The sequence below is a fragment of the Triticum urartu genome, chromosome 6 (genome assembly GCF_003073215.2).
Source record: "Triticum urartu cultivar G1812 chromosome 6, Tu2.1, whole genome shotgun sequence".
NCBI lineage: Eukaryota > Viridiplantae > Streptophyta > Magnoliopsida > Poales > Poaceae > Triticum > Triticum urartu.
Genome location: NC_053027.1, coordinates 552,290,824 through 552,361,094, shown reverse-complemented (window position 1 = coordinate 552,361,094; position 70,271 = coordinate 552,290,824). Strand labels below are relative to the sequence as shown.

Below are 70,271 nucleotides of genomic sequence, written 5' to 3'. Positions count from 1 at the left end.
CTTCTTTTCAGAAAAAGAGCGCTTGCCGAACTATACCCGTAGAGGCTACTAATCGCACCTCCACAAGCCAGGCTCCAAGGCCGGATTTGGAGGCGGGAACGAGGCGTGCGCAGGGCGCTCCTCCGACAGAGGATGCAGACAAACTGTCCGCCACCAATTCCGAGGTGGAGAGTGCCATGAACCACAGGCGTCGCCGGACTATTCTTCGTGACGCTTGTTTCTCCCAAGAGGCATTGGATGCCTTCAACTCGGGAGATGCGTACCTCCGTGCCGCTCAAAATGGTCTAGCCAGAGCCACGGAGCAGTATGTAAAAGACATACGGGTGAGAAAATTTGGTGATTATATATAGCAGTAGCCCCTGAGACTTGAAACAGTTAGAATAACTGATTTAAGGATCACTTGTTATGCAGGTTCTTACCGAAAAGAATACCCAACTGTCCCAAGAGCTGGAAGAGTGCAGAGCCCAACTTCAGGCCGCACTGGCTGCAGCGGGGGAGCCCAAAGAGACCCCCTCTGGTAATATATCCTTCGAATGATAAGTGTCATATAGGATGCGGCGTATATGCAGATCTGATGATAAAATTGCAGATGACGCAGGAGTAAATCCGGATAAGCAACAGCTCCTACGCCAGCTGAAGGCCGGTGAGAGCATGCTTACGAGGGTGAGGAAGGAGAAGAATGATCTCCTAGATGCCAACACCAAGCTGGGCGTGGAACTAAAAGATGTTCGTGCCCAACTGTCGGACTCTGTTAAGGAGAATCGGCGGCTTCGACGTGGCATATTTAGTAAGTGCTTGAACGAACTTTGAAAAAGAGTTCGGTGAGGAACCTAGCTGACAGAGTAGTGTCTGTGGATATGCTAACAGGTCGTCCTGCCGAGGAAATGCCCGGTTCAACGGGTGATCTTCTTCCCGAGCTCTCACAGCTGCACGAACGAGTTCGGCAGGTGATGCAAGGCGTCGCCCAGGCCTTGTGGCCATCCGTCTCCATACCCGAAGGCCTTGGAGAGCTTGTAGAAAAGCTGAAGGGAGCGCGGTGGCGCTTCTATGGAAGATATCAGCCTGCCGTCAAGGCGCCAGGGAAGCCTGGGCAATGGTGAAGACACGGTACACAAAGGCTGACCTGAACCACATGGCCGAAGTCGGACCTGTGGGGCCCGATGGGAAGGATATCCCTGTGAGCTTAGTGTACGGCCAAGTAGAATTGGCCGCAAAGTATTCCTAACAGGATTGTAGACTAGACAGCCTATTGGATGGTATTGAAGAGGAATTCAACTAGTCAAATTGACTATGTAATTTAAAGTGACATGTATAATGCCTTCTAGCCGGATTGTAGATTGTTTGTCGTGGCAGACCTTTTCGCTTCAACCTCGGGACCCGACGGTCCGGAGTGTATCCGAATACCCTCTCGGTTATGTAAGAACCGGGGCATGCGTGGAGACCAGGCGTAGGGGTCATTAGTGCTTTATCAGACAAGTGCCCAACTAGTTATGTTATATTACGTGGGTAGTAAGAAACATCTTCCAGGGAGAATAGTTTCGTTAAGGGTTCCTTTCCCTGGGAAGCATGCCCTAAAGTGCATGTCCAGACTGCGATAAGAGGCGCAGAAAAAGCATCTGGGGGCAAATATGGATAATAAATAAAAGTCATCTTTTGTTCACCGACCGAATATTCCCTTAAGAACGCTAGCTTTCGGCTTCACCCAGTCTGAGGTACACATCCGGCTGACCCGGTGGTAACAATCGCAGAGGTGCTCCCCTTATGCCCTAGACGAATTAACGGGAACATAGGGCATAAATACAAGAGCCAGGCAACCCAGCTTGGCCAAAACTTAAGTCATATCGATGCATATAATGGTGAAAAAAGGTACATGCGGAAGTATAACACATGTGTTGGGCGTGAGGCCCAGGTAAATAATTTAAACTTCTGTGAAAGAAGCCCCCAGGTATGGAGGGTGCGGCTAGCGCATCTGTAATGTACAAGTGAGGCACAAGGTGACCCTTGAAGGCCTAGAGAAATAATAAGAAAAATAAAGAAAGGGAAACAAGACAGATGATGCATATGCAGAAAATGGACAAAGGGAGGGGACTAACATAGAGTCCGGTGCTAGGCGTAGAATCTTCGAAGCCCGGCTGCGTTCCATGGGTTCGGCTCGAGTCGACTAGTCGATGCATCCCGCAGTCGGTACGCTCCACCGGTCAAAACTTGGTCGATAATGAAGGGACCTTCCCATTTGGGCTCGAGCTTGTTCTTTTTCTTATCCGGCAGTCGTAGAACTAGTTCGCCAACGTTCTAAGTTTTGGCCCATACTTCTCTGCTTTGGTATCTGTGAGCCTGTTGCTGGTAAAATGCGGAACGGGCTTTGGCTACGTCGCGCTCTTCCTCCAAGGTGTCCAGACTGTCCTGTCGATCGAGCTCGGCTTCTCTTTCTTCGTACATGCGCACTCGAGGTGAGTCATGATTTATGTCACAGGGCAAGACTGCCTCTGCGCCGTACACCATAAAGAATGGTGTATATCAGGTACTACGATTCGGCGTGGTCCGCAGCCCCCAGAGTACGGAGTCGAGCTCCTCTACCCAGTGCGTGTCAGACTCCGTTAAGGAACGCACTAATCTGGGTTTAATGCCGCTCATTATAAGACCGTTTGCTCGTTCGACTTGACCGTTGGTTTGTGGGTGATAGACTGAAGCATAATCGAGCTTGATGCCCATTTTGCTGCACCAGAGTTTTACCTCGTCGGCCGTGAAGTTCGTGCCGTTATTAGTGATGATGCTGTGGGGGACGCCGTAACGGTGTACAACCCCGGATATGAAATCTATCACCGGTCCGGATTTGGCTATTTTAACCGGTTTAGCCTCTATCCATTTGGTGAATTTATCCACCATGACCAATAAGTATTTTTTCTTGTGGGTTCCCCCTTTAAGGGGTCCAACCATGTCAAGCCCCCAGACCGCGAAGGGCCATGTAATGGGTATTGTTTGGAGGGCGGTGGGTGGCATGTGGCTTTGATCTGCAAAGAGCTGGCAACCGGCGCAACGTTGGACCAAGTCCTGTGCATCTGCCCGGGCCGTTGGCCAGTAGAATCATGTACGGAAGGCCTTGCTTACAAGAGCCCGGGCTGCGGCATGATGACCGCCGAGTCCGGCGTGAATTTCTGCCAAAAGGTTCCGCCCTTCCTCTTCGGAGATGCACCTTTGAAGGACTCCGGTAGTGCTTTTCTTGTACAATTCTCCCTCATGGACCCTGTAGGCCTTGGATCGCCGCACTATGCAGTGTGCCTCATTTTGGTCTTCCGGAAGTTCCTGTCTAGTTAGGTAGGCCAGGAATGGTTCTGTCCACGGGGCAATAATGGCCATTATTTCGTGGACTGAATGTGTTATTTCGGTGGCGGAGCCTCCGATTGTGTCAGAGAGTTCGGTATCGGGTATTTTGGTCGGGTCCGGACTGTTGTTACCAGTGTCCCCTTCCCATGCAACGGATGGCTTGAAGAGCCTTTCCAGAAATATGTTGGGAGGGACCGCGTCGCGTTTTGCGCCGATGCGGGCGAGGATATCCGCCGCCTGATTGTTTTCCCGAGCCACATGGTGGAATTCGAGCCCCTCGAACCGAGCTGACATTTTTAGGACGGCATTGCGATAAGCTGCCATTTTCGGATCCTTGGCATCAAAGTCTCCATTTTATTTGGGATATCGCAAGGTTCGAATCCCCGCACACCTCTAGGCATTGAATGCCCATGGATACTGCCATCCGGAGACCATGTAGAAGGGCCTCATATTCGGCTGTGTTGTTGGAGTCCGTATACATTATCTGTAGTACGTATTGAACTGTATCTCCTGTTGGGGACGTTAAAACGACGCCAGCCCCCAGACCAGCCAACATTTTGGAGCCGTCGAAGTGCATGATCCAGTTTGAATATGTGTCGTACTCCTTAGGGAGTTCGGCTTCCGTCCACTCGGCGACGAAGTCAGCCAAAACATGCGACTTAATAGCTCGCCATGGCTTGTAAGTTATGTCGAACGGGAGGAGCTCAATGGCCCATTTGGCAATCCGGCCCACCGCGTCGCGGTTGTTTATAATATCGTTAAGTGGTACTTCCGAGGCTACCGTTATCGAACACTCTTGAAAGTAGTGTCGCAGCTTCCAGGATGTCATAAATACCGCGTACGCTATCTTTTGATAATGCGGGTACCGTGATTTGCATGGAGTAAGGACAGTGGACACATAGTAAACCGGCTTTTGAAGGGGGAATTTGTGTCCGTCCACTTCTCGCTCGACGACGAGCACTGCGCTTACTACTTGATGAGTTGCCGCAATGTATAATAGCATTGGTTCGCCAATGTTTGGCGCGGCCAGGACTGGGTTTGTTGCCAATATGGCTTTTATTTCGTTGAGTCCGGCCATGGCGGCATCCGTCCACTCGAAGTGTTCGGTGCGCCGGAGGAGGTGATAAAGGGGTAATGCCTTTTCTCCCAAGCGGGAGATAAAGCGGCTTAGAGCCTCCACGCATCTGGTCAATTTTTGTATTTGTTTGAGGTCTGTTGGGGGAGCCAACTATGACAATGCTCGGATTTTGGCCGGATTAGCTTCAATACCTCTACTGGAGACAATGAATCCCAGGAGTTTTCCGGCTGGTACGCCGAAAACGCATTTTTCCGGATTGAGCTTGATGTCATATGTTCGGAGGTTATCGAATGTGAGCCTCAAGTCGTCTACTAGAGATTCGACATGCTTGGTTTTGATGACCACGTCATCTACGTATGCCTCCACTGTTTTACCGATCTGGTTTGCCAGACATGTCTGAATCATGCGCTGATATGTTGCGCCGGCGTTTTTGAGCCCGAAGGGCATTGTGTTGAAGCAGAATGGGCCGTATGGTGTGATGAATGCCGTTGCGGCTTGGTCTGGCTCTGCCATTTTAATTTGATGATAGCCAGAGTATGCGTTGAGGAAACACAATGAATCCTGTCCTGCGGCAGCATCGATTATTTGATCGATGCGGGGGAGGGGGAAGGGATCCTTTGGGCAGGCCTTGTTAAGGTCCTTAAAATTGACGCACAAGCGCCAGGATTTGTCCTTCTTTGGTACCATCACCAGGTTTGCTAGACAGTCCGGATGTTTTATGTCTCTGATGAATCCGGCCTCCAATAGCTTGGCTAGTTCCTCTCCCATGGCTTGTCTCTTAGGTTCGGAGAAACGCCGAAGAGCCTGCTTGACTGGCTTGAATCCTTTTAGGATATTTAGGCTGTGCTCGGCCAGCCTACGTGGGATTCCTGGCATGTCTGAAGGGTGCCAGGCAAAAATGTCCTAGTTCTCGCGTAGGAACCTCGTAGTGCGGCGTCGATGTCAGGGTTTAATTGTGCCCCGATGGAAGCTGTTTTTGTAGGGTCCGTTGGATGGACTTGGAATTTGACTATTTTGTCCGCCGGTTTAAAGGAGGTGGACTTGGATCTTTTATCAAGTATCACGTCATCCCTGTTCACCATGGAGCGCAGCGCAGTTAGTTCCTCGGCCGCTAGGGCTTCGGGCAGTGCCTCGAGGGCCAATGCGGCTGTCTTATTTTCGGCACGGAGTGCTATGTCCGGATCACTAGCAAGAGTGATGATTCCGTTGGGCCCGGGCATTTTGAGCTTCATGTACCCGTAATGGGGTATGGCTTGGAAGATTGTGAATGCCTCCCGCCCTAACAGAGCGTGGTATCCGCTGCTGAACGGGGCCACTTGGAATGTAATTTCTTCGGACCTGTAATTATCCGTGTGTCGAATACCACATCTAGTGTGATTTTCCCAGCACAGCATGCTTCCCGACTAGGGATGATTCCTCTAAAGGTTGTGCTACTTTGCTCAATGCGGCTCCAGTCTATTTCCATCTTTTGAAGAGTTTCCTCATAGATGAGGTTTAATCCGCTGCCGCCGTCCATGAGTACCTTGGTGAGTCAAAAGCCGTCCACGATTGGACTGAGGACCAGTGCGGCTGGTGCTCGGGCTGTTTGGAATTTAGGTTCGTCACTAGCATTGAAGGTAATAGCCGTGTCACTCCAAGGATTTATTTCTGCTATGTGGCAGATTTCGGCCATGCTGCGGAGTGTTCACTTGCGTCTATTATTTGACGCGAAGGTCTCAAAGACCGTTAACACCGTATTGTTGTCCACGGGATGGTACTCTGTGGTATTTGGGAGGAGTAGATCCTCACCACTTTTGGCCACCTGCCGGAGTATCCAACATGCTCTAAGGCTGTGCGCTGGTATTGCATCCGCTGTACTATGAATTTTGCAGGGTCCGTTGAGCCATCCCTCCAGTACGGTTCCTTGCCCTGTAGGGAGTTTTTGCTTTTTGGTAGTTAACCCAGGTGTATTGTGATAATGCACCTTTTATTTCGAACTGGGTTTGTATTCAGGGCCGGATTATCCCAAAATTTTATTTCGGTTTTCCAGGCGCTTTCCATCGCACAGTACTTTTGTACTATGGACACCAAGTCGGCAAAGCGTGTAATTTCGCGGCGACTTATGGCGTTGAGGATTCCCTTGTCCGTGCAATTATTGCAGAAGAATGAAATTGCGTCTTCCTCGCGGCAGTCCTTTATCATGTTCATGACCAGGAGGAATCTGGCCCAGTAATGGTGTACTGTTTCTTCGGGCTCTTTCCTAATTTGGGATAGATCGCTTATGTTTGGGTGGGTGGGTGGAATTGAACCCGAATCCTCACCCAATCTGAGACTCAGGGGCCAAGGAGTTTCCGAACTCGGGGGTTTGGATTCTTGGAGGTTTTCCAATAAATCTAGCCCGCTGCCTGACTCTAGGTTCAGGTCTTGAGTGACGTCCTCCCCTCCACGGGCATCCGGCTTGGAGGGATCAGGAATCCGGACATAGCTAGTCCTTAAGATAGATAAAGGGTTGCCGCATTGTTCCTCCACCACTGCAATGTGATGGGTGACCTGGGGAGAGTTGATCTCTCTCAGATTGGGTTTAAGCCCAATCTGATCGTAGTCGGTAGCGACTCCCAGGGCGGTGATGCGATCCAAGAGCTCGTTCAGGGAAGAGAGCTCCATTGGATCTAACTTCTCGGCGAGTTCCGAGTTGACATGAAGATTGCTTTTGATGACCCGAGAAGTCATCATCGGCGCGGCGGCCGAACAGGCGGTCATAAGAAAACCACCTAGCCGGAGAGTTTGGCCGATAGCCAAAGCTCCCTCAGCAACAGCGTCGTCTTTAAAGACGGGATGAGGCATCCTTCCTGATGGCGACGGCACAGCGGAACTCTCAATGAAAGCACCAATGTCGGTGTAAAAACCAGCGGATCTCGGGTAGGGGGTCCCGAACTTTGCGTCTAGGCCGGATGGTAACAGGAGGAAGGGGACACAATGTTTTACCCAGGTTCGGGCCCTCTTGATGGAGGTAAAACCCTACGTCCTGCTTGATTGATATTGATGATATGGGTAGTACAAGATGAAGGAAATATGCCCTAGAGGCAATAATAATGTTATTATTTTATTTCCTTATATCATAATAAATGTTTATTATTCATGCTAGAATTGTATTATCCGGAAACATAATACTTGTGTGAATACATAGACAAACTAAAAGTCACTAGTATGCCTCTACTTGACTAGCTCATTAATCAAAGATGGTTATGTTTCCTAACCATAGACATGTGTTGTCATTTGATTAACGGGATCACATTATTAGGAGAATGATGTGATTGACATAACCCATTCCATTAGCTTAGCACCCGATCGTTTAGTATGTTGCTATTGCTTTCTTCATGACTTATACATGTTCCTATGACTATGAGATTATGCAACTCCCATTTGCTGGAGGAACACTTTGTGTGCTACCAAACGTCACAACGTAACTGGGTGATTATAAAGGAGCTCTACAGGTGTCCCCAAAGGTAAATGTTGGGTTGGTGTATTTCGAGATTAGGATTTGTCACTCCGATTGTCGGAGAGGTATCTCTGGGCCCTCTCGGTAATGCAGATCACATAAGCCTTGCAAGCATTGCAACTAATGAGTTAGTTGCGAGATGATGTATTACGAAACGAGTAAAGAGACTTGCCGGTAACGAGATTGAACTAGGTATTGAGATACCGACGATCGAATCTCGGGCAAGTAACATACCGATGACAAAGGGAACAACGTATGTTGTTATGCGGTCTGACCGATAAAGATCTTCGTAGAATATGTAGGAGCCAATATGAGCATCCAGGTTCCGCTATTGGTTATTGACCGGGGACATGTCTCGGTCATGTCTACATTGTTCTCGAACCCGTAGGGTCCGCACGCTTAAGGTTTCGATGACAGTTATATTATGAGTTTATGAGTTTTGATGTATAGAAGTTAGTTCGGAGTCCCGGATGTGATCACGGACATAACGAGGAGTCTCGAAATGGTCGAGACATAGAGATTGATATATTGGACGGCTATATTCGGACACCGGAAGTGTTCCGGGTGATTTCGGAGAAAACCGGAGTACCGGAGGGTTACCGGAACCCCCCCCCCCCCGGGAGAAGTAATGGGCCATATGGGCCTTAGTGGAGAAAGAGAAGGGCAGCCAGGGTGGGCCGCGCGCCTCCTCCCCCTGGTCCGAATTGACTAGGAGAGGGGGGGCGGCGCCCCCCTTTCCTTCTCCCTCCCCACTTCCTTCCCCCTCCTAGTAGGAGTCCTACTCCTACTAGGAGGAGGACTCCTCCTTGGCGCGCCTATAGGGCCGGCCGGCCTCCTCCCCTTGCTCCTTTATATACGGGGGCAGGGGCACCCCTAGACACATAAGTTGATCCACGTGATCGTTTTCTTAGCCGTGTGCGGTGCCCCCTTCCACCATAATCCTCGATAATATTGTAGCGGTGCTTAGGCGAAGCCCTGCGATGGTAGAACATCAAGATCGTCACCACGTCGTCGCGCTGACGGAACTCTTCCCCGACACTTTGCTGGATCGGAGTCCGGGGATCGTCATCGAGCTGAACGTGTGCTAAAACTCAGAGGTGTCGTAGTTTTGGTGCTTGATCGGTCTGGCCGTGAAGACGTACGGCTACATCAACCGCGTTGTCATAACGCTTCCGCTGTCGGTCTACAAGGGTACGTAGATCACACTCTCCCCTCTCGTTGCTATGCATCACCATGATCTTGCGTGTGCGTAGGAAATTTTTTGAAATTACTACGTTCCCTAACAGTGGTATCAGAGCCTAGGTTTTATGTGTTGATGTTATATGCACGAGTAGAACACAAGTGAGTTGTGGGCGATATAAGTCATACTGCTTACCAGCATGTCTTACTTTGGTTCGGCGGTATTGTTGGACGAAGCGGCCCGGACCGACATTACACGTACGCTTACGCGAGACCGGTTCTCCCGACGTGCTTTGCACAAAGGTGGCTAGCGGGTGTCAGTTTCTCCAACTTTAGTTGAACCGAGTGTGGCTACGCCCGGTCCTTGCGAAGGTTAAAACATCACCAACTTGAAAAACTATCGCTGTTGTTTTGATGCGTAGGTAAGATTGGTTCTTGCTTAAGCCCGTAGCAGCCATGTAAAACTTGCAACAACAAAGTAGAGGACGTCTAACTTGTTTTTGTAGCGCATGTTGTGATGTGATATGGTCAAGACATGATGCTAAATTTTATTGTATGAGATGATCATGTTTTGTAACCAAGTTATCGGCAACTGGCAGGAGCCATATGGTTGTTGCTTTATTGTATGCAATGCAATTGCGCTATAATGCTTTACTTTATCACTAAGCGGTAGCGATAGTCGTGGAAGCATAAGATTGGTGAGACGACAACGATGCTACGATGGTGATCAAGGTGTCGCGCCGGTGACGATGGTGATCACGCCGGTGCTTCGAAGATGGAGATCACAAGCACAAGATGATGATGGCCATATCATATCACTTATATTGATTGCATGTGATGTTTATCTTTTATGCATCTTATCTTGCTTTGATTGACGGTAGCATTTTAAGATAATCTCTCACTAATTATCAAGAAGTGTTCTCCCTGAGTATGCACCGTTGCGAAAGTTCTTCGTGCTGAGACACCACGTGATGATCGGGTGTGATAGGCTCTACGTTCAAATACAACGGGTGCAAAACAGTTGCACACGCGGAATACTTAGGTTATACTTGATGAGCCAAGCATATACAGATATGGCCTCGGAACACGGAGACCGAAAGGTCGAGCGTGAATCATATAGTAGATATGATCAACATAGTGATGTTCACCAATGAAACTACTCCATCTCACATGATGATCGGACATGGTTTAGTTGATTTGGATCACGTAATCACTTAGAGGATTAGAGGGATGTCTATCTAAGTGGGAGTTCTTTAGTAATATGATTAATTGAACCTAAAATTATCATGAACTTAGTACCTGATAGTATCTTGCTTGTTTATGTTTGATTGTAGATAGATGGCCCGTGTTGTTGTTCCATTGAATTTTAATGCGTTCCTTGAGAAAGCAAAGTTGAAAGATGATGGTAGCAATTACACGGACTGGGTCCATAACTTGAGGATTATCCTCATTGCTACACAGAAGAATTACGTCCTGGAAGCACCGTTGGGTGCCAGGCCTACTGCTGGAGCAACACCAGATGTTATGAACGTCTGGCAGAGTAAAGCTGATGACTACTCGATAGTTCAGTGTGCCATGCTTTATGGCTTAGAATCGGGACTTCAACGACGTTTTGAACGTCATGGAGCATATGAGATGTTCCGGGAGTTGAAGTTAATATTTCAAGCAAATGCCCGGATTGAGAGATATGAAGTCTCCAATAAGTTCTATAGCTGCAAGATGGAGGAGAACAGTTCTGTCAGTGAGCATATACTCAAAATGTTTGGGTATAATAATCACTTGATTCAATTGGGAGTTAATCTTCCAGATGATTGCGTCATTGACAGAATTCTCCAATCACTGCCACCAAGCTACAAGAGCTTCGTGATGAACTATAATATGCAAGGGATGAATAAGACTATTCCCGAGCTCTTCGCAATGCTGAAAGCTGCGGAGGTAGAAATCAAGAAGGAGCATCAAGTGTTGATGGTCAACAAGACCACTAGTTTCAAGAAAAAGGGCAAAGGAAAGAAGAAGGGGAACTTCAAAAAGAACAGCAAGCAAGTTGCTACTCAAGAGAAGAAACCCAAACCTGGACCTAAGCCTGAAACTGAGTGCTTCTACTGCAAGCAGACTGGTCACTGGAAGCGGAACTGCCCCAAGTATTTGGCGGATAAGAAGGATGGCAAGGTGAACAGAGGTATATGTGATATACATGTTATTAATGTGTACCTTACTAATGCTCGCAGTAGCACCTGGGTATTTGATACTGGTTCTGTTGCTAACATTTGCAACTCGAAACAGGGACTACGGATTAAGCGAAGATTGGCTAAGGACGAGGTGACGATGCGCGTGGGAAATGGTTCCAAAGTCGATGTGATCGCGGTCGGCACGCTACCTCTACATCTACCTTTGGGATTAGTATTAGACCTAAATAATTGTTATTTGGTGCCAGCGTTAAGCATGAACATTATATCTGGATCTTGTTTGATGCGAGACGGTTATTCATTTAAATCAGAGAATAATGGTTGTTCTATTTATATGAGTAATATCTTTTATGGTCATGCACCCTTAAAGAGTGGTCTATTCTTATTAAATCTCGATAGTAGTGACACACATATTCATAATGTTGAAGCCAAAAGATGCAGAGTTGATAATGATAGTGCAACTTATTTGTGGCACTGCCGTTTGGGTCATATCGGTGTAAAGCGCATGAAGAAACTCCATACTGATGGACTTTTGGAACCACTTGATTATGAATCACTTGGTACTTGCGAACCGTGCCTTATGGATAAGATGACAAAAACACCATTCTCCGGTACTATGGAGAGAGCAACAGATTTGTTGGAAATCATACATACACATGTATATGGTCCGATGAATGTTAAGGCTCATGGCGGATATCGTTATTTTCTCACCTTCACAGATGACTTAAGCAGATATGGGTATATCTACTTAATGAAACATAAGTCTGAAACGTTTGAAAAGTTCAAAGAATTTCAGAGTGAAGTTGAAAATCATCGTAACAAGTAAATAAAATTCCTACGATCTGATCGTGGAGGAGAATATTTGATTTACGAGTTTGGTGCACATTTGAAACAATGCGGAATAGTTTCGCAACTCACGCCACCCGGAACACCACAGCGTAATGGTGTGTCCGAACGTCGTAATCGTACTTTACTAGATATGGTGCGATCTATGATGTCTCTTACTGATTTACCGCTATCGTTTTGGGGATATGCTCTAGAGACGGCCGCATTCACGTTAAATAGGGCACCATCAAAATCCGTTGAGACGACGCCTTATGAACTGTGGTTTAGCAAGAAACCAAAGTTGTCGTTTCTGAAAGTTTGGGGTTGCGATGCTCATGTGAAAAAGCTTCAACCTGGTAAGCTCGAACCCAAATCGGAGAAATGTGTCTTCATAGGGTATCCAAAGGAAACTATTGGATACACCTTCTATCACAGATCCGAAGGCAAGACTTTTGTTGCTAAATTCGGAAACTTTCTAGAGAAGGAGTTTCTCTCGAAAGAAGTGAGTGGGAGGAAAGTAGAACTTGATGAGGTAACTGTACCTGCTCCCTTATTGGAAAGTAGTACATCACATAAACCAGTTTCTATGACACCTACACCAATTAGTGAGGAAGCTAATGATGATGATCATGAAACTTCAGAACAAGATACCACTGAACCTCGTAGATCAACCAGAGTAAGATCCGCACCAGAGTGGTACGGTAATCCTGTTCTGGAAGTCATGCTACTAGATCATGATGAACCTACAAACTATGAAGAAGTGATGGTGAGCCCAGATTCCGCAAAATGGCTTGAAGCCATGAAATCTGAGATGGGATCCATGTATGAGAACAAAGTATGGACTTTGGTTGACTTGTCCATTGATCGGCAAGCAATTAAGAATAAATGGATCTTCAAGAAGAAGACTGACGCTGACGGTAATATTACTGTCTACAAAGCTCGACTTGTCACAAAAGGTTTTCGACAAGTTCAAGGGATTGACTACGATGAGACCTTCTCACCCGTAGCGATGCGTAAGTCTGTCCGAATCATGTTAGCAGTTGCCGCATTTTATAATTATGAAATTTGGCAGATGGATGTCAAAACTGCATTCCTGAATGGATTTCTGGAAGAAGAGTTGTATATGATGCAACCGGAAGGTTTTGTCGATCCAAAGGGAGCTAACAAAGTATGCAAGCTCCAGCGATCCATTTATGGACTGGTTCAAGCTTCTCGGAGTTGGAATAAACGCTTTGATAGTGTGATCAAAGCATTTGGTTTTGTACAAACTTTTGGAGAAGCCTGTATTTACAAGAAAGTGAGTGGGAGCTCTGTAGCATTTCTGATATTATATGTAGATGACATATTACTAATCGGAAATGATATAGAATTTCTGAATAGCATAAAGGGATACTTGAATAAGAGTTTTTCAATGAAAGACCTCGGTGAACCTGCTTACATATTGGGCATTAAGATCTATAGAGATAGATCAAGACGCTTAATTGGACTTTCACAAAGCACATACCTAGACAAAATTTTGAAGAAGTTCAAAATGGATCAAGCAAAGAAAGGATTCTTGCCTGTGTTACAAGGTGTGAAATTGAGTAAGACTCAATGCCCGACCAATGTAGAAGATAGAGAGAAAATTAAAGATGTTCCCTATGCTTCAGCCATAGGCTCTATCATGTATGCAATGCTGTGTACCAGACCTGATGTGTGTCTTGCTATAAGTCTACCAGGGAGGTACCAAAGTAATCCAGGAGTGGATCACTAGACAGCAGTCAAGAACATCCTGAAATACCTGAAAAGGACTAAGGATATGTTTCTCATATATGGAGGTGACAAAGAGCTAATAGTAAATGGTTACGTTGATGCAAGCTTTGACACTGATCTGGACGATTCTAAATCGCAAACCGGATACGTGTTTACATTAAACGGTGGAGCTGTCAGTTGGTGCAGTTCTAAACAAAGCGTTGTGGCGGGATCTACATGTGAAGCGGAGTACATTGCTGCTTCGGAAGCAGCAAACGAAGGAGTCTGGATGAAGGAGTTCATATCCGATCTAGGTGTCATACCTAAGTGCATCGGGTCCAATGAAAATCTTTTGTGACAATACTGGTGCAATTGCCTTGGCAAAGGAATCCAGATTTCACAAGAGAACCAAGGACATCAAGAGACGCTTCAATTCCATCCGGATCTAGTCCAGGTGGGAGACATAGAGATTTGCAAGATACATACGGATCCGAATGTTGCAGACCCGTTGACTAGCCTCTTCCACGAGCAAAACATGATCAGCACCAAAGCTCCATGTGTGTTAGAATCATTACTGTGTAATCTAGATTATTGACTCTAGTGCAAGTGGGAGACTGAAGGAAATTATGCCCTAGAGGCAATAATAATGTTATTATTTTATTTCCTTATATCATAATAAATGTTTATTATTCATGCTAGAATTGTATTATCCGGAAACATAATACTTGTGTGAATACATAGACAAACTAAAAGTCACTAGTATGCCTCTACTTGACTAGCTCATTAATCAAAGATGGTTATGTTTCCTAACCATAGACATGTGTTGTCATTTGATTAACGGGATCACATTATTAGGAGAATGATGTGATTGACATGACCCATTCCATTAGCTTAGCACCCGATCGTTTAGTATGTTGCTATTGCTTTCTTCATGACTTATACATGTTCCTATGACTATGAGATTATGCAACTCCCGTTTGCCGGAGGAACACTTTGTGTGCTACCAAACGTCACAATGTAACTGGGTGATTATAAAGGAGCTCTACAGGTGTCTCCAAAGGTAAATGTTGGGTTGGCGTATTTCGAGATTAGGATTTGTCACTCCGATTGTCAGAGAGGTATCTCTGGGCCCTCTCGGTAATGCACATCACATAAGCCTTGCAAGCATTGCAACTAATGAGTTAGTTGCGATATGATGTATTACGAAACGAGTAAAGAGACTTGCCGGTAACGAGATTGAACTAGGTATTGAGATACCGACGATCGAATCTCGGGCAAGTAACATACCGATGACAAAGGGAACAACGTATGTTGTTATGCGGTCTGACCGATAAAGATCTTCGTAGAATATGTAGGAGCCAATATGAGCATCCAGGTTCCACTATTTGCTATTGACTGGAGACATGTCTCGGTCATGTCTACATTGTTCTCGAACCCGTAGGGTCCGCACGCTTAAGGTTTCGATGACAGTTATATTATGAGTTTATGAGTTTTGATGTACCAAAGTTAGTTCGGAGTCCCAGATGTGATCACGGACATAACGAGGAGTCTTGAAATGGTCGAGACATAAAGATTGATATATTGGATGGCTATATTCGGACACCGGAAGTGTTCCGGGTGATTTTAGAGAAAATCGGAGTACCGGAGGGTTACCGGAACCCCCCCCCCCCCGGAGAAGTAATGGGCCATATGGGCCTTAGTGGAGAAAGAGAAGGGCAGCCAGGGTGGGCCGCGTGCCTCCTCCCCCCTGGTCCGAATTGGACTAGGAGAGGGGGGCGGCGCCCCCCTTTCCTTCTCCCTCCCCACTTCCTTCCCCCTCCTAGTAGGAGTCCTACTCCTACTAGGAGGAGGACTCCTCCTTGGCGCGCCTATAGGGCCGGCCGGCCTCCTCCCCTTTCTCCTTTATATACGGGGGCAGGGGGCACCCCTAGACACATAAGTTGATCCACGTGATCGTTTTCTTAGCCGTGTGCGGTGCCCCTTCCACCATAATCCTCGATAATATTGTAGCGGTGCTTAGGCGAAGCCATGCGACGGTAGAACATCAAGATCGTCACCACGCCATCGTGCTGACGGAACTCTTCCCCGACACTTTGCTGGATCGGAGTCCGGGGATCGTCATCGAGCTGAACGTGTGCTAAAACTCGGAGGTGCCGTAGTTTCGGTGCTTGATCGGTCGGGCCGTGAAGACGTACGACTACATCAACCGCGTTGTCATAACGCTTCCGCTGTCGGTCTACAAGGGTACGTAGATCACACTCTCCCCTCTCGTTGCTATGCATCACCATGATCTTGCATGTGCGTAGGAAATTTTTTGAAATTACTACGTTCCCTAACACAAGAGTAGATCTACCACGAGATCAGAGAGGCTAAACCCTAGAAGCTAGCCTATGGTATGATTGTATGTTATGGTTGTTGTTCTACGGACTAAAACCCTTCGGTTTATATAGACAACGGAGAGGGTTAGGGTTACACAAGGTCGGTTACAAAGGAGGAGATATACATATCCGTATTGCCTAGCTTGCCTTCCACGCCAAGTAGAGTCCCATCCAGACACGAGACGAAGTCTTCAATCTTGTATCTTCATAGTCTAACAGTCCGGCCGAAGGATATAATCCGGCTGTCCGGAGACCCACTAATCCAGGACTCCCTCAGGGACAAAGGGAATAAAGGGGAACTTCAAGAAGAACGGCAAGCAAGTTGCTGCTCAAGAAGAAGCCTAAGTCTGGACCTAAGCCTGAAACTAAGTGCTTCTACTACAAAGGGACTGGTCACTGGAAGCGGAACTACCCCAAGTATTTGGTGGATAAGAAGGATGGAAAAGTGAACAAATCTATATTCGATATACATGTTATTGATGTGTACTTTACTAGTGTTTATAGCAACCCCTCGGTATTTGATACTGGTTCAGTTGCTAAGAATAGTAACTCGAAACGGGAGTTGCAGAATGAACAGAGACTAGTTATGGGTGAAGTGACGATGTGTATTGGAAATGGTTCCAAGATTGATATGATCATCATTGCACACTCCCTATACTTTCGGGATTAGTGCTAAACCTAAAATAAATGTTATTTAGTGTTTGCGTTGAGCATGGATATGATTGGATCATGTTTATTGCAATACGGTTATTCATGTAAGTTAGATAATAATTGTTGTTCTGTTTACATGAATAAAACCTTCTATGGTCATACACCAAATGAAAATGGTTTGTTGGATCTCGATCGTGGTGATACACATTTTTATAATATTGAAGCCAAAATATGCAAAGTTAAAAATGATAGTGCAACTTATTTGTGGCACTGCCGTTTAGGTCATATTGGTGTAAAGCGCATGAAGAAAATCCATGCTGATGGGCTTTTGGAATCACTTGATTATGAATCAGTTGATGCTTGCGAACCATGCCTCATGGGCAAGATGACTAAGACTCCGTTCTCCGGAACAATGGAGCGAGCAACACATTTGTTGGAAATCATACATAATGATGTATGTGGTCCGATGAATATTGAGGCTCGCGGCAGGTATCATTGTTTTCTGATCTTCACAGATGATTTGAGCAGTTATGAGTATATCTACTTGATGAAACACAAGTCGGAAACATTTGAAAAGTTCAAAGAATTTTAGAGTGAAGTGGAGAATCATCATAACAAAAATAAAAGTTTCTACGATATGATCGCAGAAGTAAAATATTTCAGTTACGAGTTTGGCCTTCAGTTAAAACAATGTGAAATAGTTTCACTACTCACGCCACCTGGAACACCACAGTGTAATGGTGTGTCCAGATGTCGTAACCATACTTTATTAGATATGGTGCGATCTATGATGTCTCTTACCGATTTACCACTATCGTTTTGGGGTTATGCATTAGAGACAGCTACATTCATGTTAAATAGGGCACCATCTAAATCCGTTGAGACGACACCGTATGAACTATGGTTTGGCAAGAAACCTAAGCTGTCGTTTCTTAAAGTTTGAGGTTGCAATGCTTATGTGAAAAAGTTTCAACCTGATAAGCTCAAACCCAAATCGGAGAAGTGTGTCTTCATAGGATACCCAAAAGAAAATGTTGGGTACACCTTCTATCACAGATCCGAAGGCAAGTTATTAATTGTTGAGAATGGATCCTTTCTAGAGAAGGAGTTTCTCTCGAAAGAAGTGAGTGGGAGGAAAGTAGAACTTGATGAGGTAACTGTACCTGCTCCCTTATTGGAAAGTAGTTCATCACAGAAATCTATTCCTGTGACTACTACACCAATTAGTGAGGAAGCTAATGATGATGATCATGTAACTTCAGATCAAGTTACTACCGAACCTCGTAGGTAAACCAAAGTGAGATCCGCACCAGAGTGGTACGGTAATCCTGTTCTGGAGGTCATGTTACTTGACCATGACGAACCTACGAACTATGAGGAAGCGATGATGAGCCCAGATTCCGCGAAATGGCTTGAGGCCATGAAATCTGAGATGAGATCCATGTATGAGAACAAAGTATGGACTTTGATTGACTTGCCCATTGATCGGCGAGCCATTGAGATTAAATGGATCTTCAAGAGGAAGACGGATGCTGATAGTAGTGTTACTATCTACAAAGCTAGAATTGTCGCAAAAGGTTTTTGACAAGTTCAAGGTGTTCACTACGATGAGAGTTTCTCACTCGTATCTATGCTTAAGTCTGTCCGAATCATGTTAGCAATTGCCGCATTTTATGAAATCTGGCAAATGGATAAACAAAATTGCATTCCTTAATGGATTTATTAAAGAAGAGTTGTATATGATGCAACCAGAATGTTTTGTCAATCCTAAAGATGCTAACAAAATATGCAAGCTCCAGTGATCCATCTATGGACTGGTGCAAGCATCTTAGAGTTGGAATATACGCTTTGATAAGTTGATCAAAGCATATAGTTTTATACAGACTTACAGTGAAGCCTGTATTTACAAGAAAGTGAGTGAGAGCACTACAACATTTATGATAAGTATATGTGAATGACATATTGTTGATCGGAGATAATGTAGAATTATTCTGCAAAGCATAAAGGAGTGTTTGAAAAGAGTTTTTCAAAGAAAGACCTCGATGAAGCTGCTTACATATTGAGCATCAAGATCTATAGAGATAGATCAAGACGCTTGATAAGTTTTTCAATGAGTACATACCTTGACAAGATTTTGAAGTAGTTCAAAATGGAACAAGTCAAAGAATTTTTTTTTGCCTGTGTTACAAGGTGTGAAACTGAGTAAGACTCAAAGCCCGACCACGGCAGAAGATAGAAAGAGAATGAAAGTCATTCCCTATGCCTTGGCCATAGGTTCTATAAAATATGCCATGCTATGTACCAGATCTATTGTATACCCTACAATGATTTTGGCAAGGGAGTACAATAGTGATCTAGGAGTAGATCACTGGACAACAGTTAAAATTATCCTTAGTGAAATAAGGATATGTTTCTCGATTATGGAAGTGACAAAAAGGTTCGTCATAAAGGGTTGCGTCGATGCAAATTTCGACACTGATCCAGATGACTCTAAGTCTCAATCTGGATACATATTGAAAGTGGGAGCAATTAGCTAGAGTAGCTCCGTGCAGAGCATTATTGACATAGAAATTTGCAAAATACATACGGATCTGAATGTTGCAGACCCATTGACTAAACTTCTCTCACAAGCAAAACATGATCACACCTTAGTACTGTTTGGGTGTTAATCACATGGCGATGTGAACTAGATTATTGACCCATTCTGTTAGCTTAGCACTTGATTGTTTAGTTTGTTGCTATTGCTTTCTTCATGACTTATACATGTTCCTATGACTATGCGATTATGCAACTCCTGTTTACCGGAGGAACACTTTGTGTGCCACCAAACGTCACAACGTATCTGGATGATTATAAAGGTGCTCTACAGGTGTCTCCGAAGGTACTTGTTGGGTTGGCGTATTTCAAGATTAGGATTTGTCACTCCGATTGTCGAAGAGGTATCTCTGGGCCCACTCGGTAATGCATATCACTATAAGCCTTCCAAGCATTGCAACTAATGAGTTAGTTGCGGGATGATGTATTATGGAACGAGTAAAGAGACTTGCCGGTAACGAGATTGAACTAGGTATTGAGATACCGACGATCGAATATCGGGCAAGTAACATACTGATGACAAAGGAAACAACATATGTTGTTATGCAGTTTGACCGATAAAGATCTTCGTAGAATATGTAGGAGCCAATATGAGCATCCAGGTTCCGCTATTGGTTATTGACCAGAGACGTGTCTCGGTCATGTCTACATAGTTCTCGAACCTGTAGGGTCCGCACGCTTAAAGTTCGATGATGGTTATATTATGAGTTTATGTGTTTTGATGTACCGAAGGAAGTTCGGAGTCCCGGATGAGATTGGGGACATGACGAGGAGTCTCGAAATGGTTGAGACGTAAAGATCGATATATTGGACGACTATATTCGGACATCGGAAAGGTTCCGAGTGATTCGGCTATTTATCGGAGTACCGGAGAGGTACGGGAATTCGCCGGGGAGTGTATGAGCCTTATTAGGCTTTAGGGGAAAGAGAGAGAGGCAGGCGTTGCGCCCCCTCCTTCCTTCTCTTCTCTTTTCCCTTTCCTTCTCTCCTACTCCTACTACTTGGAAGGGCTCCTAGTTCTACTAGGAAAGGGGGAATCCTACTCCCGATGGGAGTAGGACTCCCCTAGGGCGCGCCATAGAGAGGGCCGGCCCCTCCCCTCCTCCACTCCTTTATATACATGGCCAGGGGGCACCCCATAGACACAACAATTGATCTCTTGATCTCTTAGCCGTGTGCGGTGCCCCCCTCCACCATAATCCACCTCGATCATATCGTAGCGGTGCTTAGGCGAAGCCCTGCGTCGGTAGAACATCATCATCGTCACCACGCCGTCGTGCTGACGAAACTCTCCCTCAACACTCGGCTGGATCGGAGTTCGAGGAACGTCATCGAGTTGAACGTGTGCAGAACTCAGAGGTGCCGTACGTTCGGTACTTGATCGGTCGGATCGTGAAGATGTACGACTACATCAACCGCGTTGTGCTAACGCTTCCGCTTTCGGTCTACGAGGATACGTGGACACACTCTCCCTTCCCGTTGCTATGCATCACCATGATCTTGCGTGTGCGTAGGAAACTTTTTAAAATTACTATGTTCCCCAACAAGTTTTTCCGCAAAAAAAATAGCCTCGAAAAACGCATTAGACCCTAATATAGAAAGAGGGAGTATGTAGTATCTATCAAATTGAAGAGTATATATGCGTACTATGTAGTATATAAGAATGTTTACGTAGTATATATATATATATATATATATATATATATATATATATATATATTACTTTTTAGGTAGTATGTATCGTTTTTTAAGTGTGCTTCTTTTTACGTACAAATATGTATATATTTTAAAAATATAATAAAAATTATGGGCCAACTTGCAAACTTCATATAACTCACTTTGAACTATCTTATATATAGTATATTAACATATTTAAGATGATAAAGTATTATATATAGTGCCACATGGTAGTATTTGAGACATGTGAGATGACCACTCCTAGGTGATAAAATGAATTTTTCCTATATATATACCTAACAATAAAAGAATTATTGCTTCTGGCCGTACATCACCGAAATTGTCCCTAAAATTACAAAATACTACCCACCGGGGCCATCTATAAGTGATAAAAAAAAGTTTCACACATGGGAATGCAACTAGGCCGGCCCATGCCCTCCTATACCGTGATTTGCGCGCTGGGACAAAAGGAAGCGCACCAGTTTGGGTTGACCCATGTCCTGATGGCATGTTTTTGTGTTTACCTTTTCCCTCCTTGTTTCTTCCACTTTAAATAATTTGAGACTTCAAAAATGATTCGAAAATTAAAAAATATGAATTTTGAAATAAAATATTTAATAATTCATAGATGATTGTGGGCTCGGAAAATGTTCGTGGTTTTTAAAAAATGTTTACATATTCAAAAAAGTTCACAGTTTTGAAAAACAATGTTTAGGAAACTAAAATTATGATTTTTTTAAGTTCATGTATTAAAAAATGTTAATCAAAATGAAAAAAAAATCGCCAATACAAAAAATGTTCATGAATAGAAAAATATCCTCAGAATTCAAAAACTGTTTGTGACTTACAAAATAGTTTATTGATTCATAAAATGTTCGCTGATTAAAAAAATGATCATGCATTTTGAAAATTGTTTGTTAAATCAAAAAAATGTTTGTGAATTTCACAAATTGTTCCACCAAATTTTCAGAAAAATTGTTGATTCTAGAAATATTCGTCTATTCAAGAAAAATGTTTTAAAAATGATCACAATTTTTAAAATATTTTCGAAAACAGTATAAAACGTTCATGAATTCAAAAAATGTTCATGATTTTAGAAAATATTCGAAATATGTGAAAATGTTCAAGAATTTAAAAAAATCACAAATTCAGATATGTTCAGTGATTTTCAAAAATTGCTCACGATATCACGAAAATGAGAGTGATGGTGTATCTTGGTGATGCAGCAAAATATGGTCATGGCCATTGGAGATTATGATATTTTCTATTTCTCGTTGCAATGCACGGCTTGTTATAGAATAATAATAATAATGTACGTCGTATAAATTAGAGACTGTGGTTCTTAGGTGACGTCATGCACCCGTTGGTTGGATGTTAGTTCTGTCACTGCATGTAGTAATCATTTATCGTTTGGGTTTCATGGAGGGGTTACATGGAAGGGATTGGTCTATCAGACAGCCTAACGTGACGACCAAAAGATAAAGTAGACATAGCTTTAACCATGCTATGAGCTTCAACATTCATTCACGGTTCTCGTGAATAATTTTAGCCTCCACATTATCTTGCATCTTTATATTTATGGCCGTGCTACATGTTAGCCGACTGGTCCTTTGAAAAGAGATCAGCCGGGTCACGAACCGTTGGATTCAATACAAAATAGCAGTTAGATTCGGCCGATGAGGTATGCAACAAAGATTATGTTGCAGAAACTTATGCAACAGAGATAATGTTGCGGAAACCTTTGCGACCGAGGTGAGGCAATGTTGTAGAATTATTATTTTGTCTTCACCTCGTAACATAGGTGATATTGCGAAAGAAAAGTTTCGCAGCATGGATGATGTTGCCTTTTTTTTTGTTGCATTGAATAGAGTTGGCCAGGGGTGAAGTGGTGGTGGTTGTCGGTGGTCGAAGGGGCCGGCGGCCATGGATGGGGCTGGAGCTCGGGGCCAAACCGAGGAGGAGGCACAGGGCCTGTGAACAAGGGAGCAAGAGCTGACACGGTGAGTGAGGCGCAACCTCATCCCGACCTCGTCTGCAACCTCATCCCGTCGCCCCTGTAGCCTTATCCATCCGTCTCGAGAGAAGATTGGGGAGGGAAAGGAAACCATTAGTCTGGTTCAGTTGTCACCTTGTGCAGCCAGCCACATTTTTCGCCTTTCCCTTATCTTTGCATCGTGTATGATTGATGATGTGGATGTCGTCCTTCCTTGTCCGATCCAGGGCCCAAATCTAGCCACAGAGAGAGACCCCAACGACGACGCTACGTTGTTACCCCGTGGCCGGCGAGACCCCGAGAATTACATAAAGGCAGCCCAAGCCCGCAGAGCAGAGGCACCCAGCTCCTCCCCTGCTCCCGTCGTCCGCCAAAGAAGCAAGCAGCAGAGCAGAGGGAGATGGCGGCACCTCGCCCGCATCCGCTGCTGCTCCTTCTCCTCGTGGCGCTGCTGGCCGCCTCCGCGCCCCGCCGTGCCGACGCCTGGGGCAAGGAGGGCCACATCATGGTCTGCAAGATCGCCGAGAAGTACCTGTCGGAGGAGGCGGCGGCGGCGGTGCAGGAGCTGCTGCCGGAGTCGGCCGGCGGAGAGCTATCGACGATGTGCCCGTGGGCGGACACCATGCGCTTCCGCTACCACTGGGCCAGCCCGCTCCACTACGCCAACACCCCCAACGTCTGCAACTTCAAGTCCTCACGTCAGTTCTCTTCTCCCTCGCCTCTGCCTGCCTTTCTTTCTACTTCAGTTACTCGTTTCTCGTAGTATAAACCGAACAGAGTTTATTCACGCGCCATTAGTAGTATACTCACCCCGTTTCTAAATATAAGTCTTTTTTAAACATTTCAAATGGAATACAACATACGGATGTATGTAGACATATTTTAAAGTGTAGATTGACTCATTTTGCTCCATGTCTAGTCACTTGTTGAAATTTTTAGGAAAACTTATATTGAGAAACTGAGGGAGTATATAGCACTGCATGTTAAACCAGCAAGAAAATGTTTTTCCCTCGCAAAAAAAAAGCAAGAAAGTGTTTTTATTTTATTTTCTGACAACACATGTAGAGTTCAATAAAAAATACACACGTCCCTATGAAACCAACGGTTTTGCTATTGAACAAATGTCTAGAATTATTTATTGTAAGTCAATTATGTATGCGCCTGCCCTTTTTCGCATGGAAATATTGAAATTGTCTTTAAATCTTACTTGATTTTTCTATCTCACGTTCTACTTTGTAAGTCTTTTGATCAACACCCAGCCGTTCTTTATCATAACCTATAACTTCATATATACTAACCGGCAGACTAGAAGTGCAGTAACATTATCTCGAAAAAAAGCGCAGTAATATCATAGTAAATGTTTGTTTCGTTTTAATTTTTGGTAAAGAAGCATGTTGTGTTGCCATCAAACTTGCAAAGTTAGTCCAACAAATGTGCAGTTTTAGAGGGTCGAGATTTACAAAGGAAAAAAAAACATCGACATACAATTAGCAAAATGGCAAAAAAAAAACTAAAACAAAGAAAATGCACTAATATTGTTGAGAAATACGGAAGAATGTACGACCGGAAGGGGGTGGGTGCGGGGGGTGGGGGTGGGGGGGCGTTAGCTAAAAGCAAAAGGAAAAATATACACATTTTGTATACAACATAAAGTAATATAAACAATCTTAGTAGTGCTCCCTCCGTTCATTCATGGACATAAAGATGTTTTAGTAACTTTTTTTAATTGGATGTGCATAGACACGTTTTAGTGTGTTTGTTCATTCATTTCTGCGAGTATGTAGTTCATATTGAAATATTCAAAATATATTATATTTGTGAACGAAGGGGTACCATATAAGAAGAAATGATTTTTTGAGATAAGATTGGCTATATGTATGAGGGAGGTATCGGCAGATCCTTTGCTTGCACATCCCGACCGCATATGCTAGCTCACGATCCGGGACCGACCGACCGGCGATGTTGCTTGTTGGAGAGGGTGAGATTAATTACGTAGTTTGCTTGCTTCACACACACACACACACACACACGCACACACACACACACACACACACACACGATTCCATCCACACCGCTCCGCCGAACAGGTCGTTTTCCTCATCCTCATATCACTTGAATAGCTGCACGTGGGCAAATGAGGCCGGTCTGCTGCTATCTGATCTGATCTGGCGATGACAAAATGTCGCTGTAACAAATATAAGTACTTGTTATCTTCCCCACGCGCATGTGGCCTTGCCCACGGCCACGACGCCAGCGACAGCAATCGCAGTGACAATCACATGGATGATGATGAATGTGTCCACATATTATCCTATTATTGCATGTGTTGCAACGTGAGGCGCACAATTACTGCATATGTTACATGTGGACGTGGTCGTCCAAATGAACAAATAATCTGATGTCGCGACGACTAGACCAGGGAGTGAAATAAAAAAAATACAAGATGTTTTTAGACGCTATTTTAAATAATACATTTTCAATTAATTTGCATAAATATTACGCCGATATTTTTATTTTTAAAAATAATACATCGCCTAGTCGGCCCACTGTAGGCCGATTGGCTTGCTGCGAACCAATTAGTTCCAGTCGGCTTGCTGCGGGCCGACTAGGTGCATATGGCCATTTTTATTTTTCTGTTTTTGGTTTTAGTTGTTGTTTTCTATTTATTCTATCTATCAAATGAATCTGGTTTGTGTTGAAACTTTTTGCATAAATTACTAGCAATATTAACAAGCCATATCTAAATTTTCATAATTTTTGGAAAACAACATATTTACAATTGTATTAGATAGCTCCTGGTGAATATAGATAGGATTTAAATTTATCTATACAAATTGATTTTCTTTTATTTTATAGATGTTAAAATATCTAGGAGAATAGTTTGAAATTTTCTATGAAACAATTTGAGAATACTTTTTTGGCTTATGAAACAATTTGAAACAATTTTTGTGAAACAATTTGAGGAAAATTATTTTTTGGCTTATGAAACAATGTGAGAATACTTTTTTGGCTTATGTTCCTCAAATCGTTTCACAAAAATTGTTTCATAAGCAAAAAAAAAATTCCTCGAATTGTTTCACAAAAAAAATTTAAACTATTCTCCTCAATATTTTAATATTTATAAAAAAATCCAATTTGGATAAATAAATTTAAACCCTATCTATATTCACCAGGAGCTATCAAATACAAATGTAAATATGTGGTTTTTCAAAAATTATGAAAATTTATATGTGGCATGTTAATATTGCTAGTAATTTATGCAAAAAGTTTCAACACAAACCAGATTCATTTGATAGCTAGAATAAATAGAAAACAACAACTAAAACCAAAAACAGAAAAGGAAAAATGGCCACAAGCACCTAGTCGGCCCATCACGGGCTGATTGGCGTCCAGTGGTGGGCCGACTGGAAGCCCATCACGGGCTGAAAGTCGGCCCAATTAGTCACAGCCGGCTTGCTGCGGGCCGACTGGAAGCCGATCGGCCTGTGGTGGGCCGACTAGGTCCAATCAGCCTGCAGCAGGCCGATGGTGTATTATTTTTGAAAATAAATATATAGTCGTAATATTTATACTAATTAATTTAAAAAATGTATTATTTAAAAAATTAGCTTTTTAGACAGTGTAGTAGCTAGCAGAGACTGACACTGACTGCGAGAACCGCCGGGCCCGGGCGGGCACAATTGTTATGACCGTTGAGCATCAACCAAGCGTGATTTCATGTGGCTGGGTAAATTTCAGGGGACTGCCACAACTCTCGCGGGCAACAGGGGATGTGCGTCGTCGGGGCCATCAACAACTACACGGACCAGCTCTACACCTACGGGGACTCCCCCAAGAGTTCATGTAAGTGCCATGAGCTTACTTCCTGTCAGAACACGCAATAATTCTGATTTCTTAACAACATTGGCTCGCATCGAAACGCAGACAACCTGACGGAGAGCCTGATGTTCCTGGCACACTTCGTGGGCGACGTGCACCAGCCGCTGCACGTCGGCTACGAGGAGGACGAGGGCGGCAACACCATCATGGTGCGCTGGTACCGCAGGAAGGCCAACCTCCACCACGTACGTGTATCCCTGCCACACAGGAGTCGTGTTCATCAGAGCTGGTATGGTTTCTGGTCTGGACTGAACTTCTCGGAGTGTTTGGTGTGTGTTGGCAGGTGTGGGACGTTAGCATCATCGACACGGTGATGAAGGACTTCTACAACAAGAGTCTGGACACCATGGTGGGCGCCCTCCAGACGAACCTAACGGTGAGCACACCACTAGACTGCCAACAACTCAAAATACTGCCGGCCGCTCTCTTGTGTTTCTAATTGTTAGAAGGGAGAGATGGATTTGGTGTAATTATTGTTGATTGTATTGCTTGAGCCTCGTGGGCATATATATAGCAGTATAAAGACCAACTTCAAGTACAAGACAAGGCAGGACCAAATCCTAGTCTATTATATACTTTCTAATAATCCTTATACTCAATATCCCCCGGCAGTCACAACGGTAGCGAGGCAGACGATAAGACTGGAGAAGAATCTGAAGGTAAGCCAACAGACACCCCCCCCCCCCACCCCACCCCTAGTCGTAACGACCGATGCATCACGGAGCCGTGGCTGGAGTGAAAACCGACGAGGTTGCTCAAGTAGGCGGTAGCCCTTTGTGACGTTTGTCGATGTAGCCGAGAGCATGGGTGGTGAAGCCGTGATTGAGGTAGCCGTGCGAAGAATACCGTGGTCGATGTCGAGTCGGGGTAGCTGGTGTCGAGGAAGTCGCCGTGGAGTCACGGGCGCAAGGGGGCGCCGAGTTAGCATGGGCGCAGTGGTGTCAAAGTAGGGGTGCGCTAGGAAGAAAACATTGTTGACGACGCATTGCGCCGGCACCAGGCTTGCCAGGCCCGGGGACACGTCGTGGACGAAGGCACGCGGTGGTGTTGCCAACACCGGACATGCGTAGACTGGGACTTGCACGAGCCATACGCCATGTCGAAGAAGTCGGAGAGGCCAGCAAAGAATGACTCGACGACGGTTGCGGGCCAATCGACGCGGGGCCAATGTCGCCCGCGGTTGTCGAAGTAAATGAAGCGGTCGGGGTAGATGACAGCGACGCTGGCGACGGACTGGAGCTGGACGAAGACAAATGGGGTGGACGGGCGGCTGCGGCGGCTACGGGGGTAGCGGCGGCAGCGGCCGAAGAAGAGCGGCGGCGGCGGCGGCTAGGTTAGAGGCGTGGTGGCGATGCTCGAAGTAGGCGAAGAATCCTGACAGCGTGACGAAGACCGGCGCAGACAATGGCGTTCTCGCGCCAAGGGAGACGACGCGGCGCATACCACGGGAAGTTGGCGTGCGGGAACGGCGAAGTGGACCACGGGCCGCGGCGCTAGGGCCCGAAGGGGCGACGTAGCGGCGGCAGGCGGGTCGGGGCGACGGTGGGGACCGCAGGCCGCGACGCTGCGGCCCGAAAGGGCGACGCAACGGCGGTTCGTGAATCGGTGCAGCCGCGGGGACGGCCTTAGGACAGCGGCGTGGACCGCGTGCCACGCTCGCTATGACCGGATGGGATGACGTAGCGACGGCGCGAGGGTCGGTGCAGCCACGGGACGGCCTGGAGCGTATGCCTCGGGGTGGTTGGGACCGCGGACCGCGACACTATGGTCCGAAGGGGTAACGTAGCGGTGACGCAGGTCGGTGCAGCAGGGAAAAAACCACGGGACGGCGGCGCTGCGGCCTGATGGGATGACGCAGCAGCAACCCGTTGCTCAATTGATGGAGGTGCATGCTGAATTCGGGACGGTCTTCACGACGCCTGCGAAGGCGCGACACCAACGGACCAGGTCAATCACACGGTGTAGATGAGGCATGTATACAACTGATCAGACCAAACATGCTATGAAGATGGAGTGACTGGACGCGAAGACGGAGACGACGGGTTCTGCAGCGGTCGCGTCACATGAGCATGCAACTAAGCAACGACCACACGTGCTGGACAGGAAGTTGATTTGTACGTATATACAAACAATCAGCCAACGTGCACACAACACGGATCGGGCTAGCGCAACGCACGCCATGCGAGCAAAGCCGGTGCACCCACGCACGTATGTCCCGTCCGATCCTGCTTGAAGTGGATGGAGGTTGACTTGATGTAGGATCCCTGATCGGATCAAGGCGACGACTGTCAGCGCATACCGACAGGCGGACGGAGGCGTGGACAGCGGCCGTTCCGGGCCTCAGCGTAGCACGCAAGGCCTGTGAGTCGGAGAAGACGCTAGTGTAGTCGATGCCGAAGTCGGAGTGGAGGCGCGCGAGGGTCGACGATGACGGCGGGCGACATAAATCGATTTTAAATTGAAAAACCAAAAAATAGGCACCGATCAAAACGATCGGCGAGAGAAACCCGAAGCAAAGGATCGGGAAAAAGACTTTAGGGCAGCCGGTCAACACGACCAGCGGACGAAACCTAGGTACGGCGGCGTGGCCCCCGGCGGCGGTCATGTAGACCGACCGCCCCGGAGGCGCCGCGCGGGTGCGGAAGCGGCGGCGGCTAGGGTTTAGGATCGATTAGGTTAATACCATGTTAGAAGGGAGAGAGAGATTTGATGAAATTATTGTTGATTGTATTGCTTGAGCCTCGTGTGCATATATATACAGGAGTACAAAGACTAATTTGAAGTACTCCCTCCGTCCTGAAATATTTGTCGGGGAAATGGATAAAATTGGATGTATCTATAACTAAAATACGTCTAGGTTCATCCATTTCTCCGACAAGTATTTCAGGATGGAGGGAGTACAAGACAAGACAGGACCAAATCCTAATCTATCCTATACTTTCTAATAATCCTTATACTCAATATATAGGGTTATGGGCGATTTGCCCGCGCGTTTAGTAATAAAGCCATGTTGTTTTCAAAAAAAAACACTAATGCTAATGCTAGCCGTGAACTGCAGGAAGGATGGTCCGACGATGTCGGCCACTGGGAGAACTGCGCCAACAAAAGGGCGACCTGCGCAAATGAGTAGGATTCATATCCAAACACTTGCACTTTCTTTCAGTTCATGTCCTGTGTGCAACTAATTTGATCACAATATTTGACATGGTATGGCACCGAATCCACGTTGCAGCTACGCGATCGAGAGCATACACTTGTCCTGCAACTACGCCTACAAGGATGTGGTGCAGAACATTACCCTCGGAGGTACGTGATTATGTGTCCACATTCACAGCAGTGCTTGTGAGTTCTGCCTGGCTAGAGTACATGCAGCGCTAATGCATGGATGGTTACCCAACTCTTCCGAAATGCAGATGATTATTACTTCACCCGCTACCCGGTCGTGGAGAAGAGACTAGCACAGGCCGGCGTCAGACTCGCGCTGATACTCAACCGTATATTCGACAAGAAGAAAGCAGATACCATGCCGTTATACGTACAGTAAAAGAGCTATACTTTGTACATGAAGTGTATACATACGGGGCTGCAAGGTATTGTAGCTGCCGTTGCCACGCCAGTTTCTCATAAATTACCGCTTCAATAAGTTTGCCATTCTGTAATAAGAGTCACAAAGCCTTGGCACAGCACCCAGAAATTCAATTGTTGTGAAGTTGTAATATAATTCAACCGTCTATAATAGACTATTTGCTTGAACAATAATAGCCAATCCACAAGTGAAGTTCAGAGCCACGTTTTATTTCCTCTCAACTTCTTTCATTCCTTTACGTTTGTGCGCCGCTGTTTATCTGTGACCCGATATAAATTACTTGTGCATTTCTTCGTAACAGGACTCAGATAGTACAAATCAGCTGATCTAGCCTTCTATGATCCATGGTGGCGAGTACATTCAATTTCCTGAGCAAATTCCAATAGGATGGGTGGAAATAATAAATGTGAAATCAATATGGAACAAATGGTGCACCAAATTAATTTTATTCATATATCTCAATTCCAAATTAATTTAATTTTTTGCCAAATGGTGCACCAAATTTAATTTTATTCAAATTTCAAAAAACGTTCAACAATTTGAAAAAAAAGGGATTTCATGAACTTTCCATGATTTAAAGTTGTTTATGAATTCAAAAAATCATGAATTTTAAAAAATATTCCTGAATTAAAAAACTATTCACAATAATTGCTCACGAATTCTAAAAGAAGTTCTTCAATTCAAGAATTTTCATGAATTTAAAAAAAGTTTGTTGATTAAAAAATGTTTGCAAATTTCAAAAAACATTGCCGATTCAAAAACGTTCATGAATTTCAGAAATTGTTTCTAAATTCTAAAAAATGTTCATTCAAAAACAAATCGTGAATTTCTAAAACAATTATTATTTTAAAAATAATTCTTACTTTCTAAAAAATTCTATAATATTTAAAATTTTATTCGGAAATTTTAACGAACATGAAATTCAATTGTTGTGAAGTTGTAATATAATTCAACCGTCTATAATAGACTGTTTGCTTGAACAATAATAACCAATCTACAAGTGAAGTTCAAAGCCACGTTTTATTTTCTCTCAACTTCTTTCATTCCTTTACATTTGTGTGTCGCTGTTTATTTGTGACCTGATATAAATTAGTTGTACCTTTCTTCGAAACAGGACTTAGATAGTACAAATCAGCTGATCTAACCTTCTATGATCCATGGTGGCAGGTGCATCCAGTTTCCTGAGCCAATTCCAATAGAATTGGTGGAAATAATCAATGTGAAATATATATGGAACAAATGGTGCACCAAATTTACTTTTTTTCATATATCTAATCACACTACCTAAGCCATCTAAACCACGGGTGTATACACATAACCGATAATCAATGCGAGCGACCAGCCTAACATGCCAGTACCCGAGAAAACTTCACGAATTTCGAAATTATTCCAAATTTTAAAAAATGTTCAACAATCTGAAAAATGTGCGGGATTTCATAATATCTCCATGATTTAAAAATATTTACGACTTCAAAAATCATGAATTTAAAAAATTGTTCACGAATTCAAAAAATTTTTGCAATAATTGCACACAAATTCTAAAAGAAGTTATTTAATTCAAGAATGATCATGAATTAAAAAACTTTTTTGATTAAAAAATGTTTGTCAATTTCGAACAAAAATGCCAATTCAAAAAAACATTAAACTCTAAAAATGCTCACAGATTCAAAAACAATTACAATATATCTGACTTCAAATAAAAAGGGAAAAACTGAAAATAAAAAGTGAGAACGTAATTGAAAAATAAAATAAAAAAGGAAGGAAAACTGGTAGGGTGACAAAATGCGAATGGGCCGGGCCAATTGACGCGTCATGCTCGTGACAGAAGTTTTGTGTTTCGTCAATTTTCTCCGACCTATGCGATAAATAGAATTGTGGTTCCTTTTTAACCCGTAACAGCATACTCTCTCTTCCGATTTGCAAAGGTTATATAACCATTCAGGCCGTATTTTCCCCTATTTTTAAGTTTTCTTCTTAATTTTCTTCCCTTTTTTCTAATTTTTATATTTTATTACTTTTATATTTATTATTATTTTCCTTTTTCTTTTTATTTTCTATTTCATTTTCGAACATCTTTAAAATTCGTGAACATCTTATGAGAAATCATGAAAAAATTTATAGTTCATGAACATTTTATCAAATAGTGAATATTTTTCGAATTTCCAAACTTTTTCTACAACTTTGCAAACATTTCTTGAGATCCTGACCATTTTAAAATTTTGGGAAGAATTTCTAAAATTAATGAAAAAATATTTGACAAACAATTATCAAATTCATGGACATTTTTGAATCAGAAAACTTTTTTAATTGGTTAACTTTTTAAAAAAATGGTGAGAGTTAGATCCATGAACATTTTTAAAATTTATAAGCATTTTTTAAAATTTTATGAACATTTTTAAAATTTGCGAATTATTTGAAATTAAGATTAACAATTCCGATCATTTTTTTGAAATTTGAGATTCATGAACAGTTCTCATTGTAAAAAACAAGAAATACAAAGGAAATAATGAAAGAAGATGAAAAATAGGAGTGCCCGGCCCCCATATTGGTTGGCCCAAAATGCGTTGAGGCGGTGCGCATTGGTGGCTATTCGTCGTCCTACGTGCGAAATTGGGGCTCCCCAACATTTCATTGTGGCCTGCAAGACCCGACCCCCTGAGTATACAAAGGAAGCCCAAATCAGAAGGAACTTCCCCGTGTCATGAGAAGACCAACAGAAAAGAAAGGTTGCCCCCCAAAAAGGGGCAGAGAACCAACTCTTTCCACCCATGTTGCTGCCTCCTCTCATTTATTGTAGCGCCGTCTGGAACCACTTACGGTCGTCCCCAGTCCATGTTGACGACATCATGGACGCCGCCTCAACCCCCATGTCCTAGTCCATTGGTTTGGAGTTGGATCCCAAGACTTCAACAAGTGTTGCGCCTCCGACGGCCTCCCTCCACTGCCTATGCCAGTATCTCGTCCACCAATGCCGATGGCGAGTCGGGCACATAGGTGAAAAACCCTATGCCACCGCATGTAGGTGTCATCCTCCTCCTGCTTGTACCGCAGTGGCCTTCAATGAAAAGGAAGAAGAAGACGGGTTGTGGTGTTCCCCTTCTTCCTTCATTCCGAAGGCGGGTGAAACTCGACACCTTCCAAGTCTAATGTCGGACCAGAAACGTCTCAATGAGGTAAAAAGGCATCCTTTACCTTTGTTTCGGCTTGTTTGATTGAATGCGGGGTGACCGTGAATTTTTTTAGCAAATGTGCAATGAAAAAAAATCTGAGACTTGATGAGGACAAGGAATGAGCATGCGGAGAAGATTACACAATAAAAAGTGGAGATGGAGGAGAAGAAGACCTCAAGAGAGGAGGGCAAGGTGGGATGCTATGCAAGACGGAAGACGAATTGATAAGAAGAAGGAGGCGCATAGGCTCAAAATTAAGGAGCGTCGAGCCACAACTGAACAGATAGCCAAGGAGAACTGATTCATCATGTTGGATGCGAGCTCCTTAGATTTAGTGTTGAGAGAATTTTTGAAGAAGACACGAATGGCAATCCAATCATGCACTCTAAGTCCGCCAGAGGAGGGGGCGGTGCACATGTTGAGGACGGGGGCCGATGCACACACGAGCAACACGTGATTTGTACATGTCGTCGGCTAGATGTTTTTGTTTATGCAATTTTTTTGAAGTTATGTGCATGATTTCTTTTCGAATTGTGTGAAAAAACGTTTGATTTTAAAGGCAATCAAAGTATTTGAACAAAAGAAAAAAACATTATGGACATTGAGGTTTCCATTTTTTTGAGAAAAATGGAGATTGGGATATTGCAGCACTGAGTTTGCACATCTCGTCGCCAGCCTTCAAAGAAAAAATAGGCAACATTGCGAAGCTTTATTAATTCGTCACGATATTTACAGGGACGGATGGTAGATTCCCGGGGTGTCCTAACCAAACATGGCGGCCACCACCGAAAGATGGAGCATGCTTCATTAAGTTGTGAGCTTCATAATTTGAGCTACTAAATGTTGGGTTTCGTAGTAATTTCAAAAAATTTCCTACGCACACGCAAGATCATGTGATGCATAGCAACGAGATATGGGAGAGTGTTGTCTACGTACCCACGCAGACCGACTGCGGAAGCGTTGACGCAACGTAGAGGAAGTAGTCGTACGTCTTCACGATCCAACCGATCAAGCACCGAAACTACGGCACCTCCGAGTTCGAGCACACGTTCAGCTCGATGACGATCCCCGGACTCCGATCCAGCAAAGTGTCGGGGAAGAGTTCCGTCAGCACGACGGCGTGGTGACGATCTTGATGCACTACGGCAGCAGGGCTTCGCCTAAACTCCGCTACAGTATTATCGAGGATTATGGTGGCTGGGGGCACCGCACACGGCTAAGGAATAGATCACGTGGATCAACTTGTGTGTTCTAGAGTGCCTCTACCTCAGTATATAAAGGACAAAGGGGGAGGCTGGCCGGCCACAAGGGATGCGCCAGGAGAGTCCTACTCCCTTTGGGAGTAGGATTCCCCCCCCCCCCAATCCTAGTTGGAATAGGATTCGCGGAGGGGGAAAAGAGAGAGAGGGGGCCGGCCACCTCTCCTAGTCCTAATAGGACTAGGGGAAGGGGGAGGCGCATAGCCCATGTAGGGCTGCCTCTTCTCTTTTCCACTAAAGCCCATCATGGCCCATTTAGCTCCCGGGGGGTTCCGGTAACCTTCTCGGTACTCCGGTAAAATCCCGATTTCACCCGGAACACTTCCGATATCCAAACATAGGCTTCCAATATATCAATCTTTACGTCTCGACCATTTCTAGACTCCTAGTCATGTCCGTGATCACATCCGGGACTCCGAACAACCTTCGGTACATCAAAATGCATAAACTCATAATATAACTGTCATCGTAACCTTAAGCGTGCGGACCCTACGGGTTCGAGAACAATGTCGACATGACCAAGACACGTCTCCAGTCAATAACCAATAGCGGGACCTGGATGCCCATATTAGCTCCTACATATTCTATGAAGATCTTTATCGGTCAGACCGCATAACAACATACGTTGTTCCCTTTGTCATCGGTATGTTACTTGCCCGAGATTCGATCGTCGGTATTCCTATACCTAGTTCAATCTCGTTACCGGCAAGTCTCTTTACTCGTTCTGTAATATATCATCCCGCAACTAACTCATTTAGTTGCAATGCTTGCAAGGCTTAAGTGATGTGTATTACCGAGAGGGCCCAGAGATACCTCTCCGACAATCGGAGTGACAAAACCTAATCTCGAAATACGCCAACCCAACATGTACCATTGGAGACACCTGTAGTACTCCTTTATAATCACCCAGTTACGTTGTGACGTTTGGTAGTACCCAAAGTGTTCCTCCGGTAAACGGGAGTTGCATAATCTCATAGTCATAGGAACATGTATTAGTCATCTGAGCACATGCTCACTAGTTGAGCGATTCTCCTCCATCTTTTAGCTATAGAACTTGTTGGAGACTTCATATCTCTCAACTCGGGTATTTGCTTGAAATATTAACTTCAACTCCTGGAACATCTTATATGCTCCATGACGTTCAAAACGTCTTTGAAGTCCCGATTCTAAGCCATTAAGCATGGTGCACTAAACTATCAAGTAGTCATCATATTGAGCTAGCCAAACGTTCATAACGTCTGCATCTGCTCCTGCAATAGGTCCGTCACCTAGCGGTGCATCAAGGACATAATTCTTCTGTGCAGCAATGAGGATAAACCTCAGATCACGGATCCAATCCGCATCATTGCTACTAACATCTTTCAATATAATTTTCTCTAGGAACATATCAAAATAAACACAGGGAAGCAACAACGCGAGCTATTGATCTACAACATAATTTGCAAAATACTACCAGGACTAAGTTCATGATAAATTTAAGTTCAATTAATCATATTACTTAAGAACTCCCACTTAGATAGACATCCCTCTAATCCTCTAAGTGATTACGTGATCCAAATCAACTAAATCATAACCGAGATGGAGTAGTTTTCAATGGTGAACATCGCTATGTTGATCATATCTACTATATGATTCACGCTCGACCTTTCGGTCTCCGTGTTCCGAGGCCATATCTGTATATGCTTGGCTCGTCAAGTATAACCTGAGTATTCCGCATGTGCAACTGTTTTGCACCCGTTGTATTTGAACGTGGAACCTATCACACCCGATCATCACGTGGTGTCTTAGCACGAAGAACTTTCGCAACGGTGCATACTCAGGGAGAACACTTCTTGATAATTTAGTGAGAGATCATCTTATAATGCTACCGTCAATCAAAGCAAGATAAGATGCATAAAAGGATAAACATCACATGCAATCAATATAAGTGATATGATATGGCCATCATCCTCTTGTGCTTGTGATCTCCATCTCCGAAGCACCGTCATGATCACCATCGTCATCGGCATGACACCTTGATCTCCATCGTAGCATCGTTGTCGTCTCGCCAAGCTTGTGCTTCCACGACTATCACTACCGCTTAGTAATAAAGTAAGGCATTACATCGCGATTTCATTGCATACAATAAAGCGACAACCATATGGCTCCTGCCAGTTGCCGATAACTCGGTTACAAAACATGATCATCTCATACAATAAAATTCAGCATCATGTCTTGGCCATATCACATCACAACATGCCCTGCAAAAACAAGTTAGACGTCCTCTACTTTGTTGTTGCAAGTTTTACGTGGCTGCTACGGGCTTAAGCAAGAACCAATCTCACCTACGCATCAAAACCACAACGATAGTTTGTCAAATAGACTCCGTTTTAACCTTCGCAAGGACCGGGCGTAGCCATACTTGGTTCAACTAAAGTTGGAGAGACAGTCGCCCGCAAGCCACCTGTGTGCAAAGCACGTCGGGGGAACCGGTCTCGCGTAAGCGTACGCGTAAGGTTGGTCCGGGTCGTCTCGTCCAACAATGCCGCCGAACCAAAGTATGACATGCTGGTAGGCAGTATGACTTATATCGCCCACAACTCACTTGTGTTCTACTCGTGCATATAACATCAACATAAATAATCTAGGCTCGGATGCCACTGTTGGGTTTCATAGTAATTTCAAAAAAATTCCTACGCACACGCAAGATCATGTGATGCATAGCAACGAGATGGGAGAGTGTTGTCTACGTACCCACGCAGACCGACTGCGGAAGCGTTGACGCAACGTAGAGGAAGTAGTCGTACGTCTTCACGATCCAACCGATCAAGCACCGAAACTACGGCACCTACGAGTTCGAGCACACGTTCAGCTCGATGACGTTCAGCACGACGGCGTGGTGACGATCTTGATGCACTACGGCAGCAGGGCTTCGCCTAAACTCCGCTACAGTATTATCGAGGATTATGGTGGCTGGGGGCACCGCACAGGGCTAAGGAATAGATCACGTGGATCAACTTGTGTGTTCTAGGGTGCCTCTACCTCAGTATATAAAGGACAAAAGGGGGGAGGCTGGCCGGCCACAAGGGGTGCGCCAGGAGAGTCCTACCCCCCCCCCCCAATCCTAGTTGGAATAGGATTCGCGGAGGGGGAAAAGAGAGAGAGGGGGCCGGCCACCTCTCCTAGTCCTAATAGGACTAGGGGAAGGGGGAGGCGCACAGCTCATGTAGGGCTGCCTCTTCTCTTTTCCACTAAAGCCCATCATGGCCCATTTAGCTCCCGGGGGGTTCCGGTAACCTTCCCGGTACTCCGGTAAAATCCCGATTTCACCCGGAACACTTTCGATATCCAAACATAGGCTTCCAATATATCAATTTTTACGCCTCGACCATTTCAAGACTCCTCGTCATGTCCGTGATCACATCCGGGACTCCGAACAACCTTCGGTACATCAAAATGCATAAACTCATAATATAACTGTCATCGTAACCTTAAGCGTGCGGACCCTACGGGTTTGAGAACAATGTAGACATGACCGAGACACGTCTCCGGTCAATAACCAATAGCGGGACCTGGATGCCCATATTGGCTCCTACATATTCTACGAAGATCTTTATCGGTCAGACCGTATAACAACATACGTTGTTCCCTTTGTCATCGGTATGTTACTTGTCCGAGATTCGATCGTCGGTATTCCTATACCTAGTTCAATCTCGTTACCGGCAAGTCTCTTTACTCGTTCTGTAATACATCATCCCGCAACTAACTCATTTAGTTGCAATGCTTGCAAGGCTTAAGTGATGTGTATTACCGAGAGGGCCCAGAGATACCTCTCCGACAATCGGAGTGACAAAACCTAATCTCGAAATACGCCAACCCAACATGTACCATTGGAGACACCTGTAGTACTCCTTTATAATCACCCAGTTACGTTGTGACGTTTGGTAGTACCCAAAGTGTTCCTCCGATAAACAGGAGTTGCATAATCTCATAGTCATAGGAACATGTATAAGTCATGAAGAAAGCAATAGCAACATACTAAACGATCGGGTGCTAAGCTAATGGAATGGATCATGTCAATCAGATCATTCAACTAATGATGTGATCCCGTTAATCAAATAGCAACTCCTTTGTCTATGGTTAGGAAACATAACCATCTTTGATTAACGAGCTAGTCAAGTAGAGGCATACTAGTGACACTCTGTTTGTCTATGTATTCACACATGTATTATGTTTCCGGTTAATATAATTCTAGCATGAATAATAAACATTTATCATGAAATAAGGAAATAAATAATAACTTTATTATTGCCTCTAGGGCATATTTCCTTCACTAAACTCGTGACTAAAATTGCAAAATTCAGAATGCAGCATATGGACTCTCTCTGTTAGAGTTGTTCTGGGCCACGATCAGCCCGGCCCTGTTAGACCGTCGTGTCACCAAATTATACGTCACGTTGCGGCCTGCGAGACCCGGAGTACATAAAGGAAGCCCAAACCCGAAGCAACTTCCCCATCCCAAGACGACCAGCAGAAAAGAAAAAGAGGCAGAGGACCCAGCTCCCCTGCCCCCTTCCTCCGTCAACGGCGCAAGAAGCAGAGTAGGGCAAGGAGGCGGAGCAGAGCAGAGCAGAGGGGAGGAGATGGCGGCACCGCGCCCGCAGCCGCTGCTGCTGCTCCTCGTCTCGCTGCTCGCCGCCTCCGCGCCCCGCCGCGCTGACGCGTGGGGCAAGGAGGGGCACATCATGGTCTGCAAGATCGCCGAGAAGTACCTGTCGGAGGAGGCGGCGGCGGCGGTGCAGGACCTGCTGCCGGAGTTGGCGGGCGGGGAGCTGTCGACGATGTGCCCGTGGGCGGACACCATGCGCTTCCGCTACCACTGGGCCAGCCCGCTCCACTACGCCAACACCCCCAACGTCTGCAACTTCAACTTCTCCCGTCAGTTCATCCTACTCCCCCCCTCTTTCCTAGTAGTACCTTTCTAGTTCAATCAATTATGGTTTCTGATGCAAACCGAACAGAGCTTAATTAACGCCATGACTAGTTACCGCATGCTAAACCAACAACAAAATGCTTTTCTATTTTCTGACAACGCATATAGTCTTTAAAAAAATACACATGTCCAGATAAACCAATGACTTTGATATTCAACAATTGTCTAGGATGTTCATTGTAAGACAATTATGTGCCTACCCTTTTTCGTGTAGGAATATTGAAATTGTATTTATAGCTTAGTGTAAGTCTACCAAATGCGCAGTTTTAGAGGGTTGAGATTTACAGGGGAAAAAACATCGACATAGAATTAGCAAAACGGCAAAACAAATGCACCAGGAAAATGCACTAGTATTGTCACACATTCAGCTTTTTTTTTTGGCCGAAAAGACTTATATCTATTATAAAAAAATTTATCAAAAATACAAAAAAACCAATATGTTTTTAAAAATACAATGAGGTCTCTGAACCACCGAACGACCATTGCTACCGTCAGAACGAGCCACCGACGCCCAGTTGTCGTCGCTCCCATACCGGAGTCGGCTTGACCTTATTGATGATGGCCGGGAAGTTTCGTACACCTACCCCAAGGACCAGTGCCATGGAGCCGTAGTCGTCGTCGTTGATCCCTTTAATTGATCTATAAAAAACCTAACACCAAATCTCGTCGTCGCGTACACACAATGACAAACACTAACCTCGTTGCCTCGAGAAGCTGTCATGAGTGTACACCGGCGCTCCTTCTAATCCGTCCCGATGGACGAACTGGAGGAGGATCAATGTCCGAAAGACCGACTCAAAGAAGCGTCGTCATCCATCCAAGCGTCCTGCGTGGACTAAAACCCTAACTTATCTACTAGCAGAAGCCGAGGTACCAGGATTCTCCTCCCCGCCACCGAGCGCCCGGAGCAGCAGGCAGAGGGGAGGCGAATCCACAAGTGCTCGCCGGCTTGCCTTACGGAAGGGGGAAGAAAGACAACGGACTGACGGGGGATTTGCTAACAACGAAGAGAAAATAAGAGTTTTTTTTTAAGAATAAAGGAATATAAACATGTGTAGGACAATATAAGAAGAAATGTTGTTTTGAGATAAGATTGGTTGCATGCATGAGGGGGAGGTATCGGCAGATCCATTGCTTGCACATGCCTATCGCATATATGCCATCTTGTGATCCGGGACCAACCGGCGATGTTGCTTGTTGGGGAGGGGAGAGGTTGAGTCAAGACAAAGGGTTCTCCCACTCTCTGAGCCTAATTAGTTTGCTTGCTTCACGCATCCCCCGACACGATTCCACCGATCGTTTTCGTCAGAGCAGAGCAGACAGTGTTCCTCCATCTCATCAGATCACCTAAATAACTGCACTCCCTCAAAAAAAGGAAGAACTGCACGTGGGCAAGTGAGGCCGATCTGCTGCCATCTGATCTGATCGGGCGACAACAGAATATCGCTGTGCTTGTTCTCTTTCGCTGCGCGGCAGGCATGTGGGCTTGCCCGCGAGCGAGCGCGACCGACGGACGGACGCCGGCGATCACAGTCACATGGTCACATGGATGATGATGGAATGGATGTGACCACATACTAACCTACTCCCTCTGTAAATTAATATAAAAGTGTTTAAATCACTACTTTAGTATTCTAAACGCTTTTATATTAGTTTACGGAAGGAGTATTATATTATTATTAATGATATATATATATCGATGGCATCATTAGTGGATATATTGCGTGCGGTCGCCAAATGAATAGACTAGCAAGTGAAAAAAATTCACAAGATGATTAGGCAGTGTGGTAGCAGACACTAGTAGAAGAGTCAGGCATAAAGTGTTGAAGTTTGTGTTGGGTTTTTGATCGTGGGCTCATGTGGCTGTGTGAATTTCAGGGGATTGCCACAACTCACGCGGGGAGCAGGGGATGTGCGTCGTCGGGGCCATCAACAACTACACGGACCAGCTCTACACCTACGGGGATTCTCCCAAGAGTTCATGTAAGTGCCATGAGCTTACTTCCTGTCAGAACACGCAATAATTCTGATTTCTTAACAACACTGGCTCGCATCGAAACGCAGACAACCTGACGGAGAGCCTGATGTTCCTGGCGCACTTCGTGGGCGACGTGCACCAGCCGCTGCACGTCGGCTACGAGGAGGACGAGGGCGGGAACACCATCATGGTGCACTGGTACCGCAGGAAGGCCAACCTCCACCACGTACGTATCCTCCTGCCATGCCTTCCGTCAAGCATTACATTTTGTGTCTGCATTCAGGAGCTCTGTTCATTGTTATGTCTTTCGGTCTGAACTGAACTTCTCGGAATGTTTCTTATGTGTGTTGGCAGGTGTGGGATGTCAGCATCATCGACACGGTGATGAAAGACTTCTACAACAAGAGCATGGACACCATGGTGGATGCACTCCAGACGAACCTCACTGTCTGTACACCACAAGACTGTTAACAGTTGAAAATACTGCCACCAATAGCTTTGCTGTGTTTCTAATGCTAGCTGTGATCTGCAGGAGGGATGGTCCGACGATGTCGGTCACTGGGAAAACTGCGCCAACAAGAAGGCGACCTGCGCAAACGAGTAGGATTCATATCCCATTGCTTCCCCTTTTTTTCCAGTTCGTGTCCTGTACAACTAATTCGATCGCAAGATTTGACATGGCATGGTATCGAATCCGCCTTGCAGCTACGCGATCGAGAGCATAAATCTGTCGTGCAACTACGCCTACAAAGATGTGGTGCAGAACATCACCCTAGGAGGTCAGTGTCTATGTTCACAGCAGTACTTGTAAAACCTAAAGCAGTGTATGCATTTTGCCAGCCAGAGTGCAGTGCTAATGGTTGGCAACTCTTGTGAAATGCAGATGATTATTACTTCACCCGGTACCCGGTTGTGGAGAAGAGACTAGCACAGGCCGGCGTAAGGCTGGCCTTGATACTCAACCGGATATTCGACAAGAAGAAAGCAGATACCATGCCGTTATACATACAGTAAAATAGCTATACTTGTACACATATAGATATACGGGCTGGAAGGTATTGTAGCTGCCGCTGACACGCCAGATTGATCAATTACCACTCCTATAGGTTTACACAGTCTGTAATAAGAATCACGCAACCTTGGCAGAGCATTCAGAAATTCAGTTGTTGTAAAGTTGTAGTATAAACCCTCTATTTGTCTATGTGCTTGAACAATAACCCAATCCGCAAGTGCAGTTCATTTCTTTACATTTGTGTCTCACCATTAAATCTGAGACATGATATAAATTAGATGTACATTTCTTCATGACATGACTCAGATAGTACAAATAAGCTGTCCTAGCCCTTCTATGAAGAGTAGATTCAGTTGCTCGAGCCAATTCCAATTGAATGGGTGGGAATAATCAATGTGAAATCTACATGGAACAGATGGTGCATCAAATCAATTTTATTCATATATCTGAATCTCACGATCTGAGCCATCTAAACAAGGGGAGCCTGCCTACACGCAATCGGTCGTCAGTGCGGTCGACCTGTGGAACCCGCCAGTACCTTAGTGAGCGCATGAGCGGCAATCCCAATGGGGCAGAAGAGCAGGCACAGCGAAACCGAATGCCTGGTCTCGATGTTGTTCTTGATGCCATCCTGGTACACTTGTCTGCATCACCAGCCAGAACAAGGAAAACATGAACACCTACCACCACAGTCCTCACAATCACATACACTTGAAAGCAAACAAAACATGGCCAACTGACCTTGCGGCGAAGAGGTCGACGGCAAGGAGGTGGATCCAGGCGGAGGCAACGGTCATCTCGCTCGCGAACATCCTCACAATGCCAGGCAACTACACGCGAGATCGAGGAACCACACATGTTATACTTTTTGCTAAGGCACAAGAACATTCAGACACTGCACAATGCTTGTACTGAATTTTAGTGTTGCTGCAGGTATTGAACATTCAGAGAGTGTGAGGACTGCTGACTGACCTCCGGGAGCCAGTATTTGCTGGCGAACATGGCGCGGATGGTGTCGGGGGTCCAGGAGAGGTAGAGCAGGTAGGCGTAGAGGAGGCCGAGCGCCACGTAGGGGGCGGTGCTCTCCACGGCGCGCTTAGTCTGCGCAGAAAGGCACGAGGATATGTTTTTTTCCTGTCAATGGCGTGGCCGCCGCGTGTGGGGGAGAGGAGGAAGAGGAAGGAGGGACGGCGGGCTTACGATGTTGGCGTTGGGGGCGGCGATCATGAGCGTGTAGAAGGGGAGGACGGCGACGGTGCCCAGGGTGAAGGCGGAGCTGGCAATCTGGGACGTCGACAGCCCTGTACGTCGGGAGCAAGAATGAATTCAGTCAGTCAGTCAACCCATGGCCTTGCGAGGTCGTCGACCGGATACTAGAGTGGAACTGCCATCTCTTGGTGAAAAGAAAGAAAGAGGGAGAGAAGCGTGGCGTGCGTGCGTACATGCGCGAGGCCGGAGCAGAGGCGCCCTGGAGCGGGGGGGTTCCGGCCGGAGATGGCGCAGCGCGCCCCAAGAGCAGGCGCGGAGCTGGCCGGAGGAAACCGCGGCCAGGCGCGTCGCCGGCGTCCGCCTCAGCGCCAGCAGCACGGACGAGCCAGCTACCTGCAGCAGCAGGCGAGAAGTCAGCAGAAAGAAGTCAAGCAAAGGCACAAGGGTGGTAGCGAAGCTGATGGCTTACCCGCGTGGTGGGGGAGAGCGCGAGGGCGGAGGGAGAGGAGGCCGCCATTTCCTGCCGGGGGTCGGGAGGAAGGAGGAGAAGGGGGGAGAGGGCCTCCCCCTCCTTCCCCTTTGTACTAGTGGGAGTGGCGAAGCAGGCAAGGCGCCGAGCTGTGGTGTGGTGTGGTATGGGGAAGTGGATCCTCTAACATAGCTACAGTGCAAACTAGTGTAAAATACAAAAGAAAAGTCATGGATACTGTAGCAAACACTGTACTATCTATTTAAGTAGGCACTGTACATAGTTACTATTGAGATAAATAAATTTAAAATTAATTTTATCTATATGTAATTTTTGTAAGTGTATAAAGTAGATTTGTAATTTGCAAATTAATTTAAATCATTTTAGCCTTAATTATATAGAAGTGAAGAACGGAAGTTAGAGAATTTTATCTTAGGTGACTTCCCTCCTTGGTGTTAGAGGATTCACTTCCGTGGTATGGTAGGAAGGATTGAGTGACTACTCCACTGATTTCGTTTGCCTTACCATCTTGGGAAGGGAAGGGCAGGTCGGTGGGGGTGGCGGGTCCCGCCGGAGTGGGAGGGGGCGGTGGCCGCCAGCACCACCGTCCGTGCTCAACCACGTCCAGCTTCACGATCCATTATTAGTACGTACATCCTCACCTCAAACTGTAGCCATGTTGCCCATGTGCCGAGCCTTGACTGGGACGGCCCTCTCCGCCCGCCTCCTCGCCGACACGTGCCTCGGTGCCTGCTCCGAGTAGCCGTGATCAGCACCAGATACCCGCACGACTCTGCTGCAACACACAGTCAGTTACCTCGGCGAGAGACCAACACACTGCCTGCAAAAAAAATTAAAAAAAGTGATGCAAGAAAAAAAGAAGCAAGAAAAGAAGACCCGAGAGTGAAACAAAACGATTAAATCAACAGCATACAAAGTGCAAAATGGATAAAACACAACAGCATGCAAAGTGAAAATGGATAAAACACAAACCAACAGAGACATGGTATAAGTTTCAACAACATTTTTGATTTAAAACCAAAACTGTCTCAGTCCACAGGTCGAGCCATTTGGCCCAAACCTTCTCATCTCATCACGGATATCAGTCTACGGATTAATTAACATAAATTAAAAACAACTGTCGCTGCCACCTCCTCCCAGGAGAACTGTCTTGGGAGAAAGATGCTAAAAACGGTAACCGACTCAGACGAACTAGTATATCTCTCTTTGTCTAGGACCTATCCTCTCCCCTCTTATTTCTCTCCCCTCTCCCCTCTCAGTATAAACCGTATGTTCAGAAGGACCGCAGGTACTCCGACGCCACGGCCTGGAGCTCCAACGCCATCGCCTGGAGCTTCTCGAGGTCGGCGGTGAGGTCCAGGTTGGGGGAGAGCATGAAGCCGGCCCCGGCTGCGAGCGCAATCACCAGCAGGCTGCCCTTCAGGCAGGTGGCACCGCGCGACAGCCTCCCGATGATGGCCTTGCAGTACTTGTCTGCTTCCTTGATGGATGCCTTCTCGCCAGAGTCCTCAGCTTCCTCCAGAGCCGCCTCATTCTGCAATACCAACCAGATGTGCACAAGATTATAATATGCAGATATATGCAGGGATGTGCTGATAGTTCAGTAAATACTACTACAGCTTAAAAAGTGTCAATGCCACATACAGGAGTATCTTTGATCAACAAGTAAATTAGCTTTGCATTCATGCTTAGAAAGTGTTAATGCCACATATGTCGCATTTTCGCATCACAACAGCTTGAACTACTTTCTACAGAGCATTTCCTAGTAGAACAACTATGCACATAATTACAACCAGACTGGATGAAGCATCTGAACTGTAAAAAAAGAAGTCGTGCACATAAGCTCACCTTAGCCTTGAGGCTCTTCAGAGTTGCTTTAAGAGCTTCAGAGTTGAGCTTGGGAGAGAGTGTCTTCCAGTCAGCAGTGATTTTGCGCAAGACCGCAACACTGGCTTGGATATTCTCTGCATGAAGCTTGTCCTGGAAACAGAAATTAAACATCAGTCTGAGCCATTTTCTTGTATAGGACAGAGCTGTACAAATGCAAAGAAAACAAAAAAGATCACTCACCCACAGCTTGTAGGACTCTGGACTCTGAGTCAGGCACCAAATGAACACATCAGTGGCCTCCTTGGCGAGCTCTGCATTATCTGTACATAATACACAGGTAAGCTAACTGGAATTTGCAGAACAAAATTTCACTGGCTCTGTATTGCAAAATGAACACGTTTCTACTCACTTTCTTGCATTCCCTTCACAGCCAACGGCAGAAGCTGCTGTGATGCTTGCTTCACAGCTTTGGAGCCAGGAGTACCAACAAGAGCCAGCTCCTTTATTATTGGATAGGCTGCCTCAAACCTTTCTGTAGCCTAAAGAGTTCAATGCAGGCATTAGAATATCATCTCGTATTAAACATGCCACAGAAAGGAGGGGATAATTTAGCAAACCTTGACACGTGCATTAGGCACGGGAAATGTGCATCTCATAAAGAGATCAAGCGTTCCAGCAGGAACCAGGCGCTCCCCCTTTCTAACGGCGCCATTCAGTAGCATAGCCCGAGCTTTGGAGGCATTAGGGGTAGACACAAACCTGCACATGAAATCTCATTAAGCACTTCTGGAGGTATAAGAACTCAGATATAATCACAAAGTGTATTGCACATAATTACAGTTAATATGAGAACTAAGATATAATCACAAAATGTTATATACATATTTATAGTTATTAGTATAAGAACTAAGATATCACAAAATGTTATATACATATTTATAGTTATTAGTATAAGAACTAAGATATATAATCAAAAAATGGTATGTACATATTTAAAGTTATTAGCACAAGACTAAAATAAAACCACCAAATGTTATATACATATTTACAGTCAGTATAAGAACACTAAGAAATAATCAAAAAATGGCATATACATATTTACAGTAAGTATACCTCTCGAGCAACTGCAAAACAAGATCTCTTGACTGCGGGTTCACACTTGACTTTGCACACACTGTGGGAAATAGGGAATGCGACCAGCAAAACATTCCCGAGACTAGGTCGCCTTGAGATGCCTATCATATATAACACGAAAATTAAATTGTGTAAGGAAATAGAAAATATGCATATTAGGGCCTCAGAAGTAAACATAATTCAAAGGGAGCAAGAAGGTGATAAGGAAACTGAGTAATACCTGATTAATAACCCAGGCGATGATGGGAAGCTTTTCCTGTCCAAGATATTTACTGTTCCTCACTAGTTTTGGGGAGAGGTTTATTAATACATCTGGCTTCCTTCTTAAAGTCAAGGCAAGCACAACGAATATTGCAACCTGATGAAACAAATGTTTGGTTAAAAAATGAAGTCAAAACATCAACTCAACAAGTAACCACAAGTTCAATACTGGGATGAATGATAGTCATAGTGTGATGAATTCTACCTGGGCTTTTGGAGTTTGTTGAACAACCTTCTTCGAGCCCTTAGGTCCCACAGTTGGACCTGACAATTCAGACATGATGCTATCTATACACCACAAAACAAATTCTCCCAATGCATCAGGAGATCTCTGGGTGATCCAATCACTTGCAGTCTTGCAAACTGGCTCAGGAACATGGGACAAGGGTACCTGTTTGATACATAAAACAATTATTAGGCGCATCACAGAAAGAAAAGAAAAAACAAATGTAAAGCAAAGCTGTTCTCACTCTTAAATTTATCAACATAAGGTAAAAAATGGTAATCACATTGATGAAGTCGAAATGCAATATGGAAAAGCGTAAATATACTAAATAGTTAACTCATCTCTATAATCAGCCTTGCAGATTAACTCCCTCAACCCAATTCAGAAACTAATAAAAGAAAACCAACCACCACTATGATTTGCTCTAAAGCCATTTGGTTTTCTTTTCGTGATGTGGTGGATCAACTATGTACACCTTTAGTAGTAGTAATCATTAAATATGTGGGTGCTCATAGCAGTAACAAATTTACCCTATCCATTTATTTACAGAAAAGGTAAGTACCACCACAACATACTGTAACCATCAGTATGACCAGCTTTATTGACATGCGTACAGCGCACTACAGTCATTATTGGCATGATGATGTAAAAAGCTGCCTTCTAAGACAGCATCTTAGGCATATAATAATTCGATGACCTTAAGACTTGTCAGGAATTCTACAATTAATATAGACTAACCAATATCCAAGCTCAAAATGTATAAGTGAAGCACACGAAGCATTCTATAAAACCATACTCAAAAGATTTAAGTGAAGCACAAAGAGCAATTCTATAAGATCATTCTTAAAAGATATAAGTGAAGCACATGAAGTATTCTATAAATCAATGAAGGGCTATCTCATGCTAGCATGGTTCTTAAAGGAAAAACAAAAACACAAAGGACACAAATCATGTGAACAAAATAAAAAACCGAGGTATACAGATATTTGTTGAAGAAGAAAGATGGGATGCCAACCGGGACATCCCCAAGCTTAGATGCTTGAGTATACTTGATATATTTACTTGGGGTGCCTTGGGCATCCCCAAGCTTGAACTCTTTCCTCTCTTTATTCTTCTCATATTGATAGCTCCTCGACCTTCGGACACTTCATCCACACAAAACTTTAACAAAAACTTGTGAAATCCGTTAGTGTAATAAAGCAAATCACTACTTTTAGGTACTGTAATGAACTCATTCTTGATTTATATTGGTGTTAAACCTACTGTATTCCAACTTCTCTATGGTTCATACCCCCCGATACTAGCCATAGGTTCATCGAAATAAGCAAACAACACACGCAAAACAGAATCTGTTAAAAACAGAACAGTCTGTAGTAATCTGGAAGTTTGGTAAAATTATGCAACTCCTAAAATTATGAAATAAATATGACAATTTGAAAATTTTGTACAGAGGTAATATGCAAAAAGTTTCAGACCCATTTGACTTTCCAGTTAAAAATGTAAAATCATGCACTACAACCAAAGTTTCTGTTTTTGTTCTGCACATAGTAAACAAGCAGTCTAATCATCCTAAAACCAAAGCTTGGCACATTATTTTTATAATACAATGGATATATACAAGGGGATAATTATTTACAGAGAAACTTCCATGAAAAATTCTACATTGTTTCCGTGAGCATGAGCACAAGTGCTCAAGGTCGACCCTCACTTCTTCAATGCATAACTTTCCAATCACTTCTCCTTTTGAAAAACTTTTTAGGCATGAAAGACAAGTATTTTTTTTTGTATTTTCATTCTTTTAAGTTTTTTTGTATGTTTCACCCACAACTAAACAGAAACAAAAAGGGAAAAACAAAATCTACTTAGTGAAGAAAGCAAACAAGCACACTCGAGAATATCAACCCCACGCTATTGCTCCCCGACAACGGCGCCAGAAAAGAGCTTGATAATCCCCAAGTGCAAGGAATCATCATAGCACTTTCCAAAGGTGGAAGTGATAAGTATGGAGTGTCGAACCCACAAGGAGCTAAAGTTAAGATCAATATTCTCTCAAGCCCTATCTGCTACTGATATGACTCTACGTACACCGAACGTTTGCTTCCAACTAGCAACGAGAAATAAAACTATGTTGTGGGAATGAAGAGGATAACTTTGTATGATATCGGAGAGCTAAAATATAAAAGTAGGTGCTGTTATCATAAAGTTAGAATATATTACTAAATATTATAAATAGCGAGTGTGGAATAATGGTGGATCGGTGTGCGGAATTGTCCTACGCAATTGTTAACAAGACCGGTGATCACTATTGCAGTTTCACATGAGGGAGAGGCATAAGCTAACATACTTTCTCTACTTGGATCATATGCACTTATGATTGGAACTCTAGCAAGCATCCGCAACTACTAAAGATCATTAAGGTAAAACCCAACCATAGCATTAAAGCATCAAGTCCTCTTTATTCCCATACGCAATAATCCCTCTTACTCGGGTTTATGCTTCTGTCACTCAAGCAACCCACTATAAACGAATCATGAACGCATTGCAACACCCTACAGCGGGAATCCCTCACGCTTGCGTGACACGGAAGGCACCATAGGACAGCACCAAAGTAAAACATACAACTCATACCAATCTATATCATGAATCAACCCAAAGACAAAAGATATCTACTAAAAACATCGTAGGATGGCAACACATCATTGGATCATAATATGTGGCATAAAGCACCATGTTCAAGTATGGATTACAACGGGGTGCGGGAGAGTGGACCGCGTAAAATAGATGAGGATGGTGGTGATGATGATGATGTTGATGAAGATGATCACCGCGGCGATGATTCCCCTCTCGATGGCACTCCGGTGCCACCAAGAGAGAGAAGGAGAGGTTCTCCCCCTTGTGCTTCCTCCTCCATGGCTTCCACCCTCTGGTCCTTGGCCTTCATGGTGATGATGGCCCCTCCGGGATACTCCTCCATGGCCACCGGTGATGATGGCCTCCTCCGGCAGGGTGCTAGAGAGGGCCTAGATTGATTTCTCGTGGCTACAGAGGCTTGCAGCGGCAGAACTCCCGATCTAGGTTAATTTTCCGAGGTTTCTGTATTTATAGGAATTTTTGGCGTTGGTCGAGCACGTCAAGGAGGTGCTCGAGCTAGCCACGAGGCAGGCCCACGTGGCCTGGGGGGGCGCCCCCCACCCTCGTGGGCAGCTCGGGACTCTTCCGGCCCAACTCCGATACTCTGTGGTCTTCTTTTGGTCCATAAAAAATCATCAAAAATTGGCTCATCAATTGGACTCCGTTTGGTATTCCTTTTCTGCGAAACTCAAAAACAAGGAGAAAACAGAAACTGGCACTGGGCTCTAGGTTAATAGGTTAGTCCCAAAAATCATATAAAATATCATATAAATGCATATAAAACATCCTAGAAGGATAGTACAATAGAATGATTACTTCATAAATTATAGATATGTTCGAGACGTATCAACGCCGCCGGTGTGGCTGGACGCCTGTGCTCAAACGAACCAAGCTAGCTAGCTAGCAAGCACACACACAACCGAATCGATTGGCTCTGCTCTGCTAGCTAGCTAGCTGGGCACGAGTACTTGTACGCACAGGGACGGAGGTGGCCAGCGAACCCTCGTGCAAAGGAGCGAGCTCGGCGGCGAGGCCGGGCCGGTCGTGGCCTGGGGCAGGCGCGGCCTGGGCACGGCTTGGGGGTGGACACGGCTGGAAACATTTTCACACCAAGGCCAAAATTTCCGCCGGCAGCCCCCCAAGCGGCGAAAAAATGCCTCCTTGGGGGCTCAACGGCTGGAGATTTTTCAAAAAAGGGAATATATTAATATCAAGAAGATATCAATTACACCCAGCCTGTGCACCTACAAGAAGTTACAAGACCTCCATGATGTACACAGCCAAAGGAGAAAACAAAAAAGAAAGGAAAAAACAGAGATCCCACCATAGCTATCAACTCCTCTCAGCAGTAGCACACCAACCACCACCAAAAACAACACCCAGAAATCATAAGAGGTCTTCAAAAGCAACGCCTTCATGAAGAGAATGGTGCACAAGCGCCGTCGTTGCCCGATTCAAAATCTTAGGTTTTCACCCTGGAGAAAGTACGAGCTCTCAAAACAATTCCTTCAGCAAGGCAATTGCAGCACACAAGCAATAAAGGTCAGGCCTTATGCTTTCACCCTGAAAGTCACGGCTCGACACCCGATGAGCACCACCAAAACGGCTGGAGATGCTCTTAGTGTTCAAACTCTTTCCACACTCAACATACACTATTACATGCGACATGCCAAAATTTGGCATTGCTTCGGGTATGTCTGCTATATTTAAGCCTTTAAGTGGATTTACCACCATCAAATACCTAGAAATCTATTTGATATCCTAAAAATAGCTAATTTACACTAAAAAGGGCCAAACTCTTACGTGAAACTTTAAATGATGTAAACTCAATGTACAGAAATAATTGGCTCCATAAGACTAAACAAAAAACACTAAAAGCATTGCATTAAAAAAATGGTAGAAAAAAATACCAGTGGCGGGCACAAAATATGCATCCGCCAGTGGTTGGAAAAAGTTACCAGTGACAAGCAGAAAAATATACTAGTAGCGGGCGCAAAACTGCGCCCGCCATTGCTACTTGCGTTAGCAGTGCGTGGGCGCGTATTAATGTCCGTCACTGGTTTTTCTTGGACAGATTTGCCACAGGATCAAATAATCTAGTGAGCGACACGTATTGTTGCCCGCCACTGGTACATTTGTCTCACGACAAATCTGGATAGCTGTTACCAGTGGTCCCCGCCACTGATAAGCCTATAGCAGTGGCGAGCGAGTTTTTACGCCTGTCACTGCTAATTTTTGTCAGATTGGCAAACGCTAAGTTGCGCCGCCACTAATGTGAGTTCACCTATAAGCCTTTTCTCAATGTGAATAATCCTCTCAATCAAAGAAGCCCTAAGGGCTCATTTTATTCACATGAATCCCACAACTCATATATAGGAAAAACATAGGATTATTGTCAGGATTTTCAATTCGTTTGATAGCATCACGGGAAAGCAAATAATTATTTTCAAGATATTAGAGTGGATGTTAAAATTTCTATGAAATATATAGTACAAAGAAATCTTTAGGAAAAATCCCTACATGATTCAATCCTATAAATCAAATGATTGACATAGGAATATTTTTTCTAAGAATTTCCTTGTTGAGAAAAAATCCTATCAAAATTCAAATGAATCAAAGTGTCCCAAGTACACATGCCTCCGTTAAGAAGTGGATTTTTATATGAGTTTTGCTATTTGTCGTGTCACGCTACTCAATTTTGCAACTAGAAGGTTCAATTATTCAAAAATGCCATCATTTTGTTCGGTCTATGCTAAATAAATGCCACTCGGCACCGTTGTCGTCCGGTTAAAGGCCATTGACAAGGGTAAAATGACCAAAATACTCTGGACCTCACTTATCAATATTTCCTCTACAACTTGCTATAACCTATGGGTGATAGTTCAGAAAGAATGAAATTAGAAGGTAAAATAGCTTCACATGCAGTGCTCGAATCCTCGCGTGTCGTTATTTTTTCTTCTAATTTAATTATTCATGTGTTGACAATTAGGACCCATAGATTATAGGAAAGCCCTAGCAAGTGGGGTCCTAGGGTATTTTGGTCACTTCATCCTGGTCAGTAGCCTTCAACCGGACGACAATTAGGACCCATATATTTTTGAGTTTGTTGATTGTTTTTGAGATAGCTCCTCACTTATTTCAAGTGGTAACCGGACGACAACATTGACGAGTGGTATTTTTGAGCACATGCTTAATAAAATGATTACAGTTCATGTAGTTGAAGTTTGTAATAATAAAATTGAGTAGTGTGACACAACCATGGCAAAATTGATAATAAAAAACAAAAAGTACCAATGATCAATGTATTCCAGCGGACACTGACAGTGTGGGCCCACCCTACTCGTCCGTCGTCCCCTTCCCCTCCCATCCCAACTGCAGCTCACACGACACGAGACGCGGACCAACGCCCAGCACACGACACGCCCCCCGCCCCGCCGCGGACCAGCAGCGGCTCCCAGAGAAACCCGCCGGAGCGCGCGGCTTAATGGCGCTCGCGCTCTCCACGCTCCCCTTCGCCCCCTCCACCCCGGCGCCCGCCTCGTTCCGCCCCCGCGGGGCCCACCTCGCCCCCTCCCCCGCCGGCAGGAGCGGCGGCCTCGGCGTCGGGCTCCCCCTCGCGTGCGCGGCGCCGCGGAAGAACCGCGGGCGGAGGCGGCGCGGCGGGGGCCTGGTGGTGTTCGCGGCCGCCGACTACTACGCGACGCTCGGCGTGCAGCGCTCCGCGACCATCAAAGACATCAAGGCCGCCTACCGGAAGCTCGCGCGCCAGGTGTTCGACGCTTGTCCCCCTCCCACTTAAGCCACATCCCTACTCGTTTTATGGGGTTCTATCTATTTAAAAGTAGTGCCATCAGCCTGTCACACTGTCTATTTAAAAGTAGTTCCTTGAATCACACATGATGCATTGTTTTGTTTGTATAAAGTGTGGATAGACGCACCCTAGCGAACTGTATATAACCCTAGCAGTGTTATCCTGGTACTTGCTACAATGGACCAACTTCTCACCCCCTCCTGTAAATTGTGACCCATATTAGTGTCCGTGAATATTGGATATGATATGGTGAATAGTGTTCGAGTCTCATTTTTGTTATACTATCATATCAGTAGCCTCTAGAACTTTGTAGCCGCAACTCACAATGTAACTTAGTCCAATCTCTTTGCTGGCTCAATTTGATTTTGCTCTAGGTCTTTGCGTTTTGGAGTGTTGAATGTTTCGCAATAACCACTCCCTACTTTCTATTTTTGTGCATCTTCGATATTGCACAGGTTCGCTTTTATACATGAAAATCCCTTATTAGTACAGATAATAACACCACTAGGTCTGACAGCTGCTTTGTAATTTTTTAGATGAGAGGTAATTGTTTTTTAGAGGTTGAGTCCTGACACCATTTAGAGGAATTTTGTGTGATATCTTCACAGTTACATCCACATGACCACATCATGGTGTTTCATTAACTTTCTATCATTATAATTTTTCTCACTGCTCCAGCAATGTTGACAGACACTGCAACGTTTAACACTGGAAAGTCTGACTCTCCTACCCAATGGCATCAGCGTGCCATGTAGAAATCACCGGCACCATTGCTAGTTGCTGCCCGCTAGGAGCCTGAATCACGTATTGATGCTTTTAGGGCAAGGCCTAACATCCAATCCAACATTTTTGTCTTCAACCACATGCCATTTACAATAGCTATTTTTGGGGCCGTTGGAGTTGGCTTTGGCCATAGGAGGGGGATCAGATGACATTGCTCGTGAGTTGAGAATAAAGGTAGGCCCCCAAAGGTCCTTCTGCTTCACATGAATCTGGCTGAGCAAGGGTTCTGGAATCTGGAATACCATTGGAAGTCTACAAAAGTCTGATTTTGGACTAGGACATGATCTTGTATTGGGATTATAACAGCCCTAAAGCACCCTCCTTGATAGGTTTGAAAAATCTTCATTCATACCTTTTTTTTAGAACATAGACACGGTTGACTTTCATGATTTAAAATTTGGTGTGACATTTATCACGTTCACCAACTGACATGGTTTTGCTCTATTTCTAGGTTTCTCACGCATGATGTATACATTAGATTCAACTTCCATTAAAAACTACTGAGTTTTGACAATTTGTTTCTCTTCTTACTTTGTCTTTACCTTGTAGTATCATCCTGATGTTAATAAAGAACCTGGAGCAACCGACAAGTTCAAAGAGATAAGCTCAGCCTATGAGGTATGCACTACATGGTCCCATAAATATTTTGGCTCCATGTGTTTGTATGCTGTTCTGACTCCTGACTATTCTGAGGATATGTTATGTATGGCCCATTGTGAAAATGTACATAAAACATCCCTCCTAACAGGCCCTCAATGTCTTGATTCATAACTAGCTTTCTTTGTTAAGAGTTCAATTATGAATTATCACCTTACCAAGTGGCAAGTGATGGCTTTTAGCTTTTCTCTGCAACCCAGAAATCAAATGTATTTAGGAACAGAGGCACTCACAGAGCAATTTGCACAAAACCTAAAGCACTATTCTAAGTAATGGAGTAGTGGGTGGTTGCAAATCAACCCCCTCATCTAAACTTGCACTTCCACTTTTAGGATAGAGAATATAAAAGCACACATATTCAAAATATTTTGAACTTATGTTTTCGATAATAGTTTGCCATTGTCAGCAAAGTCATTTTATCTACCTTAGAAACATGTTGAGTTTTTATTGTTTACTCAGTCGTCTGTCGCCACTCTATCCATACGCGGTCTCAAATAAAAGATAAAGATTGGTCAGGTAAATTAGTGGAGTAGCTGCTTGAGTTTACCCTTATTGATTCATGTTAAAATGAAAGTATTTCATCCAACTATGAGGTCCTGTGTGCAAAAGACTTTACGGAACTTTGTCAATGTCTACTTTGGAGGTACTTGCCGCCCTGGTAAGATTATAGGATATTGACTGCCATAAGAAGATAGGATTCAAAGATCCTACAACGTGATCTTGAGAACCTTGGTTAGGAACATGAATTATTTCCCTGAAGGCCTGAACTACCATAGTGAGTTGGGCGCTTAGGCAAGGTTAATTTATCCAGATTAGGCTATATGACTTGGAAGCTAATTTTTTTTAACAAGTTAGCATACTCTGAACCAAGGTTTATGTGGGTATAGTTCTTTGGCTCACCTAGACTAGCAGTATTGGTTTATGTGGGAAATGTCTTATCTGTTATATTTCTTCTCAGTCTTAAGCTATGCCCCCCCCCCCCCCCCCAAACTTACTAATATATATTGCTTCAAGGCACTGAAACTACGGAATGTCTATGTCTCCACTCACACATTTTAGTAATTTGTGTGTATTGTACAAAGTGCTGTGTGCTACAATTCAACCTACTTAGGAATCAATTTGGATGACATTGCCCTATCTGAGTAATGAGTTAATTTGTCTTGCTCCACTGTTTACTAGATTTCATCAATGATTAATGCCGTTTTCATTCCCTTTTTGTCTTCTATTCCATGTTTTGGGGTACTGAATCTCATTATCATCAGGTTCTGTCAGATGATAAGAAGAGGGCATTGTATGACCAATATGGTGAAGCCGGGGTTAAGAGCGCGGTTGGGGGCAACGCTGGAGCTTATACAGTACTGATTTTCAACTCTTTGCTCTAGCATTTACATCACAGTATCTTTAAATTTGATTATATTTCTGTTACTAGAGTTCATTGGCTTGTAAGAATACTAGACTTAAGTAACTACTGCATGCCTTTTCTGCTTAAACAAGGTTTGAATTCTTTCCCATTTCTCTGTGCAGTCGAATCCATTTGATCTGTTTGAGACATTCTTCGGAGCAAGCATGGGTGGTGGTGGTGGCTTTTCTGGTATGGACCAGAGCGCATTTAGGACACGCAGAAGGAGCACTGCTGCTCAGGGTGAAGACATCAGGTTTGTTGTAAGAAGTGTTGAAGTGAAATAATATTCAGACCCCAGCTGTTTATCTAGTTAAAAAGACTCGCTAGATCTATTAAGACAATATAAGTTAATGAACAATAATTATCATGTTTACTAATCTGCACGAATTTGGTCACAACTGCATACTTTTTAGGTCCGGCATTATTTGCGTTAAAGTAATACTTAAGCATTTATGCTGTGCTGTGGTACTGCATGGAATAAGCGGTTGCCTGTAGACCAATGTATCATTGTTTTTAAGGCGTCCTGCCTTGGACGCTTAGGCGATAAGGCGCCCTGGTAGTGCCTTACAAATATGCCCGCCTTAGGCGCTTAGTCGTCGCCTAGGCGGTAGAGCGGGTGGTGCTCGCCTTACCGCCTTAAAAACAATGCAATGTATAGTATCACTATTATGAAATTATAGTATCTTTGTTGTCTTATGTTTGTTACGCAACAAATATTGTGGTTGGTGATGCTGGCACATTGCTTGTGGCTGGGGATAGTTTGAGGAAAGAAACCAATATTACTGTTCCACCAGATTCTTCTACAAAGTTGTTATGTAGCTGCAATTTATGACATTTCGTATATATAAAGAATAAATCTAGTGTGAATTCTAGACTTACATAGATTTATTCCACCAGATATGATGTGATTCTAGGGTTCTCAGAGGCAATATTTGGAACAGAAAAAGATATCATATTATCCCATTTGGAGACTTGTGATGCTTGTAGCGGTTCTGGTTCAAAGGTTGGCTCAAAGGCAAAAATATGCTCCACATGTGGTGGGCGAGGGCAAGTAATGCGAACGGAGCAGACACCATTTGGTCTCTTTTCCCAGGTAACCATGGAGCATAAATGTTAAAATCCTTTGTATCATTATTCCAGATCTTAACCATGACTGCATACTGGCAACTGTGTGACAGCTTCATATAACAATAAATAGCTTTGGCCCTATATTTCATTGCAAGGTAGTGTTACAACAAAACAAAATTTAGACAAAGCAAAGTGAGGTCAAAAGCAAAGAATTGAAAATGAGATGTCATGAAACTAAGGAAAATATACTTGCACTATACACTGGGGTACAAACAAGTTCTCTTTTGTTCTAAGTGAATAAGAAGGGCTGGAAAATTACAGAAATGGAACCTCACGATTTAGAGTAGCAAGCAAGAAAAGGTGAGCAAGAACAGGGGGCTGAAACATATTTACTTCGGAATGCACCTATGAGCTTAGCACCGACGCAAGTTGTGTTCACTCCTGAATTGTTTTGGGTAGAGTTCCTTTTTATTTCAAAAATGAATAATTCTTTTTCAAGAGCGCCTCTAAACCAATTTCAATGGGTTGAATTGAAACAGCCAGAAGATGACATTTTGCACTAATTTAGCATCATGTGGAACATGACAGATCTCATGTTTGTCCATTTATCTTGTCATCCTTGTTTGATGCTAGTTGGTGCTGAGTTATATTGATTCTCTCTTGGACTCTAGTTCAATTTGATTATTTACTGCAATTTGCGATTATTACATAAGAACTTTTCTTTTTTCTTATTTTGTAGGTTTCTATTTGCCCCACTTGTGTAGGAGAGGGTGAGGTTATTTCAGAGTATTGCAGGAAATGCTCTGGAGAGGGGCGTGTTCGTGTCAGAAAAGAGATCAAAGTAAAAATCCCTCCAGGAGTTAGTAAAGGTAGCACTCTTCGTGTACGTGGTGAAGGTGATGCAGGACCGAAAGGGTAAGCAAAGCAAGATCAAACATAAAGTTTATACTTCGTTCCTCAAACATTTTGAAACAATCGCAAAGTGATCATTGCGGTCTTGGAAATTATGTGGATCTTTTGTATGGTATTGCTGATCGCTTTGCTTAAGTTTACTTGTAGCCTATCTTGCATGTGTTTGGAATTAACTATCATTAAAACACGGTAATTGGGCCATGGAGTATCGCCAATGGCATTCACATAAGATGCACACGTCATTCTTGAATTGCTTTGTTGTCTTTCTGCTAGGCGAGTGGAAGTTTGTGGCCACCAGCCAGCAGCAGATTTTTTTTCTTGAGATCTCGGACTGTGCATGTGTGTTGTGCAGACACTATTTCAATATTATTTCGTATTTGTAGAGGTGTATTGCAAGAATTTATGATTTATAACACCTACAGTTAAGATTAAGAATAACTTTCAGGAAATGTTCAGATTTATTTGTTTGTTATGTGCCTTGCTTTAGCTTTCATGCAATTGTTGTAGTTCCCCATTTTCTGTTTTTTAGTTTTTATATCTTCATTGCGTGGATATCCAAATAAATCCGTGCTGAAACCCTTTTTTCTTGTGGGAAACAGAGGGCCTCCCGGAGATCTTTTTGTCTGCCTTGATGTAGAGGAGCCATCCGATATTAAAAGGGATGGTATCAACTTGTATTCAACTGTGTCGATAAGCTACATTGAAGCTATTTTGGGTACAGTTCAAAAGGTAAATCTTTCTCTTTAGGAGTTTCCTTCTCTTCATGATCATCAATTATGATATTTTCTTTCAGAAATATTTCATTGCCTTTCTTCAGTAAGCACATATTCGGTTGAATGTATGAAGTTCTCACTTTACCTTTTAACTGGTGATTAGAACCAACCCAGCAAGCAAAAATGAGATCTAAACCTTACTAAAGTAAAATAGCTTTATTGCAGTTTTGATGCAACCACCAAATTTCTAGTGGAGGTGTATGTGTTGATCACAACCCAAGTACGTGGGAGTTCATTCCCACGTTGCTGTTGCATGTATTTGGCGTATTTCCCTTGGAAACCAAAAAAATTAGTTGACAGCCACCTGACTCACAGTAATCATCAAACAGAAGAACTGATAGTGTTTTAATATTAATGCTAAGCTTAACTATGTCTTGGACTGTTCAGCTCTTATTTTAATGCTATTTTTTCCTGTTTTTTCTGTTAAGATAATTAACTCAAATCACTCAAACTTTAAATCATTGTAAATGAAATGAAAGCAAGGTTTTTCACTCTATTAGTGTGTCATTAACTCATTATACCGACCTAAGCTAAATCCAAAACCAGAGGAGGTGATACTTTGATCTTGACTCGGCGCCAAATTTTTTTTTAGCGAATCTGATGCCACATTTTTTTGAGCAAATTTGATGCCACGTTTGCCTGGAAGCAAGTCTGTACTGGCCATGGTTTTGGTTTGTTAACCAAGTTGGCTTGAGCCAGGGCCAATGCTAGAGCTGCTGTTATGCGAGGCCTAGTCAATTCTGTTTTCCTTCAACTGATTTAAGTCTTTGTGCCTTCCTTAAACCATGTATGGTTCAGAGCAAAGTGACATGTTGGTGGATGTTTGTTTCAAGTATGATGGCAATATTGTAATGGTTCTTTATCGTTAAAAAACAAATACAGTATGGTGTTGTGTAGTCATTCCTTTTGAAATTTTGTTGCAAGCAGGTCAGAACTGTTGAGGGAACTAGTGAACTTCGAATACCTCCAGGCACCCAACCTGGTGATGTATTGGTCCTAGCGAAGCAAGGTGTTCCATCATTGAATAGGCCATCTATACGCGGTGATCATCTATTCACTGTTAAGGTCTCTATACCCAAACGTATAAGGTGAAAATACACTTCCCCTCTTGAGCCTTTTTATGAAGTATACACTAGTACTCTAGAGCTACATAAGCACTCGATCCTTATTTCTCTGAACTACTGCTATACAGTGGGCGCGAAAAGGAGTTGCTTGAGGAACTTGCATCGTTGAAAAATGGTGGTTTTGCCCGTGCACCGGTGAAGCCAAAACGTAAGCATGCAATATATATGCATAGATTTGATCCTTCCTCTTGTCAGCGGAAAGTTCATTTTAATTTGGATCGTTACCAGCGGAACATTGCTGTGTCCCATCGTTGCTGCTTGATAAGGGAATAAGGAACTTTTGTAGGAGAAATTAAACTCACATGTCTGTGTTGCAGCTGTACATAAAGAGAATGGAAGCCGCGCTGCTCCAGAAGTATCAGATCAACCTGATGATGGGGAGGGTGACTGGTTGAAGAAACTTTCTGATTTTGCTGGGTAAAAATGCTGCACTTGATTTCGTTATACTGCAATTGCTGACGGGTGTTTGGTCTTGTTTACATGTCATCAATGCCAGAGGGCCTTATATCCTTCAGTATATTCTCACTGATCATATGTTGTTACATGTTGTCTGAAAAGATTTGTCGATGTAGAAATTCATGTCCAGTTCTTTTTTATTGTACTGAACCTATTAATGATTATACTGATTTTTTATTGGCTCGGTTCTGCAATCAATTGCATTTACGTTATCTCGTGTATTATGTCCTCATGTTGACCAAGTTGATTGTTGAATTCTTTCAGATCCATTGTCAACGGGGCATCCAAGTGGCTGAAGGACAACCTGTAGCCTGTAAATATTTATTGCATGATGCATTCTATTCAACACCAGTCATGGTGTTAACCAATCTGCAATTCTTCAATTAATCGGGATTCGACGAGCTGTTGCATGCATGTGTTCTGTTGAAGAGGCTCATCTTTTACGGTCTGTGGGCTGTGAAGTGGTAACGCAGAGGTTTAGTGTCAACTAATTTTATTGACGCCGTTTTTATTTTTTGAGAGGGATACCCTTGTAAAGCATGAATTTTGCTGTAGTCGCACTTGTATTTCCTAGAGCATGTAACAGTCGTCGCGGCCGCAGATATTGAAATCGATGAAGCTACATTCTATGTAAATACATATATATATATTTTTCCGGTAGATCATCTCACAGTACAACATCAGGCTGTGCAAGTGAATATTCTTGTTGCTTCAAATCAAGAATAAACGGGCACCCGTCTCCTCATTCCTCAAGTGCAATTTTTTTGCAATAGAACACAAGATTTGCGGACATAACACATTTTTTTTTTGCATATTCTGTTCTTGTTCGTCTTACTAGGCGTCTCGAATTGCAAAATGGAACCGAAAAAAGACACATGATGTCATCTGAACTTTGAAGGGTGTACAAGCCCTAGTCCTGTGTGGAAGTGGAGCTGAGCTTGAGCAAGATGAGGACGGCGGCCGCCATGGGCAGGGAGACCATGAGCAGCGCCTCGACGATGTTGGGCCGCGTGATATCGGGGAGCAGCACGCTGCCGTACTTCACGGCCGCCGCGCCGCCGATGGACCCGAGCCCCAGCGTCAGCAGGTAGCCGGAGTCATCCTGGTTGAACAACACATGTGAACCAAAGGGAAATCGGTTCAGAAACCAAGCAAATTTCAGTTATAGATTATGTGAATGTAGTGCTACCAGTGTTCCAGGGCGGAATGACTGCCGAACCTGAAGATAGAGATTCTGAGCAGAACACATTTGTTACGGCAGTGTGGGGAGGAGGAGCACTGACCTGCGGGATTGGACCCTTGCTGTCCGGCTCAGCCTCGGCGCCGTTGGTGTCGCGGGACACGCGAGCGCGACCGCCGGCGCGTCTCCTCGCCGAGCGCCGGCAGCTCACGCGGGAGCCGCGCCCCGGCGGCGGGGCTGCGCCGGGGCCGGAGACGGTGGCCCGGGATGGCGCGGCCACCGCGCACGCACCCGCCATGGACACGTGTAGGGCGCGGCAGGAAGCAGAGACGGGAAGGCCTTCCGCGTAGCGCAGCGCCTACGTTCGTTATCCACAGCCGAGACACAGCTTCAGCTGGCAGTTTTTTTTCCTTTTCTTTTCTTTTCCGTGAGATTGAGCATGCAGTTTTCGTACAAGTACCCGGAAAACTAGGGGGGATTGATCTTCTGCCCCACGCTTGTTGGAACTTTGGGCATGTTTGCTTCGTGCCATAGTGCCCTGCCAATTTTTGCCGAGGGGTCCACCTGTCGTGTCGTGGGTATTTAGACCTCTCCCAATGCTCCACCTTGTACAGGTGCTAAGGCTGCCGTGTAGACAAAAAAAAGGCAAGGTAATTAAGAGGAGAGAGATGGGTGCGGTGACCCAGGAAGAAACAATGCCAAGCGCGGGAACCTAGGGAAAACACTTAAATGAAAGAAGCCCACCAATGTATGGACAACTTTAGTTGCTAAATCATTAAATGAAAAATGCTTAGCAACAACAAGCTAAGCACCTTTGCATTGGAGACTTTAATTGCTTAGATTTTTAATGTACTTAGCACCTCATCTTAGCACTAGTGCATTGAAGGAGGTCTTAGGGGCCGCTGTTAGGCCTTGTACAGTGTTGGGTGCTTATGCACCAGTGCTTAGAGAGAGAGAGAGTGCTGTTGCATCACAAGAAAATTTTGTCACACAATGAGAGTCCTTCCAGTAGGTGCTTACTTGCTTCAAATGTGTAGCATCCGTGAGGGAAGGAGGGCAGTTAACTTCCCTAAGCACCGGCTGGCATCGAAGCCAAAGCTTGCTTTCGTACCACTTAATAAGCACATGTGTAAGCATCTGCCCGGAGAAAAATCGTTTTTTTCTCCGAGGCACCTGTGTAAGCGCTTGCGTTGTACATGGCCTTAATGGCTAATCCTAAGGGGTCCACCTGTCAATGGCCCACGCCGGAGTTTAACGCAGCGGCGCGCGCCGGTGGTCTCCGGCGACCCAAAACACGGCTTGAGCTTTGTGACCATAGTACTCCCTCCGTCCCAAAATATAAGAACGTTTTTGACACTAGTGCGTTGACTTTTTTTATAGGGCAAGTATAATTATAATGTTTGCGAGGTCAATTACCATATGTTGATCGGTGGCTCCCTCGGCAATAAATAGCTTGTATGCATGCTGCCATGTTATGCTTTGCCTTTGCTTGTTTCAGAGGTCCCGTACCAGCTCTGCCACTCCCTGTTTATTTGAAAACATCAAAACTGTAGATAGCAACTAGAGTTTCTCATTCTTCTTTTGAAATGGAATAGGGCTTGTCACCTTGCTGGAATATGTAGAGTTTACTTTCTTAAGAGAAATGTCAATGCCTACTTGGCATTGACAGTGTGGCTTTATTCATTAGCATTATGCCAAGTTTTCGCTTCACTGCTCTAGCATAGTTTGTAGACACTAACTGCTACTGTTCACAGTGAGAGTTAAAGAGGGTCAAGTAACCGAGTAACCAAGCAAAACAGGGTTGAGTAACCGAGTGTCTTTACTTCAGGATCTATGTTTTAACTCTACTAGCAACCAAAGTTCCTTCTCTGATGATTTATTTTTGATTAGGCTAGACTAGAAGGACAATTAGTGGGAGTTAGCAGAGCAAATTAGCAGGTTACCCTTTGGCTCTGTTTCACATGGCACTGGGGTTGTTCTACTGCTTGTAGATTAACATCCAGGTTAACCACTGTTGGCTGGCCACTTCTTTGGTGGCTGGCCGGGAGGGGCTAGGGCAACATCTCACCCCCCCCCCCCCCCCCCCCCATTCTTGTTTGATTAGGCGTTCAATTCTGTTTGCACGGTTGCACCTGCTGCATTCTCATTGATGTTGAGATTATGTTGCTTGTTGTTGAATTCGAATGAAGTAGGCAGAGCCATGAACCACTTTGTTGTCACTTATTTTGTTAGTATTTTTCTTTCTCTTGTCTTGTGTTGCTAGAGAAATATAACTTGGTTCTTTGGCTATTGGTTACAGGAGGTAAAGCATATGGGATCTACACGATGTGATGAGGAGATCTATCTGGGTTGGGTTGTCGAGGAAAAGTAGGGAGGGGGAAATCCCCATTTAATAGGTCACCCTCACTGAGTGTTTGCTACAATCTTGTATGTGTATTCATCCCTCTGTAAAATATAAGGGGGTTTAGATCACTAAAGAGTTGAATGGGTAGAGAGTGCCGTCGAGGTCTACATTATTTCACGTGCAGCAGCCAAACATGATTAAAAATTGAGAACTTTGGCACTCGTAATAAAGAGAAACAAAAACAAGGACGAGAGATTAGCAAAGAGGAGGTGGCCAAACTTTTGCTCCATGACACATACAGATGGATGACACACAACTGGGTGCATGTGGGTATACAGATGGAGAGAGAGCGAACTATCGAGGAGGAGGGTTGTTGGAGAGGGAGAGAACTATCAGATGAGAAGAAGATGAATTCCAAGGATGAGGTGTTTAAATAGGCGGGCAATTACCTAGTGCATTGCGTGATGGACCATCTTCCACGAGGGAGAGGATTATCGATTTAGAATATAACACAAAAACATTTATGGAGAGTAAAACACACCATTACTGTAGTCTAGAAACACAAAATCTTTTTTGTTGTTCTATGTGTGTGTGTGGGTGGGTGGGGATGGGGGGGGGGGCAGGTGCCCCCCTCCCACTAAGTTTGGCCAATTCTCATATTTTTGATGGAAGATTATCACCTATGCGGACATATCCATCTGAGTTTTGATGGAAGATTATCACCTATGCAGACATATCCATCTGAGTTTTGGTGTGTCGACTAATGCAGCAGGACTCTCCCGTGCACCACTCTCACGTCTCACAATTCAATTTTGTTCTTAGTCCATCGGATACGATATTGATTACAATGACTTTTATAGGTATACACATACATGAGCGCACTAATTAAACACCCTTCCTCAATCCTCATACGAATTTTACTCTCTAGTGCTTTGTTCTAACATCCGCTTTGTCCTGCTTCTCAAATAAATAAATCATGTTCATGTCTGACAGGTTTGTCCATGGAAGCGAACTACCCTACAATAGCATCAAACGCGACGATCTTCTCGGTAACATGCTTAATAAAATGCACATCCGTCAACTCGTACGATGTCATGCCAACTAGTTCTTGGTAAAGCGCACGTACATTTTGAGTAATTTTATCTTTTTTTGTATAGAGCTCCTCAGATGTCATTTGACTACCAAAATTTACAAGCCTCTCTAACATTTGTTGATGATTATTCTCACAGAGTTTCAGGTTTTCTCGAAATGTTTTGATATGTTTTTTTGTATGAGTGCACCGTGAGTGTGCCAAGGGTGAGTGTAGAAAAACCACTTTCGGATAGGTATCATCGACCCTGTGACTCTAGAGACAATTGCATGCAGGGAAGCTCTAGCCCTAGCAGATGATCTTCTTCTTCTTCTTCAATACTTCATCATTTCTTCAGACTCCAAGCAAGCAGGTGGTGGAAGATATCGCAAGAGGAAATCAGGGTCGCTATATATGGTCCCATGATCACAGAGATAAACCTTCGAGCTGCAACGTTTAACTACAATTTGATTTTTGATTTTTGAAGGCCGTGCCGTTAACGGCAAGCTTATAGTCTAGAAAGGCACTCTCACAATCTTGGTCCGGGACGCCATATGTGGTTGGCTCAACCCCATGCATGCTCTGATTTGTATCCCATCTTATACGTACGGACTATAATCAATAAAGCTAATTTGCTTTTTCCTCAATAAAATAAAATAAATAAATCAATTTCCATGCATCTCAACTGACGGTACTGCATGAGTGGACTAGCTAATTAAGGAGAGACGAGTGTAGTGTGTTGGGGTGAGCCAAATGGGATGCGCTGGGCCGCGTGTGACCAGCAGCGTTGCGTGTGGTTACTTGTACTTTTTGGTCACCGAGACGAGACCCACGGAGATGAGTATGAATGAATCGAGAAGAATCTGACTTCACTCATCCACTTTCCTCTCTCCCTTCACCTACTGCTCCTTCTTCCTCTCACCCGGATTACCCCTCTGTAGCGAGTGTGATCGGTCGGTCGATCCACCTAGCTAGGGTCATCCATCCAGTGTCACCTTAATTAGGTCAACGCACTTCACTCCGTCTCCATGGCGTGGCCGTGGCGGGTGCCGCATAAGCTGTGAGGAGGACCGGAGGGAGAGATGTTGCCGACGGCTGAGGAGGCGGCGCTGCCGCTAGACGATGACAACCTGCTCTGCGAGATCCTCCTCCGCCTCCGGCCGCTGCCGTCCTCGCTCCCGCGCGCCTCCGCCGTCTGCAAGCGATGGCGCTGCCTCGCCTCCGGTCCAGCCTTCTCCCGCCGCTTCCGCCCCGACCACCGCCGCAGCCCTCCGCTCCTCGGCTTCTTCAACGGCGCTATTCCCGAGCTCTCCTTCAAACCTGCTACTCTGGAGGACGCCCCCGATCGTGTTCCGCCCGGGCGCTTCTTCTTGCGGTCGCAGATTTACCTCGGACTCATGTGCTCGGGTGCCGCCATGGCCTGGTATTAGGCGAGGACTGGTACGACCTCGTGGTGTGGGACCCCGTCACCGGCCAGCAGCACCGCCTAGACTATCCCCGGACCCGGAGTTCGATCCGACCAAATCCTTGGTCAATGGGGCGGTGCTCAGCTCTGCTGCGACTGCGGGAGACGTCCGCTACTTTCAGGTTGTTTTGTTGGTACTCCTTCCGTCTAGGTGAGTAGTTGTGCACCATGATCAAGAAGAAAGGAAAAACGAAAGAATTTAACGTTTATTTGCTAATTAATAGTATTGCATGCAATGAACTAATCACTGCATGTTATATTTGATAGTCTCAAGTCATTAAAATCATGCACATCCCACATATCTTATTGGTTGATATGTTAAAAAACAAGAAACGAGGTAGAAGTTAATGCACCGCGCCTAAGTGTTTTAAAATTATTTGATTTTCGTAAGATGACTTACACACCTATACGGAGGGAGTAGTGCGAGATCACCAAAGAAAGTTGCTCGCCCGTGTTTACTCGTGACACATTGGGGTGTGGGGTGCTCTAATGTCAAAACCAATTCCATCCGGGTTTGCTGTGGGCCCCCTTGACTCCAGGGTTATTCGTGAGCCTGCTGTGCTAGTTGGGGATTCCCTTTACTGGATACTCGTCGGTACTACTATGTTCAATCTCCTTGAGTTCGATTTGAAGACGGAGAGGCTAGCCCTCATACGGATGCCAGCAGATAAGTCTTATGATGCAGCATTTCCGAATAATAGTCCTCACGGCCGCTTCACGATCATTCAGGCAGAGGCTGATGGGCTGGGTTTACTCTCCGTGTCAGGCTTAACCGCCTAATTATGGAAGAGGAAGGCCGATTGTGATGGTGTTGCATCATGGGGTGTGGAAAGAAGTGTTGAACTGGACAAGTGCCTCTCCATCGACCTCGATTCAGAGGGTTACTTAATCATACAAGGGTACGCTGAGGCCAATGATTCCTGTAGGAGCCTCTTCACGGTCAAGCTTGAGCCATTGCGGTGCAAGAAACTTTTCGACGCCAACGAAAAGAAAAGCTACTATCTGTTAGACTTATAATATAAGTCATGTATCCCTTTATATTTTTTCCGTTGTATAAGGGATTTCTTGCATATGTTCCACACCTGTATATGTATATATACCGGTCTATGACTTCATGGAAATACAAGTTGCTTATTCCTAACATGGTATTAGAGCTAGGTCAATTTTTTGCACGCTGCAACTCGTACTATTGATCCGTCTCTCCTCCCCGATCGAAGGCGCCGGCCTCGATCTCCCGGAGTCTCTCGATCTGATCGATCGAGTCCGGCTTGTCTTGCTCCCGCTCGAAGCCAGCGCCCGCCCGCCCTGATCCAGTCGCTTGTTCCGCCAGCGGACGCCCGATCCAGTCGCAGAGATCGAGTCCGGCTTGTCTTGCTCCCGCTCGAAGCCAGCGCCTTTCGCCAGCGGACGCCCGATCCAGTCGCCAGCGCCCGCCCGCCCAGTCGCCAGCGCCCGCCCGATCCCGATCCAGTCGCCAGCGCCCGCCCGCCCGATCCGGTCGCCCAATCCAGTCGCCCGCCCGCCCTGAAGTCGCTACTCCCCGCTCGCGTCTGATTCCGCTGCCGGTGGTCTGCTGTTCCCGATTCTGCTGTCGCTGGTGCTCTCTTTGGATCTCAAAAAAAAACGTCTGTTGCATCGGGCTATGTTGCTGTCCCTCGCTGTCCGGTGATCTTTGATGGTACTAACTACACCGAGTTCACTGGCTTTATGCGCATTCACATGCGTGGCATCCGTCTCTGGGGTGTTCTTTCTGGCGAGGTCTGCTGTCCGCCATGTCCAGATCCTCCGGTGGCCCCTACTCCGCCGACTCCATCAGTTCTTCCTACGGATGCTAATCAGGCCGCCAAGGATGCGGCTAAGCTTGCTGATGAGGCTGCTGATCGTGCTTATGATGAGAGGGTTTTGGCTTATGAGGAGGCTCTTTAGACGTATCATGGTGCTTTGTCTGTTTACACCCAGTGGATTGATGATGATGCTCGTGCTGCAGCTGTTCTCACTGCTAGTGTTCTGCCTCAGTTTGCTTCTGAGTTTCTGGGTCTTCCTACTGTCTTTGAGATGTGGACCCGTCTTCGTTAGCGCTATCAGCCCTCTGGTGATGCCTTATACCTTTCTGTGGTCCATCAGGAGCATGCTCTTCAGCAGAGTGACTCTACTGTTGATGACTTCTATGCACAGAGTTCTGCTATCTGGCGCCAGCTTGATTCTCTCCGCAGTGCCGGTTGTCGTACTTGCCCCTGTTGCCAGGCTGTCCAGGCCAATTTGGAGTTTCATCGCGTCTACGAGTTCCTTTCTTGGCTCCGTAAGGAGTTTGAGCCCCGGCGTGCTTAGTTGTTTGCTCGTGGCCGTATTTCTCTCATGGAGGCCGTTTTCTGAGATTCGTGCTGAGGAGACTCGTTTATGTGGTGCTGGTTTGCTGGAGGTTCCCTCTGTGCTCGCTACTCGGTCTTCTTCCACGCCACCTGCTGCACCGACCCCTTCTTGCTTGAGTGCTCCGT

General features: G+C 44.7%; 6 protein-coding genes across 6 annotated transcripts; 3 read left to right on the top strand and 3 right to left on the bottom strand.

Moving 5' to 3' along the window:
• The first annotated feature begins 23,396 nt into the window (after positions 1-23,396).
• LOC125515256 (endonuclease 2-like) lies at positions 23,397-30,781 on the top strand. The gene is made up of 7 exons (XM_048680694.1): positions 23,397-23,793; positions 26,834-26,938; positions 27,020-27,159; positions 27,258-27,350; positions 30,033-30,100; positions 30,207-30,280; positions 30,388-30,781. The coding sequence occupies exons 1-7, from the start codon at positions 23,496-23,498 to the stop codon at positions 30,516-30,518; spliced, it is 909 nt and encodes a 302-aa protein (XP_048536651.1). The 5' UTR covers positions 23,397-23,495; the 3' UTR covers positions 30,519-30,781.
• An 8,694-nt stretch (positions 30,782-39,475) lies between these two features.
• LOC125515257 (endonuclease 2-like) lies at positions 39,476-43,186 on the top strand. The gene is made up of 7 exons (XM_048680695.1): positions 39,476-39,906; positions 41,840-41,944; positions 42,026-42,165; positions 42,294-42,386; positions 42,472-42,539; positions 42,645-42,718; positions 42,823-43,186. The coding sequence occupies exons 1-7, from the start codon at positions 39,612-39,614 to the stop codon at positions 42,951-42,953; spliced, it is 906 nt and encodes a 301-aa protein (XP_048536652.1). The 5' UTR covers positions 39,476-39,611; the 3' UTR covers positions 42,954-43,186.
• A 10-nt stretch (positions 43,187-43,196) lies between these two features.
• Positions 43,197-44,807, bottom strand: LOC125515259 (protein MAO HUZI 4, chloroplastic-like). The gene is made up of 6 exons (XM_048680696.1): positions 44,630-44,807; positions 44,394-44,553; positions 44,152-44,252; positions 43,924-44,052; positions 43,693-43,781; positions 43,197-43,595 (listed from the first exon to the last, which is right to left on the bottom strand). The coding sequence occupies exons 1-6, from the start codon at positions 44,675-44,677 to the stop codon at positions 43,457-43,459; spliced, it is 666 nt and encodes a 221-aa protein (XP_048536653.1). The 5' UTR covers positions 44,678-44,807; the 3' UTR covers positions 43,197-43,456.
• An 831-nt stretch (positions 44,808-45,638) lies between these two features.
• LOC125515255 lies at positions 45,639-48,314 on the bottom strand. Its single transcript, XM_048680693.1, has 8 exons — positions 48,081-48,314; positions 47,835-47,972; positions 47,594-47,715; positions 47,098-47,239; positions 46,890-47,019; positions 46,721-46,800; positions 46,499-46,630; positions 45,639-46,184 (listed from the first exon to the last, which is right to left on the bottom strand). Exons 1-8 carry the CDS (start codon positions 48,297-48,299, stop codon positions 45,924-45,926), a joined length of 1,224 nt encoding a protein of 407 aa, XP_048536650.1. The 5' UTR covers positions 48,300-48,314; the 3' UTR covers positions 45,639-45,923.
• A 5,786-nt stretch (positions 48,315-54,100) lies between these two features.
• LOC125515254 (chaperone protein DnaJ) lies at positions 54,101-62,396 on the top strand. Its single transcript, XM_048680692.1, has 11 exons — positions 54,101-54,501; positions 55,876-55,944; positions 57,246-57,338; positions 57,508-57,638; positions 58,283-58,478; positions 59,193-59,368; positions 59,965-60,094; positions 61,066-61,226; positions 61,331-61,410; positions 61,580-61,679; positions 61,983-62,396. Exons 1-11 carry the CDS (start codon positions 54,217-54,219, stop codon positions 62,026-62,028), a joined length of 1,467 nt encoding a protein of 488 aa, XP_048536649.1. The 5' UTR covers positions 54,101-54,216; the 3' UTR covers positions 62,029-62,396.
• An 8-nt stretch (positions 62,397-62,404) lies between these two features.
• Positions 62,405-63,320, bottom strand: LOC125515260. Its single transcript, XM_048680697.1, has 2 exons — positions 63,002-63,320; positions 62,405-62,820 (listed from the first exon to the last, which is right to left on the bottom strand). The coding sequence occupies exons 1-2, from the start codon at positions 63,194-63,196 to the stop codon at positions 62,629-62,631; spliced, it is 387 nt and encodes a 128-aa protein (XP_048536654.1). The 5' UTR covers positions 63,197-63,320; the 3' UTR covers positions 62,405-62,628.
• Between the last annotated feature and the right edge of the window lie 6,951 nt (positions 63,321-70,271).

Excerpts from the sequence above, each read along its gene's own strand:
- LOC125515257 (XM_048680695.1), top strand. The coding sequence starts at position 39,612 with ATGGCGGCACCGCGCCCGCAGCCGCTGCTGCTGCTCCTCGTCTCGCTG. Across the intron at positions 42,387-42,471 it reads CACTCCAGACGAACCTCACT|GAGGGATGGTCCGACGATGT; the intron begins GTCTGTACACCA and ends TGTGATCTGCAG. Across the intron at positions 42,540-42,644 it reads AAGGCGACCTGCGCAAACGA|CTACGCGATCGAGAGCATAA; the intron begins GTAGGATTCATA and ends TCCGCCTTGCAG.
- LOC125515256 (XM_048680694.1), top strand. The coding sequence starts at position 23,496 with ATGGCGGCACCTCGCCCGCATCCGCTGCTGCTCCTTCTCCTCGTGGCG. Across the intron at positions 23,794-26,833 it reads CTGCAACTTCAAGTCCTCAC|GGGACTGCCACAACTCTCGC; the intron begins GTCAGTTCTCTT and ends GGTAAATTTCAG. Across the intron at positions 30,281-30,387 it reads GCAGAACATTACCCTCGGAG|ATGATTATTACTTCACCCGC; the intron begins GTACGTGATTAT and ends TCCGAAATGCAG.
- LOC125515260 (XM_048680697.1), bottom strand. The coding sequence starts at position 63,196 with ATGGCGGGTGCGTGCGCGGTGGCCGCGCCATCCCGGGCCACCGTCTCC. Across the intron at positions 62,821-63,001 it reads GCAAGGGTCCAATCCCGCAG|GATGACTCCGGCTACCTGCT; the intron begins GTCAGTGCTCCT and ends TTGTTCAACCAG.
- LOC125515255 (XM_048680693.1), bottom strand. The coding sequence starts at position 48,299 with ATGCGCCTAATAATTGTTTTATGTATCAAACAGGTACCCTTGTCCCAT. Across the intron at positions 46,631-46,720 it reads CAGAGTCCTACAAGCTGTGG|GACAAGCTTCATGCAGAGAA; the intron begins GTGAGTGATCTT and ends TTCTGTTTCCAG. Across the intron at positions 46,185-46,498 it reads TGAAGAGCCTCAAGGCTAAG|AATGAGGCGGCTCTGGAGGA; the intron begins GTGAGCTTATGT and ends TTGGTATTGCAG.
- LOC125515259 (XM_048680696.1), bottom strand. The coding sequence starts at position 44,677 with ATGGCGGCCTCCTCTCCCTCCGCCCTCGCGCTCTCCCCCACCACGCGG. Across the intron at positions 44,253-44,393 it reads TCTGCTCCGGCCTCGCGCAT|GGCTGTCGACGTCCCAGATT; the intron begins GTACGCACGCAC and ends CCCGACGTACAG. Across the intron at positions 44,053-44,151 it reads CCGCCCCCAACGCCAACATC|ACTAAGCGCGCCGTGGAGAG; the intron begins GTAAGCCCGCCG and ends CTTTCTGCGCAG.
- LOC125515254 (XM_048680692.1), top strand. The coding sequence starts at position 54,217 with ATGGCGCTCGCGCTCTCCACGCTCCCCTTCGCCCCCTCCACCCCGGCG. Across the intron at positions 58,479-59,192 it reads CATTTGGTCTCTTTTCCCAG|GTTTCTATTTGCCCCACTTG; the intron begins GTAACCATGGAG and ends CTTATTTTGTAG. Across the intron at positions 61,227-61,330 it reads TCTATACCCAAACGTATAAG|TGGGCGCGAAAAGGAGTTGC; the intron begins GTGAAAATACAC and ends ACTGCTATACAG.